This window comes from Schistocerca piceifrons, chromosome X (assembly GCF_021461385.2).
Source record: "Schistocerca piceifrons isolate TAMUIC-IGC-003096 chromosome X, iqSchPice1.1, whole genome shotgun sequence".
NCBI lineage: Eukaryota > Metazoa > Arthropoda > Insecta > Orthoptera > Acrididae > Schistocerca > Schistocerca piceifrons.
In genome coordinates this window covers 806,793,275-806,865,363 of record NC_060149.1, presented here as the reverse complement: position 1 = coordinate 806,865,363, position 72,089 = coordinate 806,793,275, and the positions used below count along the sequence as shown (strand labels likewise).

The 72,089-nt window shown below is 39.7% G+C and overlaps 1 protein-coding gene across 1 annotated transcript; it reads left to right on the top strand.

The window, feature by feature from the left end:
- Positions 1-11,713: 11,713 nt before the first annotated feature.
- LOC124723120 lies at positions 11,714-32,496 on the top strand. The gene is made up of 2 exons (XM_047248303.1): positions 11,714-12,295; positions 32,118-32,496. Exons 1-2 carry the CDS (start codon positions 11,752-11,754, stop codon positions 32,405-32,407), a joined length of 834 nt encoding a protein of 277 aa, XP_047104259.1. The 5' UTR covers positions 11,714-11,751; the 3' UTR covers positions 32,408-32,496.
- The last annotated feature ends 39,593 nt before the right edge of the window (positions 32,497-72,089 follow it).

The window sequence follows — 72,089 nt, the reverse complement described above, 5'->3', positions numbered from 1 at the left end:
TATTACCACTGCCTGTTAGGAGTGTCATGTAATGTGATGATTGAAGGTCGTGAGTTAAAATAAATCTGTGCTAATCGACTGCATCTGTTTTCAATCAAGTAGTTGAAATCCCAAGTCACTTTCTTAATTAATTTTATGTTCAACATTTGCGTCTGTGTCCAATAGCTGAATATAACATCAATGTGCACTCCTTTTTAATTAAAAGGAATCAATTCTGAACCAATTAATGTCAACACTGCCACCGTATTTCAATCAGGAGTCACAGGGCCTTATTACTTTCTTTGCGTTATCCGACATTGCGGCAGTTTTGCACTCTCTGTTGATCTGTTAGTGAATTACCTGGGGTGAACACACACCAAATCCAGATAAGTGACGGGTGGGGTGTTACAATGAATAAAAAAATAGGACTGCGGATAAGCTACTACCAACAGCATAATGAACACATTATTGTGGCCAAGATAGACACGAAGCCCATGCATACTACAGTAGTACAAGTTGATATGCCAACTAGCTCTGCAGATGATGAAGAAATTGATGAAATGTATGATGAGATAAAAGAAATTATTCAGGTAGTGAAGGGAGACGAAAATTTAATAGTCATGTGTGACTGGAATTCAAGTGTAGGAAAAGGGAGAGAAGGAAACATAGTGGATGAATATGGATTGGGGCTAAGAAATGAAAGAGGAAGCCGCCTGGTAGAATTTTGCACAGAGCACAACATAATCATAGCTAACACTTGGTTTAAGAATCATGAAAGAAGGTTGTATACATGGAAGAACCCTGGAGATACTAAAAGGTATCAGATAGATTATATAATGGTTAAGACAGAGATTTAGGAACCAGGTTTTAAATTGTAAGACATTTCCAGGGGCAGATGTCGACTCTGACCACAATCTATTGGTTATGAACTGTAGATTAAAACTGAAGAAACTGCAGAAAGGTGGGAATTTAAGGAGATGGGACCTGGATAAACTGACTAAACCAGAGGTTGTACAGAGTTTCAGGGAGAGCATAAGGGAACAATTGACAGGAATGGGGGAAAGAAATACAGTAGAAGAAGAATAGGTAGCTCTGAGGGATGAAGTAGTGAAGGCAGCAGAGGATCAAGTAGGTAAAAAGACGAGGGCTAGTAGAAATCCTTGGGTAACAGAAGAAATATTGAATTTAATTGATCAAAGGAGAAAATATAAAAACGCAGTAAATGGAGCAGGCAAAAAGGAATACAAACGTCTCAAAAATGAGATCGACAGAAAGTGTAAAATGGCTAAGCAGGGATGGCTAGAGGATAAATGTAAGGATGTAGAGGCTTATCTCACTAGGGGTAAGATAGATACTGCCTACAGGAAAATTAAAGATACATTTGGAGAAAAGAGAGTCACTTGTATGAATATCAAGAGCTCAGATGGAAACCCAGTTCTAAGCAAAGAAGGGAAAGCAGAAAGGTGGAAGGAGTATATAGAGGGTCTATACAAGGGCGATGTACTTGTGGACAATATTATGGAAATGGAAGAGGATGTAGATGAAGATGAAATGGGAGATACGATACTGCGTGAAGAGTTTGACAGAGCACTGAAAGACCTGAGTCGAAACAAAGTCCCGGGAGTAGACAACATTCCATTAGAACTACTGACAGCCTTGGGAGAGCCAGTCCTGACGAAACTCTAACATCTGGTGAGCAAGATGTAAAAGACAGGCGAAATACCTTCAGACTTCAAGAAGAATATAATAATTCCAATCCCAAAGAAAGCAGGTGTTGACAGATGTGAAAATTACCGAACTATCAGTTTAATAAGTCACAGCTGCAAAATACTAACGCGAATTCTTCACAGACGAATGGAAAAACTGGTAGAAGCCGACCTCGGCGAAGATAAGTTTGGATTCCGCAGAAATGTTGGAACACGTGAGGCAATACTGACCATACGACTTATCTTAGAAGCTAGATTAAGGAAAGGCAAACCTACATTTCTGGCATTTGTAGACATAGAGAAAGCTTTTGACAATGTTGAATGGAATACTCTCTTTCAAATTCTAAAGGTGGCAGGGGTAAAATACAGGGAGCGAAAGGCTATTTACAATTTGTACAGAAACCAGATGGCAGTTATAAGAGTCGATGGGCATGAAAGGGAAGCAGCGGTTGGAACGGGAGTAAGACAGGGTTGTAGCCTCTCCCCGATGTTATTCAATCTGTATATTGAGCAAGTAGTAAAGGAAGCAAAAGAAAAATTCGGAGTAGGTATTAAAGTCCATGGAGCAGAAATAAAAACGTTGAGGTTCGCCGATGACATTGTAATTCTGTCAGAGACAGCAAAGGACTTGGAAGAGCTGTTGAACGGAATGGACAGTATCTTGAAAGGAGGATATAAGATGAACATCAACAAAAGCAAAACGGGGATAATGGAATGTAGTCGAATTAAGTCGGGTGATGCTGAGGGGATTAGATTAGGAAATGAGACACTTAAAGTAGTAAAGGAGTTTTGCTATTTGGGGAGCAAAATAACTGATGATGGTCGAAGTAGAGAGGATATAAAATGTAGACTGGCAATGCCAAGGAAAGCGTTTCCGAAGAAGAGAAATTTGTTAACATCGGGTATAGATTTAAGTGAGAGGAAGTCGTTTCTGAAAGTATTTGTATGGAGTGTAGCCATGTATGGAAGTGAAACATGGACAATAAATAGTTTGGACAAGAAGAGAATAGAAGCTTTCGAAATGTGGTGCTACAGAAGAATGCTGAAAATTAGATGGGTAGATCACATAACTGATGAGGAGGTATTGAATAGAATTGGGGAGAAGAAGAGTTTGTGGCACAACTTGACAAGAAGAAGGGACTGTTTGGTAGGACACGTTCTGAGGCATCAAGGGATCACAAATTTAGCACTGGAGGGCAGCGTGGAGGGTAAAAGTCGTAGAGGGAGACCAAGAGATGAATACACTATGCAGATTCAGAAGGATGTAGGTTGCAGTAAGTACTGGGAGATGAAGAATCTTGCACAGGATAGAGTAGCATGGAGAGCTGCATCAAACCAGTCTCAGGACTGAAGACAACAACAACAACGAGGACAAAAACTGCGTAAAAAGCCAAATGACTTCGGTTTTTAATTGTTCTGGTGTCAAAAACAGGATAAAAATCAAAATGACATTGGTTTCTAGCTGTCGTGAGACTGGAGAAAGACTTGTTCCAAATGCTGTCTACCGCTTTCTGCCATAAGTTGAAGTCGAAAAACGAAATGTTCACAACAAATAAGTGTATCTTGGGGGTCATGTGTCATGTTCACAATGAGTTGCCCAATGCCTGCCTTCAGTTCAACTGCGTTTGTAACTGGAACACTGAACACAACACGTTTCACAACCAGAAGACACACGGATTAAGATCAGGTGATTCTGGACTGCCAGGCTATAGAGAAATGACGGCTGATAAATCTAGGATTTCCAAAATGCCCCTGCGGCAGCCGCTTCACTGCGTGTGTAATGTGGAGAGGAGCGCCATCTTGCATAAAAATGATTCTACTTACATATCCATGTTTTTGACGGGTTGGAATGACAAAAAATGGTTCAAATGACTCTGAGCACTATGGGACTTAACTTCTGAGGTCATCAGTCCCTTAGAACTTAGAACTACTGAAACCTAACTAACCTAAGGAGAGCACACACATCCATGCCCGAGGCAGGATTCGAACCTGCGACCGTAGCGGTCGTGCGGTTGCAGACTGTAGTGCCTAGAACCATTCGGCCACCCCGGCCCGCGGTTGGAATGACAATGATGCGTAAAAACTCGCATAGCGTTTACCAGTGACGGTACAGCTAATAGGACCTGCTGGACTCATATCCTCGAAAAAAATACGGCCCTACGATAAACGATGCTGGCAACTCACAACATACTGTCGCATTTGCAGAATGAAGTGATACCGGTTGATGTGAGAGCAGATTTTCCGTTGCTCATATTCTGCAATTCTCCGTATTGACTTATCCTTGGAAATGGAAATGGGCTTCGTCTGTCCACAGAAATGTTCGATCAACATGCATTGTTCACTTCCATGCGAACAAGAAATTTCAGACTTGTGGGCAGGTCAGCAGGAAGTAACTCCTGCACGTGGGTGATTTTGTATGGATAGCAACGCAGGATCATTCGTTGGATTTTACGCACCATGCTCGCAGGCTTGTCTACCTTTGAGGCAATGTCCCCTCCAACAATGCCGTGCCCACATCTTCGGCAGCCGTCGGATCAACAACATGACTCCCTCTGCCACATTGCACTTCAAAAGAATCTGTTTTTCCGAATTTCGTAATCATTTTCTCCAGACCCTTAGCAAACACAGACCTTTCTTCATGCCCTTCAGTGTCCAGAATTTATACAGGGCTACTGGTGCACAGTCGCCAATTTTGTAAAAAAATTTACTAGCAGTGCACGTTCCTTCATAATGACTGTCATGCTGGGCATCTCATACGCAAATTGAGAAACAGCCGTGTGCCGGGCGTCTGTTTGCGTGCATATCCCTAAGCTTACAGCGACATGTGCAGGTCAAATTTTCATTAAATATTTTTTTTTCCATGCCGTTTCCCCCTGCGTCAGTAATATGTTGTTCACATTTGATGTCATTCTGAGCAGTGGTTCTTTATCACCAGTGTTTTAAAACTGGCATTTTAACTAAGGGCACCCTGTAGTTGCGTGAGTGTGTGTGTGTGGCGTTTATCTTCACCCGCTACTGTAGTCCTGTTTCCCACATATTGTAAATAGAAAAAAATGATCAGAAAGAAATGATTAAAACGTAAATACTGTATGTACACACTGAAAAAGATATGTAAAATTTGCAGTGAAAAATTTTTAAAAAATAGTGTGAAAAATGTATTGCAGAAATTGTTACTAAACCAAAAGTTAATTTGCTAAGGGGACCAAACAGCGAGGTCTTTGGTCCCATTAGATTAGGGAAGGATGGGGAAGGAAGTCAGCCATGCCCTTTCAAAAGAACCATTCCGGCATTTGCCTGAAGTGCTTTAAGGAAATCACGGAATATCTAAATTAGGATGGCCGGACGCGGGTTTGAACCGTCGTGCTCCGGAAAGCGCGGCCAGTGTGCTATAGGAGGTCATATTGGTCAAAACTAGAAGAAAAATCCTTATAATTATATGTCCAGGAATCAATAACTGTTTAGCTATGGGCCATTTTACTTGTGACGAGCAATGTGTAGTATTGGATGATGTTGACTGTCTTTCCATTGGAGTTAATTTGGCATTGGTATAGTAAATTATCACAGTATGCATGTGTGGGCAGATGGAAAATTCTCAAGCAACCATCAGGATGGCTTCAGTAGCAGTATATGGGCAAGAAATGTCAATGACAGACTAATAGAACCATAGAATTTACCGAACAGATTGGTACCTTGAATCACTGATTTCGGCGTGATGAATTACCACCACCATTCGAGAATGTTATACTTGCAGAAATATCACGACTGTGGTTTATGCATGACGGGGCATCACCTCATTTTCTATGGATCATGCAATAGCACCTCATCGCAACGTTTTATGGGCTATGGATTGATCTAGAAGTCCAGTAGCAGATTCTCCCCGTTCATCGGAAGCGAATCCAATGAATTTCTGACTATGGGGGCACTGACGGGCATTGGCGTATTCCCAACCTATCGACAATGTGCCGTTGTTGTTAGTGTGTGATCATTGCATGTGATTCAGTCCAAATGGAGCCAGCTGTATTTGAAAGAGCGCGTGGTTCATTGCGAAGAAGGGCTGATCGAAGTGTCAGGATTGGTGGTAACCACAGGCAGCACAGCCTATAATGTATACTTCTGCGTAACAGTCCGATGGGAATTAGAGGACAGATTAGCCCATATCTCAACAGGTTTTGGTTTCCAGATATATCATCATACAAACTGTTCTAGTTACGATCAACACTACCTCCTGTAGGAATATATGACACTTTTTGAAACAAACTGTATATTTCGCGACTCTTCTTGCATTGTAAGTCTACTTGGTAAGGATCCCAGACTAATGAACATTTGTCCAGAATCCACCGAACAAGTGTTTTGTGAGCCATTTGTTTCGCGGATGAATTACATTTCCTTAAGATTCTCCTAATGACTCTCAGAGTGGCATCTATCATACCTAGTAATTGTTTTTGCGGTCATTCTACTTTAGATCGCTCCTCGTGGTTATTCCCAGATATTTTAAGGTAGTCACTATTTTTGCATTAGTGTAACCTGACAGCAGTGGATCTCTCCGCCTAAATACCAATCCATCACATTTATTTACGTTCAGGGTCAACTGTCAGACCCTACACGAATCGTCGATTCTCTGCAGGTCTTCTTGAATTTCGCTACATATTTCTGTTGTCGGATATTTCCTGTAGACAACAGAATCGTCCGGAAATGGCCTGACAGAGCTTCCGCTGTTACCCATTAAGACCGTGAATATAGATTGTAAACAGTAATGACGCTACAACAATCTCCTGAGGAACTCCCGAAATTACCTTTACATCTGCAATTTTATTCCTTTAAGAACATGTTGAGTCACATATGCAAGGAAGCCCTCAACCCAGTCTCAAATCTGGTACCCTACTCGCTAAGCTCTTACCTCGTTCACTAAACGGCAATGAAGAACTTATCGAATGCCTTCCGGAAATCGAGGAATACGGCATAAACCTGGTCGCTTTGTCTACGGCGCTCTGAATCTCATGGGCTATTAGAATGAGCTGGGTTTCGTATGATGTCCTTTTGCAGTAGCCATGTTCATTTTTGTGGATGAGATTTTCATCCTCATAATGCGCGAGCCTAAAATATTCTCCATAATTCTACAACAGATCGACGTCAGCGGTATACGCCTGTAATTACTCGTATCTCTCCGATTTCCCTTGTTGTAAACGGGTATGACCCGCGATTCTCTCTATCGTTAGGTACCCTTCGTTGCTCCAGCGAACTGCGATAAACTGCTGCAAGAAGGGGAGAAAGTTGTTTCGCATAATCTTTGTAAAGCCTAACAGGTAGGGACGGCGGCTATAGCTGAAACAACCTGTTTTCAGTTATATCGGTTTATTTCACTGCCAGTTTTACCTGTTATTGAAACCGCTCAAAATATCCGGTTTCTGAAGTGACCAGTTTCCGGGTTTTCATTCCTATTACTTCTGTAAGAAACAAAGACTGAAAAATTTCGAGATACATAGAAACAAAATACAGTATCAAATTAAACAGATAAAGAAAAGAAAACTTAGTACATCCCGTTTGCTTCTTTTTTCGAAAGTGATAAGTGGTTGAATACTACAAAGAAAACTCCAGTATTCTTCTACTGATTCTATTTTTTTTTTTTTTTTACTCTGCTCAAAAATCATATTGTAGTTGAGGATCGCACCACTATTTGGGCACTACGAACAGTCGGTGCTACAAGGTGAAGAGCTTAGTTTTTCGTGTTAATTTGTCCGTTTTCAAGGTATACAAGCAGGTAAAGACATATTATGCAGACACAATCAGCATATCAGCTATTTTTATTTTTATTGTAAACTATGAATAAATTGTTAAATTTTAAGTCTTCTTCTTATATGATGTCGCAAGTTTGTTCTGGCTCCTCACATATTTAATCTTTTGAAGCAAATGGAGCATTGTACTTTATAAATACCGTACTTTGTAAAATCTTCCAGACTAGGAATGGTTCCATTCTTTAGTAAACTGATGTCCGACGAAGACAGAGAGAAACTACCATACAGACCAGATGGGGCAAGTCTTGCACAGGGGTTTAACACGTGTACCAAAATGGTTCAAATGGCTCTGAGCACTATGGGACTTAACTGCTGAGGTCATCAGTCCCCTAGAACTTAGAACTACTTAAACCTAACTAACCTAAGGACATTACACACATCAATGCCCGAGGCAGGATTCGAACCTGCGACCGTAGCGGTCACGCGGCTCCAGACTGAAGCGCCTAGAACCGCTCGGCCACATCGGCCGGCTAACACGTGTACCATTTAACAGCCCACACCACATGGTAACAGGTAAATTATTGATAATCTTTTCATATTTTTGGGTCACAGTCATGTAATAATGTTTGAATGGTATTTCCGCCATTTGACTGTACAAACTTCTTCACTTTATATTACTATCGTGATTTCGGCCTTAAGTCATTCTCAAGTGCAACACTGAAAAAACTTTTTGTACAAATGCATAGAAAGTGAGGAGAACCAAATATAACGTCAATCTGCCACTCGTCAGATAAAAAAATAATCTAAATATTATTATTATATTATTATTTCGATTACTTTTAATCTGGCATTGGAGTGGCATACTGATATTAAATTTTGCTCCTTCTCACTTTCTGTGCACCTGAACAAATTTTTTTTCGGTGTTGTACTTGATAGTGACTTAAGGGGGGGGGGGGGGGTAGGTCGTCAAACGGGCCGCCTTAGAGCAGGAGAGGCACCACAGGACATTTTAATTTTCACGGTCTATACTTTTACAAGGATATTCATAAAACTTTGTCAGCATGAACAGGAAGAATTCAGGATTCACACGCGTAGCAGCGGAAGTTCAAAAACAAAACAAAATATTTTTTTTTACATGCGAAATTACATCATTTTTTCACTTACTATTGGCTGAATTTGTTGCTATAGGTACACTTTTCTTCATAAGTAAGAGAGACTGTGCGATCAATTTTGCACAGCATAAAAACCATACTTACAGGTGTCTGAAACTGTAGAGTCTATTTAATTTATGAAAAAATGAATGAGCTGTTACGTTTTAAACTTTATGTTTAGAAAAAAATCAAATTTTGTAGTTAATTATCTCAATTTTTACCACAGTTTTTAATAGATTTGGAAAATTCTAGAGTTTCATACACCTGTAAGTATGGTTTGTATGCTGTGCAAAATTCATCAAAGAATCTCTCTTACTTGTGAAGAAAAATGTATCTATAGCAACAAACGCAGCCAATAGTAAGCGAAAAAACGATGAAATTTCACATGCAATTTATTTTGTTATGTTTCTGAACTTCCACTGCTATGAGTGTGAATCCCGAATCCTTCCTGGTCATGCTGACAAAATTTTATGAATTTATCTGTAAAAGTGTAGACAGTGGAAATTAAAATGTCCTGTGGTGCCTCTCCTGCTCCAAGTCGGCCCGTTTGATGTCCTACCCCCCTTAAGGGCGAAATCATGACATTAATATCAAATAAAGGTACATTATTGTCTCACCAATGCTCTGCCAATTCTTATGCCATGTGTTTGCTGCCCATTTGTCGGTATCGTTATTAACACAGCACTGAGCTCTTTTCCTACTTTCTATAATAACGCAACTTTACGAAAATATTTACTCGTTTCTTTAAAAAAAGGTTCATGTAAAAACCAAAAATTTTAGCACTGCTCCTATTATGGGTAAGTGAAATTTATGTTTTTTTTTACCCGGTTTGAAAAACACCTCTAATAGCCGAGACCAAACAAATACCGCAAAATACCGGTAATTTTGAGCTAAAATACTGATAACGATTTTACGCGGTCGGTTTTGCTGTCCCTGCTCACAGGCATCTCAGTCTGTCCACTTGCCTTTCCACTGTGGTTGAGCGAAACGTACGAACCGCTACAATGCAGCTCTCATTCGCAAAACGAGCCCAACCTACATCATAATATCCATACCACCTTGCCGTGGAAAGCGTGAACCGGCCTCATTATCTGATAAACCACTCCAGGAATTCTCTCAGTATCATTGTATCAGCTCATAACCATCAGTCGACATACGGGACCTGGTCGATAGGCGCGATTAACCCATTAAGTACCAGTGTCCTATTTTGAGGACAGAGCACATATTTATTTATAAATACACAATAAATTATTAATTTGCATCTGTTATTGTTCAACATCATTTGTTGATGATTTTTATGACAAATGTATGCTTAGAGGAAATTAAAAGCAATAAATCCTACCATTAATTAATTATTAAATACTAAGGCACACTTTTCGACAATTTAGTAATATTTGTAATATGTGGCAAAGATCTTTTCAACAATGTGTCTTTTAAACTACTTTCATTGTTAGCTCAATTGGAGTTATATTCATTGTTTTCCATTGTTACAAAATTTGGTGTACTCGAAATAGAACACTGGGACTTGGTGTTATCATTTCAGTTATTTGTATTGCTGCACGTTCCAATATGCAACTCTGCTACTGCTGATGTATTTTCTTTTTAGAACGTGGTAATTTTACCAGATTTTGTTGCTGAGGTAAGTAATGATCCTTCTTTTATATATAAATTACAGGATATGAAGTTACTTTGAAATTTGCAGTGTTTTATGCAAGTATATTTATGAATATCTTACCCATTAGTAAATAATACAGTTCCAGATGGACAGTTTATCCGAGGCAAGCCTATTAGATTTAGCTATAAGTTCTGGTCTCTTTATGGAGCAAGTGGCTACTGTTTCAAATTTGATTTATACTGTGGAAAGGATCCAGAAGATACTGCAAGGGATGACCTACTATTGGGATCAAGAGTAGTCCTAAACATGTTGGACTGCACTGAAAAACCCGAGAATCATTGTGTGTACTTTGACAATTTCTTCACTAGTAGAGATCTTCTGATTCATCTGAGAAATTTGGGTTTTCGAGCAACTGGGACTGTCAGAGAGAATCGAGTCGGTGACTGTCCACTACTGAGCAGCAACGAACTGAAAAAGACAGTTCGAGGAAACTATGACTACCAGTTCTACAGGAATGGTGAAGTCTTATTTGTTCGATGGAACGACAACAGATGCGTTACAACTGATACAAATTTTGACCAAGTTGAGCCTTTGGGAGAAGCTATGCGGTACAGTAGACAAGCAAGTAAGAAGACACAAGTGCAACAACCTGCCGTTTTGAAGTCGTATAACGCGTACATGGGATGTGTTGACCACCATGAGTGGTTAGTTGGAAAATATGCGACGGTTATTAGAGGGAAAAAATGATACTGGGTCTTATTACACGTCTGCTGGAAATGGCCCTCGTAAATGCCTGACTCTTCTACAGACTAGTACATGGGAAAAATGCACAGGATTTACTGGATTTCAGACGTGATGTTACAGTTACATACCTGAAATTGGACACTGGAAGACCGAATATTGGACTCCAATGGAATACCCATCAAGTCAGTTGAGAGTGATACCAGACATCAGGTTTGATGGAATTGGTCATATGATTGAAAAAAAGAAGCACGCAAAGATGTGTAAGAGCTAATTGCAACGGGAAACCAAAAACATATTGTGTTAAATGCCGTGTAATACTGTGTGTGAAGTGGATTGTACCATTTCACAAGAAATAAATAGTTGAGACTAGAATACAGTTTAGTATGCTATACGATACTTTTAGATCCCACTGTCCTATTTTGAGGACGGCATTATATCAGCATGTATAAATATTCTTTGGCTGTTTTTGTACTTATTGTGGTTCATACACTGTCTACATTATAATTAAGGAATAAAAAATTCAATTTTAAAGAAAAATTAATTTGGGACTTAATGGGTTAATAGCGTAGTTTCCTCTGTTTAGCTCGCTCCCCACTGTACAGTCCGGGCGTTTTAACCGTTCCGGCAGTTAGTCCGGACGCACGGCGGCAGTCATCGCCCACGGGCAAGTGAAGTCGGCCGGACGTCGGCGACGGCGACGGACCGTCGTTTCCCACTTGTTCGGCAGCCCGTGAACCGGTTGCGTGTTCCACATCGCGTCCACAACAGGGTCACGGCAGTCCCCGGAAAAAGAGCCGGGAATCTCGAGCCAGCCTCCGAGCGCGATGGCTGCGCCCGACGTTCGCGCTGCGTCAGCACGCATTGTCCTGCTCGTCGCCGCCTTTGTCCTGGCCGGCGGCGTCTCGGTCGCTCCCCATCCGTCGCACTCCGCTTCGCCGTCGGAGGACGCACCACCCGCCGAGGCGTCCCGACTGGCTGCGACGTCGGCCGGTGACGCCGCAGGCGGGGAAGGAGGCGTCGACTGGCGCGAATACGCCGACGCCCTCCGAGGAGTTCTCTGTCCACTGGACGCCAATTTCCTGTCCTGCGTCGAGCGTCGGGTGGTGTGTGAGCTGAAGAGCACCGTTCGAAAACTCAGTAACTTCAGTGACGCTCATCCCTGGTTGAAATATGTCGAAGAGAACATTTCTGACAAAAATACCTCGGATGGTGACGGTTGTGATCCCGAATCACAAGAACAGGGTGCACTCACGTCTGCCAGGGGCACGAGCGAGTCTGTCGTAAATAAAAACGACACTGGAATCCCGAGTGATACAGCTGCAAGCTCCCAGGATGTCCCGCACAACTCGTCAGAAGGTTATACCACAGGTGAGTTGTAATTTTGAAGTGGTCCTCTTGTACCACATGTTTCCACGATGGTAGTGCAAACTTTCAGAAACGACGGGAAGTGATAATGTGTCAATCTGAGATAAGGACGTGTGAGTCGGAACTTGTTCACATCTGCCATATTGTTCGTGTATAGCAGCTCTGAGCACATTAAACTAGACTACAGAGGTTGACAGTCAATACTCACATATCTTGTTTCTTGGCTAGATTCGATTCGACAATTATGTCATTTTCAGTAGCTAGAGGAGAGTAGGAGGTCTGACGAGTTGAATGATCCTCCTACACAGTGATTCAGCCGTCGGATAAGGTGCAATATAGCTAATTGATAATGACGCGAATTTCGAAGCTGGTCTAGCCAACAAACGATTTATGTCTGGGTTTCTAAACTCCGCCTTTTGCAAAACGCAATGTATTTCTTTTTCTATTTACCCAAACATTTTTTGACACCTATGTGTCATCTTTTCTGGGTCTTAATTTATTTCTGTAAAATATCATACAATGTTCATGGTTGTTTTTTCTACTTTAGACCTAAAACCTGTAACATGTGCAATTTACTTCTTTTGTTTCGATTGCTCGCCTGAAACTACTGTACTTGTGAAAGTGGATTTCTGCAGGTCGGCGTTTTTTATCCCTTTTATTGTTTGAAAGCACGTCATCGGTAAAGTAGACGTAAAAAATTTGCTTATTTTTGAAAGCCGGCCGGAGTGGCCGAGCGGTTATAGGCGCTTCAGTCTGGAACCGCGTGACCGCTACGGTCGCAGGTTCGAATCCTACCTCGGGCATGGATGTGTGTGATGTCCTTGGGTTAGGTAGGTTTAAGTAGTTCTAAGTTCTAGGGGACTGATGACCTCAGATTTAAGTCCCATAGTGCTCAGAGCCATTTAGTTTTGAAAATACTTTTTCGTAAATGGTGTTCGTCTGTACTTAGGTTTTTCGTCCAGTTGTGCACTTTTGGTGTATGTTCTTTTTCAGCAGCAATTATATATGCCCACATGCCCATTTTACACCCTTTTTTACTTCAGTCTTGCCTATTTTCGCACTATGTTTGCACAAAAACGAGATTTGAGAAAAAACTTGTGCCGCCTAAATCACTGAGAGACCCAATATTATGTGGCCGCTTAATTATTCATCGTTTGTTTCTGTTCAGTGTGGCACTAATTTTGAATGTTTGGTGTAAACGTTTTATGGTGGGTGTGCTGACTTATTTGACCGTGTATGTATGTATGTGTGTTTGTGTGTGTGTGTGTGTGTGTGTGTGTGTGTGAATCAAGGAGCTTCCAATCTCAGCAAGATGAATATGTGTGTGCGATGTCTGTTAAATTCTACAGTCGAATGTAAGTCGAAGGTTACCAAAAAACGCGTTGTGGCACAACTTTTCCAGAGGATTGAGAGAAACAACGGATAAGTGCTTGAATAATGAAATAGATCAATTTATCACGTACTTAGGTTTTGACTTTGTAGAGTAGGCAAGTGCAACTAGCATAAAGATTTACATTGTGGAGAGCAGCGGGGAGATAGGAAATTCCACGGATCCTCTAACGCAATGAAGTTAGCGCGATATCACTCCTGCATACGAGCTTGACAACTTCAGTTTGTACAACTGTAGTGAGTGTAGTACTTTGCGAAAATTGTGGAGGTAAATATAAATTATTAAAGAAAATATACCTACCTGGCTCTTTATCGTCTTCCGCAGATTATAAGTGAAATTGACGTTATCACGTTTCCTACCCCACTTTCAACTCACAAAGGGAGGCCACGACGTTGGTATCATAGATTTACTTTAAACTTTGTACATCTTTAGCAGGCCATTAAAACAACATAATGTGCAAGTAGAGGTGCACTACTCTGGCAATTCGGAGAAAATCGCAAGAGACGTTTTACGCGTCTATTATTTGGCTAATGTATCTGTGCGTAGATGCCGGACGTTAGGGTTCAATGGTGGTTAGACGATTAGTGTTCGAGCTACGTAAGACGAACGTGTTTGAGGCGACGGTTCGACTCCTGCTCAAACTTGATTATTAATCTATTTTTTTCATAACTGGTCATATTGTTTATTTTATATAACATTTGAGAGGTAATATAATTAAAAAGAACCACTTGTACTTGCTTGAAGTTTTAGAGAATTTCATGTTATTAGATTACTTACTATTTTTAATTAAACTTAATTATTGGAACAAGCATATTTGTATCTATCGACAAGTAAATGAAGAAACGCATAGAGGTTTCCTGAAAATTTGTGCCTGTCGTGATTTGCGAAATAACATGTAGTCTGGAAAGGCACCCGGAACTACTTTGCACCTTAACGCTTCGAGCTGCAGACACATAGGTGGGTGCCATTTGGCAGTTAACCTGCGTAGCGGCGAGACGTTGCTAATATCGGAAGAACGAATAGTATAGATGCAATTTTTTTGAATATCACAGAATTTACATTTGTACTACAAAAATGAAGTTGACTACCTGTTTCACATGGGCTTTCCAATCCTGTCCCTTATCCTTGACAATTTAATTAAAGGTAGTAAATAGTCAAATAATATGAAATTCACTACAATTTCAAGAAAAGACACGTGGGTTTTCTTAATTACATTACCTCTAAAATGTCATATAAAATAAGTAATGTGACCAGTGATGAAAAAAATATAGATGATGGAGTTAATGTTTGCTGGATCCGGTCTCGTCTACGACTCATCTGCGTAGCTCTTACGCTAACCGCTTTTTTTAAATCTCATTTTGTTCGTTGCAGTTGTTCGGGGTGGATGTCACGTGACACCCCTTCAAGTTAATCGTTGATTCATTCTCTCAGCTTTTTTATTACTAAGGGCAGCTAACCCTCCGACCGAACACGCTGAGCTACCGTGCCGGCAGTTACTTCTTGCAATCAGCAACTTCGCACAGATACATCACTTACATAATAGACTCGAAAAACTTCTCTTGCGATTTTCTCGGAATTGCCAGAGTAGTGCACCTTACTACTCGCACATTATGTTGTTTTAATGGCCTACTAAAGGTGTACAAAGTTTGAAGTAAATCTGTGATCCCAACGTCGTGGCCACCCCTTGTCAGTTGTTTCCAGACCAGGGTTCTCTGTCTCATTGAAATCCTTCTGCATCATCCCTTAAAATTTGAACAATCAGTACAGAAACATCCTGTATGGTGTATAGAATAATGAAAACCATAGATTTTTGTAATCATTCATCATGAGGTCTACTTAGAATCATTGCAATGAGAAAAATACTACAACCAACCACAATTCCATCGAATGAATTATTTATTTACCCGCAGCTAATTTCGGGTATAAGCTTATTTGCAGGAGGTGGCATACTTTTCTCGTATAATTTACCCTCGTTTTTATAATTGCTATAGGAGATTATCTCCGCCCAGGAACTGGGTGTTGTGTTGTCTTCATCATTATTTCATCCCCATCCGGCGCGCAGTTCGCCCACTGTGGCGTTGAATGTAGTAATACCTGCACCAAGGCGGCCGGACCTGACCCGCAAGGGGTCTCCCGGCCAATGACGCCAAACGCTCAATGTTTTTTATACCGTATACTTGAAATAAACTTAGCTGCGCAGATGCTGGGAGTAGATGTAAGCGATCCTTGTATTAGGGATGGGTAAAAGGATTGGGTTGTTTTGAGGGAAGAGACCAAACAGCAAGGTCATCGGTCTCTTCGGATTAGGGAAGGACGGGGAAGGAAGTCGGCCGTTCCCTTTGAAAGAAACCATACCGGCATTTGCCCGAAGCGATTTAGGAAAATCACGGAAAACCTAAATCAGGATGGCCGGACGCGGGAGGATGGGTAAAGCCGACCGGTTAAAAACGATACCGGTATTTTAATTCTGAATAACCGGTATTTTCGGTATTTATTTGGTCTCGGTTATATGTGTTTTTTTATTTTTTTACTAATAACCGGGTAAAAATTAGCCTTAGCACCAATGTTAATTTTTTTGCTTTTTGAATAAACTTTTTTTAAAAAACGAGTAATTTTGATTCGTAATATTTCCATTGCTTTAAAGTACTGCGTTATTATAGAGAATGGGGAAAGGGTTCAGTGCTATATCAACAACAATATCGACAGAAACGACCAACAAATACGTAGCATCAGAATTGGTACTGCATTGCTGAGACAATAATGTACTTTATACCATGTAGCGTAGCGTATTGGAACATGCAGCGTGCGAGACTTTCCCGGTCTGGTCTATATGGTAGTTTCTCGCTGTTGTCGTCGGACATTAGTTGTATTGCAGAATGGCAATATCCCTAGTCTGGAAGTATTTTAGAGAGTGCGATATCAATTAAGTACATTATCTCATTTGCTTGAAAAGATTAAGAACGGGTAGAGACAACGAATTTGAGACACAATATAGGGACAAAACTTAAAACTTAACAATTAATTCATAACTTACCATAAAAATAGAAAGTAGCCGATCTGTTTCTTACGTCCACATAATACGTCTTTATCTGGTTGTTGCTTTTGAAAACGGACGAATTAACATGAAAAATGGAGTACCTCAGCCTCAGTATTCACCATTCAGCACTGAATATTCCTAATGCCCAAATAGTGGTATGTTCCTCGATTACAGCACGATTTTGACCAAAGTTTAAAAAAAAATTAGAATCAGTAGGAAACAGCTGGAGATTTTTAGTAGTATTCAGCCACTCATCACTTCTCGAGGAAACGAGCGAACGGTGAACGGGTTGTCTTCTTTTATTTGGCTATTTAATTAAGTATTTTGAGTCCATGTATCTTGAAACTGAGGAAGCCAAAATTGTTTCAATCTTTTTTCGATTTCTTCGTACATTACTAGAAATAATAGGAATAAAAACCGAAAATCGATTATTTCAGAAGCGGTTTGAATACTCAGGTTAAAGTGGCGTTGAAAAAACACCCAATATAACCGAAAATCGGTGTTACAGCGATAACCGCCATCCCTACCGTGTGTACAACAAACATTATTCTCGCAGGGCAAATCATCAGTGTTCAACGAAGTTGTTACCCATTGGAAAAAGTAAATAGTACTTCCGGTAACATGGCCACCACCAGCCTGCCCGAGAAGTACCGAGTTACTTTACACGTATAGTATGGCAACCGTGCACGGTTTGTTACTGCTCATTTGTTGATCTCTTGCATCTACGACCTCATTTCATCTAAGTTTCTTTACAGACTTCTTGGAAAGTGTGGATAACTGTAGCAAGCTTTCCATGATATGGATTAGTGTATACCCAAGACTGCACGGATAGTCGAACATCACCGAGGGCCGAAAGACACGGATGATCCAAAATAAACCAATTTTTATACCTGTAACTGCCATTTACTGTATATCACATATGAAAGGCCACTTCATTGCTTACTAATTACTCGCTCTAAACTGAAAATTTAAGAAATTACACTTAAAATAAAATATATTTCGTATCACTTTTTTTTCAGTTCACTTTCGGAAAACAGTCGTCTGTTCTTTTATGTTTCTGATATGCATGACGATGGTCATCATTTTCCGGAGAGGCAAAGCATCACATAGTCAAACGAATTGTATTCTGCCTATTCTTGCAATCGATTACTCATTCCAGTGTCTCGGTGAGCGTCATTACGTCTTGCCGGCCGGTGTGGCCGAGCGGTTCTAGGCGCTACAGTCTGGAACCGCGCGACCGCTACGGTGGCAGGTTCGAATCCTGCCTATGGCATGGATGTGTGTAGTGTCCTAAGGTTAGTTAGGTTTAAGTAGTTCTAAGTTCTAGGGGACTGATGACCACAGATGTTAAGTCCCATAGTGCTCAGAGCCATTTGAACCATTTTTTAACCACTCGTGGATGTTTTCGTTACCTATATCATCACAAGCAGAAATTTGTATTCTAAACGAAAATATTGGCTATAAATAAAACAGAATACCTCAGACTTCGTTTTTCTACTTTTTCACAAATTGCCGAACTGCGCGCTGATAATCTACAAGCCGCATAATCATCACCTCACTGTAATTACATAGAAGCCAACATCTGCAGTTGAAGAGTGGCCGAGCGGTTAAAGGCGCTACAGTCTAGAACCGCACGACCGCTACGGTCGCAGGTTCGACTCCTGCCTCGGGCATGGATGTGAGTGATGTCCTTAGGTTAGTTAGGTTTAAGTAGTTCTAAGTTCTAGGGGACTTATGACCACAGCAGTTGAGTCCCATAGTGCTCAGAGCCATTTGAACCTCCAGAAATTTCCTTCGGTATCTCCAAAGACAAGTTGTTGTTCCACAGTGTTACGCACAGTTAAGAAAATCCCTTGGTAACGAGATTTGCTGTCTTCATTCATGTTTACAAACGGGGATTAAATATTATTTACGTATCAGCACCCCTGTTACTCCACCTGTTGCATTAAGAAAATAATGTTTGTTGTTACTGAATGGCTGCTGATAAAAAAATTGTCACCAAATTCGTCGACTGCAAGCAGTACGGTTCAACTAGAGAGTCTGTATAGAGGCTCTCTGGGTTCAACATGCGGTCATCGTTAAAGACGCGATACGATCACTGCGGCTGGCCATTAATTTCATTCGCTCAAAGAAAGAGAAGCAACTTGTGATAATCAGTAATCACAAACAGATAACGGACAGGAGTTTTTGTTGGCACAGTACTTCTGTTAGTGTCCGTATCTATTACAACTGATGTTCCTTTCCTAAATGAAATTTACGAGTTATCAATTGTTCAGATGTACAGCATTGAAAATATGGTTCGAGGAACTAATAACGAAATACGTAATCATGAGAGCATTTAGTAATTTCGTAGACTACTCTCTGGTTTATCGACTACCTGTTTCTTACGTGGTAACCTGACTACTGAAATAAGTAAGGAATAAATTAATTCTTTTTAAATTTAAAAATTGTGTCTTACGCTTAACAAAGCAGATATTAGAGAGTTTGAGAGGCAAGTGCGTGTTTATGGTAGAAACTGATTATTTTGGCAGAAAAAAAGTCGAAATTAAGGCGTGGTAATTGCGTTCAAATCCGCAACGGTATAAACAAGGTACATAATGTTTAATCTAACTGTGGGAGAGTATTACAATTCACTTTACATTATTGTATATTGCCAGTTTTCTGTTGCAAAAGACATGAAATGTAACTGATACATCATATTTACATTCTTATTAACGGATATCTCCATTGATAGTTTCGTTATATCAATGATACAACCTGGTGTTAAGATATCTTACTTTATATGAAGTTTTCGCTTTCATGGGCAAATAGTCCGTAACACGAAGGCGGTTATGTGCAGTAGGGTCAACCTCTTAATCCAACGATCACGTTGGATATGATGTGTCTTACTTTTTGTAGCACTCCTCCCATATTGACAAGCGATCTCTTAATGTTACATTTAAGTCTTCCTCATTGCAGCAGTAAGTAGCCTACATTAAGGTACTTCTCTTCGATCAGTGTTTGGTTCGTCTGCAGATAGTGGTGACTGCGATTGACTTAACAATGTTGAGCGAGCGAGGTAGCGCAGTGGTTAACACACTGGGATCGCGTTCGGGAGCAGAGGGGTTCAAATTTCCGTCTGGCTATCCAGATTAAGCTTTTCTTTAATTCCACTGAAACTATTAAAGCAAATTCCAGGATGGTGCCTTTGGAGAACCATGGCCGACTTTCTTTCTCATCCTTCCCCAATTCGAGATTCCGTCCCGTCCCTTATAACATCGTGGCCAACGGCACGCTAAACAGTAATTTTCCGTTCTGATTAGTGTCTAATATCTGGCTCTGCAAGCAAACAGAGATATAACAGCAACTAGTGTATCGACGAATTATTAATATGTGTTACCTACCCGGCCAGTTCTCTAAAAAGAGCTACAGAAGACAGAGCTAATCCGTTACGTAAAATGCATGAGTTGTACTCGTGTAACCGCATGGATATTTGTTTCAAAATTACCTTATTTACCTTCCGTTAGTCCAATATAACTGCTGCGAAACAGTCGTAGCAGAACAAAGCAATTGCTTTCATGTACTTATGTTTTCACAAAGGGGGAAATTCGAGATAATAATTTTACCTCGAATCCTTCCTTACTCGGTTTTCCGCAACTATTTTGCCGTCCTTTTCTCTCAGTTCACGCCTTCTAAGAAATACGGCACCTCAATATCTTGAACTATGTGTATAACGTTGATGCCAAAAATCATTTATAGTAATATAAAAATTATAACTGCAAAACTATAATAGGAGAATAAGTTTGCCTTAATCTATAACCGAGTTAGTATACCGACGTCGACAATTCAGAGTCTGATTTTTCTGATATTTTTCTTGTATTTAACATGACTTAGAACCCCTAAATACCTTTATGTCTGCTGAAGTGTAAGTTCTTACTTCCATCCCGACCTAAACTGTTCACACGAAGGTGGGAGAAGTCATAGTCATAGTACGTACTGTAGAACCGGATGTACAAAAGCACTGTTATCTGTAAAACTGCTCACTTTCTTCATATTCATAAGAAACCGCAGTTGCATATATCTCAAAGAAACCGTCATAAATTACGGAAAAACAAGTGACGTCAATAACAGTTCTAAGAAAACTTGACTTTTTTGCATTTTTAACCTGAAATCCGACATAGTTTATTTAAAAAATGACAAAATGGTTGCTGTCGCACTGTAAAATGAAACAAAATCCCTCCAAACATCAACCAAGGCAACACAGTGAACTTCGCGACCTATTAATTAGTTTGTGGTTCTACAATGCTGCTGCAGCCGTAGCTCCGTCGAGCAATTTGCAAAGCTTGTAGTGTTCGTGCAGGAAGGAGAAGGGGGGCTGGTCATTGACTGGATTCGTTTAACGGTGCAGCGATGTTGCTCCCCGCTTGATTTGTTCCTCTATTGACAGTTGTGATGCACTCAGTGTTGACCGGAACTGTCACCATAGAGAATAATTTTTTCTCCGTGCTCTCATCTAAATTACCTAGGGCGACAATCCAAGGCGTCATTCCCATTTCTCGGAGCAGTCATCATCCCGCGCGGGCGGAGTCCTGTTTCTCGCACAAAGAAGGTAAAAACACATGCAACCAATAACCGCTCCATTGTAACTATTCCAGATATATGAAAGCATATCCATGGTTATTTCGCTTTGGGAGTGACTATCTAGCTAAAACTATGGCTCATCATTTCAGAGGTATGACTGCTAGTAAATGTAGGTAACCACTACAGACGCTCTACTTTGTGATTTTGGATAAGAAATTTTTTGGAAATTTGTGATAAGTGCCTATGGGACCAAAGTGCTGAGATCATCTGTCCCTAGGCTTACACACTCCTTAATCTAACTTAAACTAACTTATGCTAAGGACAACACACACACACACACACACACCCATGCCCGAGTGAGGACTCGAAACTCCGACGGGGGGAACCTCGCGAACAGTGGCAAGGCCCCCCTCAGACCGCGCGGCTGGATAAGAAGCAACGATACTCATGCCATTCTCTCTGGGCATACGCGTCACTTCCGTTAAAAAGTCTATGAGTCGTGCTTGTTACAAGTTACAAAAACAGCTCACACTCAGTTGCGCGGGCCACTTTTGTTTCTTCGAGCACTCACCTTAGCAAAAATCTATGATCAATAATGACCAATTTAACTCGTTTTCACCATCAGATTAAGAAATACGAATGGATGAACACCGTGCCATATTACAGCACCAGCCAGAGACTGCACTCTGCTGCATTTCTTCGGACAAATAGTGTTTGGTGCAAATTACCACCATTTTCTCTGACCAAGGCAGTACACAAACACTCTAAAACACGAAAGCCGTGATACTGATGGTGTCGATACTTCGTCGTTGAATTTTGTCACGTAGCTAGAATTGATTTATTCCTTCGTGCATTTTAGCTACACACACTTGTGGTGTTGTGTCTCAAAAATAAATTTTTGGTATAAGTGGCTGTGATGAATGGGTGTACCGTTATTGACCAGAAAAGGAGACGATTATCATATGGTTACAGAATATAAACTGTTAGCGATTAAAACTGCAACACCAGGATGGCTAGCACATATTGAAATTTTATGAAGGGCATCCAATAAGTAATGCAACACATTTTTAAGCCAATTTCGGCTGAAAAAATGCAGAATTAGTTGTGGGACATGTTGGAAAATTTCTGCTTCAGCTCCTTATAGTTCTACGAAGTTCCGATAGGTGGCAGCGCTATACGTAGACTTTAGAATGGCGTCTGTAACGGAGGTATGTTCCAAGCACAGAGCTATCGTTGCATTTCTTTTGGACCAAACCAGGCGCTTGCAGAATGCCTACCGAGATCTGATAGTGAACAAAAGCACAGTGAGTCGTTGAGCAAGGCGTCTGTCATCGCAACAACTTCGCCAAACGTGTCCCGCCTCCCGCGTGTCGCCCGGCCGCACACAGCTGTGACTCCTGCAGTGTTGGAACGTGCGGAGCTCTCATTCGAGGTTATCGACTTATCACAAACACCTCGCTGCTCAACTGGACGTTTCTGTTGGTAGTGGTGACATACTCGTCCACCAGATGGGGTCCTCAAAGGTGTTTGTCTGCTGTGTTCCTCGCCGCCTAACGGAAGACTTCCAGATGTTTGACTTAATGAAGGATGCACCCTGCTGGGAGCAGTACGTGGATGATGGGGACGTTATTGCTACAACAAGACGTTGGCTCCGACTTCGTCCAGTAGAGTGGTACCATGCAGGCATACAAGGCCCTCCCAGTAAGGTGGCGTCAGGCCGTCAGATTGAACGGCGATCATGTTGAAATATAGGGTTTCATAGCCAAAAGAGTGAGGCATAGTATTATAATATTATGTACTGCAATCCTGAATAAAACGAACCTGCTTTCAGAAAAAAAGTGTTGTATTACTAACTGAACGTCCTTCGTACTTATCGTGGGTAGTCACTCCACACTGAGGTGATGAATGTCGTGGTACACCTCCTCATGTCGTGTCGGACATCCTTTTGATCGGCGTAGTGCAGCAACTCGACATGGCATGGACTGAACAGGTCGTTGGAAGTCCCCTAATGAGATACTGAGCCAAGCTGCCTCTACAGCCGTTCATAATTGTGAAAGTGTTGCTGGCGCAGGCTTTTGTGTACAAATTGATCTCCCTCTTATGTCTGATAAATGCTTGATGAGATTCATATCGCGCGATCTGGGTGGCCAAATAATTGGCTCGAATTGTCCAGAATGTTCTCCAAACCAGTCGCTAACAGTTGTGGCCTGATGACATGGCGCATTGTCATCCATAAAAATTCCATCGATTTTTAGGAACATGAAGTCCATCAATGTCTGCAAATGGTTTCCAAGTACCTGAACGTAATCATTTTTAGTCAATGATCGGTTCAGTTGGACCAGAAGATCGAGTCGATTCCATGTAAACACAGGACACACCATTATGAAGCCATCACCAGCCTGCACAGTGCCTTGTTGACAACTTGGGTTCATGGCTTCGTGGGGTCTGCACCACAGTCGAACCCTACTTTCAGCTTTTACCAACAGAAATCAGGACTTACCTGACCAGGCCATGGTTTTGCAGTCATCTAGGGTCCAACTGACATGATCACGACCTCAGGAGTTGCGCTGCAGGCGATGTCGTTCTGTCAGCGAAGGCACTCGCGTCGATCGTCTTCTGCCATAGCCCATACCGCGTCATTTCGTCGGACTGTCCTCACTGATACGTTCTCGTACGTCCCACATTGATTTCCGCGCTTATTTCACCCAGTGTTACTTATCTGTTAGCACTGACAACTCTACGCAAACGCCGCTGCTCTCGGTTGTTAGGTGAAAGCCGTCGGCCACTGCGTTATCCGTGGTGAGAGGTAATGGCTGAAATTTGGTATTCGCGGTATAGTCTTGGCACTGTGGATCTCGGAATACTGAATTCGCTAACGATTTCCGAAATGTAATGTCCCAAGCGTCTAGTTCCAATTACCATTCCATGTTCAAAGTCTGTTAATTCCCGCCGTGCGGCCATAATCGAGCTGGAAACCTTTTCACATGAATTGCCTGAGTACAAAAGACAGCTCTGTCAATGCACTGCCCTTTTACACCTTGTTTACGCGATACTACCGCCATCTGTATATGTGCAATCGCTATTCCATAACTTTTGTCAGCTCAGTGTATAACAAAGATTATATGAGGGTTTGGAGGGTGTGAAATTTAAATATTTTAATCATGCTGGGCATCGAGTCGAACTGAGCTTTGATGACAGATACAGGTACGTCATTCCATGCTGCTTCAGCTGTATGACACAGTTCATCAATCTCAGTGAGTGAGAGATTTGCAAGAGGTGCTTCCCAGGCCAAAAAACGAACACTTTCCGTGTCGAGACAACACGGGCAACAATCGGTCTTCAGTTATCTTATTAAAAGAGGACGTCATGGGGACATCGAAGACGGGGCACAGGCACCAGTGTTAACAAGTCAGAAACGAAAGGCTGATGTCCAAATTACCCGTGTTGTGAACCAGATATGATCGCATTATGTACCCAGTGGAAAGTCATATGATCGCGTAAGGTGCTGAGTCCATATGATTATGACAAATGTAATCTGATTACAGTTGTTCAGTGGCTAGTCCCGGCGGAGGTTCGAGTCGTCCCTCGGGCATGGGTTCGTGTGTTTTCCCTTAGGATGATTTAGGTTAAGTAGTGTGTAAGCTTAGGGACTGATGACCTTAGCAGTTTAGTCCATACGACTTCACACACATTTTTTGAACAGTTGTTCACTTCGGAGGTTCCACATACAAACATGTCCACCCTGGTGCTGTATGTAAAACCATAGCTATCTTGAAAAGACAACGTGGTAAAGCTCCAATGGCCAGTGTTTTCACTGCCTGCACCAGTGTTGGTGTGCATCTGTCTGCTGCCATTTCTCGGTTCAGTGTACGTAGTGTAGTGTGGGTGTACGATCATGCACAGTCAAGCAAACAATGTGTATGTCCTCTCGCGTGCTAGGCGTGCGTGGCCGTTGAGATTCTGCCTGGCGTTGAATATTACCCTGGACAAGTCGTCGGCACCATAAAAAATGGCTCTGAGCACTATGGGACTTAGCTGCTGAGGTCATGAGTCCCCCAGAACTTAGAACTACTTAAATCTAACTAACCTAATGACATCACACACATCCATGCCCGAGGCAGGATTCGAACCTGCGACCGTAGCGGTTGCGCGGTTCCAGTCTGAAGTGCCTAGAACCACTCGGTCATAAAGGCCGGCTCATCGAACGCATATGCGTAATCTTTACTTATAACAGAACTAGCTCAGCACCCGCTCACATTTGCGTAATAATTATCAAAAATAATTTAATAAACATACACTCCTGGAAATGGAAAAAAGAACACATTGACACCGGTGTGTCAGACCCACCATACTTGCTCCGGACACTGCGAGAGGGCTGTACAAGCAATGATCACACGCACGGCACAGCGGACACACCAGGAACCGCGGTGTTGGCCGTCGAATGGCGCTAGCTGCGCAGCATTTGTGCACCGCCGCCGTCAGTGTCAGCCAGTTTGCCGTGGCATACGGAGCTCCATCGCAGTCTTTAACACTGGTAGCATGCCGCGACAGCGCGGACGTGAACCGTATGTGCAGTTGACGGACTTTGAGCGAGGGCGTATAGTGGGCATGCGGGAGGCCGGGTGGACGTACCGCCGAATTGCTCAACACGTGGGGCGTGAGGTCTCCACAGTACATCGATGTTGTCGCCAGTGGTCGGCGGAAGGTGCACGTGCCCGTCGACCTGGGACCGGACCGCAGCGACGCACGGATGCACGCCAAGACCGTAGGATCCTACGCAGTGCCGTAGGGGACCGCACCGCCACTTCCCAGCAAATTAGGGACACTGTTGCTCCTGGGGTATCGGCGAGGACCATTCGCAACCGTCTCCATGAAGCTGGGCTACGGTCCCGCACACCGTTAGGCCGTCTTCCGCTCACGCCCCAACATAGTGCAGCCCGCCTCCAGTGGTGTCGCGACAGGCGTGAATGGAGGGACGAATGGAGACGTGTCGTCTTCAGCGATGAGAGTCGCTTCTGCCTTGGTGCCAATGATGGTCGTATGCGTGTTTGGCGCCGTGCAGGTGAGCGCCACAATCAGGACTGCATACGACCGAGGCACACAGGGCCAACACCCGGCATCATGGTGTGGGGAGCGATCTCCTACACTGGCCGTACACCACTGGTGATTGTCGGGGGGACACTGAATAGTGCACGGTACATCCAAACCGTCATCGAACCCATCGTTCTACCATTCCTAGACCGGCAAGGGAACTTGCTGTTCCAACAGGACAATGCACGTCCGCATGTATCCCGTGCCACCCAACGTGCTCTAGAAGGTGTAAGTCAACTACCCTGGCCAGCAAGATCTCCGGATCTGTCCCCCATTGAGCATGTTTGGGACTGGATGAAGCGTCGTCTCACACGGTCTGCACGTCCAGCACGAACGTTGGTCCAACTGAGGCGCCAGGTGGAAATGGCATGGCAAGCCGTTCCACAGGACTACATCCAACATCTCTACGATCGTCTCCATGGGAGAATAGCAGCCTGCATTGCTGCGAAAGGTGGATATACACTGTACTAGTGCCGACATTGTGCATGCTCTGTTGCCTGTGTCTATGTGCCTGTGGTTCTGTCAGTGTGATCATGTGGTGTATCTGACCCCAGGAATGTGTCAATAAAGTTTCCCCTTCCTGGGACAATGAATTCACGGTGTTCTTATTTCAATTTCCAGGAGTGTATATTAGACCTAGTGAAAAGTAATGTGTTAAAGATACGTTTGTTTTTCTACGCAGTTTTGATAAGGCCGATTTGCCTTGATGACAGTTAAATACATGGGCGTACCCAGCAAGGGGCAGCCCCCCCCCTCCCCTCCCCTCTAGAAGATATTCGCAGTTTTTCACTAGTTTAGTGTTTTATTTAATAAGAAATGCTGCATGTTTTCTCGGATTGTACAAGTGCATTCTTGTATTTAAAATGTTTATTAAAAGCAGTTTTTCACTGGTTTACTGTTTTATTTAATAAGAAGTGAGAAGTGCTGTATGTTGTCTCAACTCCTTGTTTCCTGAGACTAGTATGACCTGCCCCCCCCCCCCCCCTCCCCCCTTCCAGTTCAGATCCTGGGTACGCACTTGGTTAAATATCTTTCTTTGATTTAGTTCAGAAATTGCAACACATTCCAAGCTATTCACGCTAATGAAAGCCATACAAACAAGGGAATAATTTCAATAAAATGATTTAAAAGTCAGTATTAGTCATGTTCTTAACAGTGTCCGGACTGGAACGTTTTTGTGTGGCTACTTGCAGGTCGCCATTGGTCTTCCAAAATATTAAAAATACTTCATTCCCCCACGTCTAGTCCCCCCACCCTCCCACAAACTATCACATGGGCACCCTTGCATAGAAGCATAGTCGTTTCCAAATGTGTTTCTAATCATAAAGCGAATCTGGTAGGTCGAGTCGGAGGTTTTTGTTAATCCTGCCTTTGGAGGTCTTGTGGTGATATTTCAACAGCAACTTTATTTCCCACTGAGAAGTCAAACACAAATTTTAAGATTTGGCTTAAAAATGTTTTGATGTAATAAAATATTTTCATCCAGTATTTGGCCCCCTTAGGTGTCGAATTTCCAGAAACACTGAAACATTTATTTTTTTATTTCTAATCGACAAGCGAAATACAATTTTTCATAGATTTAGCTTAAAAATACTCTTATACCAACTCTTTCCATAAAACTTCCTGGCAGAGCTGTGAGGATGGGGCGTGAGTCGTGCTTGGGTAGCTCAGTTGGTAGAGCACTTGCCTGCGAAAGGCAAAGGTCCCGAGTTCGAGTCTCGGTCTGGCACACAGTTTTAATCTGCCAGGAAGTTTCATATCAGCGCACACTCCACTGTAGAGTGAAAATTTCATTCTCTTTCCATAAAATTTCCATCCCCTATTTCACCCCCATAGGGATAGAATTTCCAAAAGCACTGAAACACATATTTGTTTGTTCCGAACTGAGAAGCCATTTAGATGTTCACTGAGCTGTGTAGCTGATCATTCAAAATAAATGACAACTATGCTACAGGCTACCTATCTACACTTTACAGCTACTAAAACCCAAGATTACGACTCTTAAATACAAAAATGTGCAAGGAATTGAAGAACTAAAGTAAGAAAAAACACAGAAAAAGGTGAATATGTAACTTGCTTCGCTGCTGATGTGTCAGAGGGGGCATCTGGGACCTGGTTGATAAATATGTATATAATACACATAAGAAAAGAAGACTATGACTACTATTTAATTCTGTCCCCATTTTCATGATAGTTGCTTTATTTTCACCATTGAAATGTAACTTTTTTCCCTTGAAAAAACTTTGGTATCGCTATTTGTAAAGTGTGGCCCATAGTGACTGATGTGTCATCTTCCTCAGATAACAGTTTAGTTTTTTATTCTTAATCTGGTCTAGGAGAAACAAGAAGAAGAGAAAACAAATTTAATTTGTTTTGGACATAATGATCCTGTTATTTTGATAAATGTATTACTTTATGTGATATGTAACTTAATCTCATCAGATGTTTCCCTAATTTCATGAATAACAGACTATTTCAGTACTTAAAAATGGCTACAAGGCTCAATTGTTTTATACAACACTGTTGCAATAAATGTTGCTTAGTTGAGATTGTTACAGCAGAGGATGAACCTCGGTGCAATAGTAACTTGCAAAGTCTATGCTCACTATGCCCACTTGTGAAAAGTAAACTATTTTGGAGCATATTTATCACTGTGGAACATTTCAATAATGGCATGTCACATGGACTATTTCCCTCCACTTTCAGGTGAGATACAACAGCTCAACTGTTTGACACTTGAAGCCAGGGAAGAAGATGGCTGGTATGACCAGAATAGCTGTACCAAAAACCATAGTTTGAAATGTGCTCTTCTTATCCAGAAAATATTGTTCAGAATAATGGGAACTTTTTATGTAACATGAAAGAGAACTCCTGGTAAATCACTAAGATGACAAAAGTCATGCAGTAGTGATAGACACATATATAGTTCATGTTAGTATTCCATGTACAAGGTATAAAAGGGCACTGCAATGGTGGAGCTGTCATTTGTACTCAGGTGGTTCATGGGGAAAGGTTTCCAATGTGATTATGGGTACACGACAGGACTCAACAAACTTTGAATACAGAACAATAGTTGGCGCTAGATGCATGAGACATTCCGTTTGGAAATCTTTAGGGAATTAAATATTCCACAATTCACAGTGTCAAGAGTGTGCCAAGAATACCACACTTCAGGCATTGTCTCTCACCTCAAACAATGCAGTTGCCAACGGCTTACACTTAATGACCTAAAGCAGTGGCATTTGCATATCTTAGTCTGTTGTGTCTAGGAATCCTGGATACTCAGTTCGCCAGACAAACAATCAAACAATTTATATTAATGAGTTTTATTAGAAAAAGACAATTACAGACACTTAACTCTGGCAATTGCACAGATGTGTTGCAAGCAAAGGGCAACATATGAAATAATCAATCTTTGCAGTGACTGCTGATCTCTAACTGACTAAAGTCTCTCCTGAACTGCTATCAAAGTGCCTAACATTGACGCTGCTATCCAAGTGGGTCAACCAGTCGGATGTGGTGGTTATGTACTCATCCACTAGGGGCCACTGCTGTTGCATTGTCATCCTGGAAGGGAGGTCAGTGAGTGTGTGATTGGCTGACTTCTTCTCATAACCTTCTCTTCCCTGCTGTTCCCAACTGGCATGCCAGCACTTGAATTTACCCTGTAATATAGTCATTGGTAATAGGCAAGCAGCACTGTGTGAAATAACCACAGAAATCAATGTGGGACACATGACAAACATATCCATCAGGACAGTGGAGCAAAATTTGGCATTAATGGACTTTATCAGCAGTTGACCGATGTGAGTGGCTTTTCAAACACTGTGATATCACCTGCATTGCCTCTCCTGGGCTCGTGACCATATTAGTTGGACCCTAGATGACTGTAAAACTATGGTCTGATCAGATGAGTCCTGATTTTGGTTGGTAAGAGCTGATGGTAGGTTTCAAATGTGGTGCAGACCCCATGAAGCCATGGGCCCAATTTGACAACAAGGCACAGAGCAAGCTGGTGGTAGCTCCATAGTGGTGCGGGCTTTGTAGACCATTTGCAGTCATTCAAGTTCCCAAACAAAAATGGAATCTTTGTGAATAGCAATGCACCATATCATTGGGCCGTAACTATTCACGACTGATTTAAAGAACACTCTGGACAATTCAAGTGAATGGTTTGGCCACCCAGATTGCCTACCATAAATTCCATCAAACATTTATGGGACATAATCGAGAGGTCAGGTCATGGAAGAAATCCAGCAATGGCAACATCTTGAGAATTATGGATGGCTATGGAGCCAGCATGACTCAGTATTTCTGCACTGGCTTCCAGAGACTTTTTGAAACCATATCACCTCAAGTTGCTGCACTGCACCAGGCAAAACGAGATCAGACATGATATTAAGAAGTATCCCCTGACTTCTGTCATCTCAGTGTATGCAATCATTATTCGCCATCAGGGACTTACTGACAGATGGAATACAACTTTTTTTTTTTGCGCATAGGATCATCCTGGAGACCTGTTTTTGCCAAAGTCCTCTGGCCATTTCACATGTCCTATAATTATCTTAAATATCTGACAGTTTCAGCAACTACTGAAATATGTTTGGAGAACTTGCCATGGTTCCTGACTACTTTCCATTACCCCATTTATAAAATTTTGAGGCTTTTCTAATTTTTAAAGTTATATTATCTTCATTCTATATATTCAAATAGGATACAATATGTATAGAAATGGTGCAGGAGAAAACTCAGATCTGTGTCGTGTACCATCACATTGCTAGCAACTGCAGAAAAGAATATGTTACAGAAGTCTTCTTGTTATAAATCTCAATGTACTTATCACCTGTGCCATGAGCATATTCACCTTATATGAACAATTTTCAAAAATAAAACATTCATCCCTTGATGAAAATTTTGTTGTATCACCAAATAACTGTTATATAATTTGTGAGTTTTATACTAAAACAAGAATTAAAAATATCTACAAAATTTTCAGTCTACATGCAGTTTGTACATCATGAAAAGTAAGTTTGAAACAACAATAAAAAATACACAAATTTCGTAAACAGTTACTACATAGCAAAAAATTGATTGACTGTAGGTCCTACACATTTTATAGAACATTTAAAATGGGCATGGAATGTAGCTATATGTCACTGTTCGGGTCACAACATATAATCACACATCACACCTGACTGATCACCATGATAACACACACATCACAAGAGATAGGCTTGCTCTTCTTTGTCTAGAATTTCACATTGGTTCTTCAGTGATTTTTTTAAAAATTGTGTCATGTGGTAAAATTACCGCTATTTAGATTTCATCTTTACATAATGCAATACTGACAATACATTGATATTCATATTATGAGCCTACAATTTTCCAAGATTTTTTCTGAATCTTGATCCTTTTGAAAGGAAAAATCAAAGTAGGTATAAGAATAATTAACCATAATATCTCCTGTCTTAGAAATACTTTCCGTATACCCTGAATACAGCATCATGGGAACAGCAGTCAGAATATAGATCTGCAATGAAACTGAAGTGAAGCTGTTTGTCATTAGCACAGAAATGTGGGAAAAGACCTTGGGTGTTTTGTTAGAACTGTTGGCAATTTTGTATTTTATTGCTTTGAGCCAGTATTAGTAAAAACCTTCCACCAGCCGATATTCCACTTTGTCTACTATATTATCCATAGACAATGTGAAAAAGACCATGTAAACTAATTAATTTTATTATTTCCAGAGACAATACCAAGAACAATGAAGATGAGTATGATGATGCCAATGATGTTGCTAGGTCCAATGATGATGCTTGGCTTCCTACCATTTCAACTGGCTAATTTGAAAGGCATGGTGATGATGGCCATGATGCTTAGCAACATGGCACTTATGTCAGCCATCATGACGACAATAAGAAATGTGGTTTTTGGAAGGCGCCCTGGACCGCATGTGGTTTACAAAAATTATGGGTATGCAAATGAACAGAAACAGAAGTGGATTCCCCATCAACCAACAGTGTTCCATCATGGATAACATGAGAACTTTATAGGCAATCACTACATCAGATATACTGTTTGAAGTTTACTTGTGTTTTTTTTTTTTACTATTTTAATGACTTGCAATGAAGGGAATACCAAAAAGATTACATATTCTTCAGTTCACCATCATCTATTTATTTTCATTGATAATCATATCTGTGAGGAGTGAAATGAGTGTTGAACTGATTGACAACTGAGTACAATTTTCAACAATAAATAAATTATTGTATAATTTTATTGTGCTTAGCACAATTGTAAGTTATGTAAAATATATAAACTGAGACACTGTACTAAATTATACAAACAGTTATTCTGATACCATATTTATCATGCAAATTTCTTGAGGTCAGGAAGGGAAACCTTTTGAAAATAAATAAAAATATTTGTGTGTGTGTGTGTGTGTGTGTGTGTGTGTGTGTGTGTGTGTGTGTGTGTGTGTGTGTGTGCGGGCGCGCGCGCGTGCACGCGCACATGCCTGCACAAATGTTCATGCTCCCACTAACATTTCAGTGTGAACACTACACCCACAAACTTACAATTTCACTGCTAGTAATGGAAGAAAATTTTGTTAGACTGTGCATTTGTGTCCCGAGTTAAGAATCAAAACCTTTCTGTACTGTGTCAAGGGTTGAGAGCAAATGACACAATGTTAGGATGCAGCCAGGTAAAAGTCATTGCAAATAGCTGATATTTTGCAGGACCTGAACCCAAGTTAAGCACTGCATATTTTTATCAGCCACCTGATTTGGCTGTAACAGCTGTAGCATCATTCAAAGAAAGCATACATACCATTTAGTTCCAATAAGACAGACTCAGAGGAAATATGGACAGATTTTAAACTGATTGTAAATCATGCTCTGAAGAAGTGTGTGCTGAGTAAGTGAATTAAATGTGGAAAACACCAACTGCGGTTTAACAACAACATTTAGAAAATGCTGAGGGAATGGAGGTTGTTGCACTCTCAGTTCTAAAAAGAATGCAGAAATGTCCATAGGTATAATTCAGAACAAACTTGTGTGGCTATTAAGAGATCAGTGCACAAAGCATACAACACCAGGGCCCGATGACCTCAGCAGTTTGGTCCCATTGGAGCTTACCACCACTGTACAACACCTTACAATATCATCCATTAATGAAAGACATTGCTGAGAACCCAAGAAAATTCTGATCCTACATAAATCTGTTGATTGAATCAAAGTCTTCTATTCAGTCACTCATTGGCCAGTCTGGTGTTCAAATAGAAGACACCAAAAGGAAAGCTGAAATTTTAAATAACTGAGATTCTCCTTTCCTCACATGATATCATGTGAACCATGGATGAAGAGAAACAGGGAGAATCCATACTCCTAGCTTTCTAGAAAATGTTTGACACAGTGCCCCACAACAGACCATTAACAGAAGTTTGAGTATATGGACCAGGTTCTCAGATATGTGAATGGCTCAATGGTCTTTTAAGTAATAGAATGCAGTACATTGTCCTGGATGGCAAATGTTCATCAGAGACATGGATATCATCAGGAGTGCCCCAGGGAAGTGTGATATGACTGCTTTTGTCCTCTATTCACATAAGCAATGTCCATTGTGACAGACAGGGCGAGCAGCAGTGTGCAATCCATTCTTGAGCACTGTTAGAGTATTTGGGGTCCTCCAACAGCTTGAATTAAAGTGAGATATTGAAGCAGTTCAGAGGCATGCCGCTAGATTTGCTACTGGTTCGTTCAATTAACACACGAGTGTTACAGAACTGCTCCATGTACACAGATGGGAAATGGGAATCCCTGCAGGGAGGAAGATATTTTTATTTTTTTTAAACACTATTGAGAAAGTTTATAGACTCTGAATTTGTGATAGACGGCTTAATGATTCTACTACAACCAACACACATCTCATGTAAAGACCATGAAGATAAGACAATAGAAATTAGGAGTTGTACAGAGGCACATAGACAGTTCATCTTTCCTTACTTCACTTGTGAGTGGAAAAGGAAAGGGAATGACTAGCAGTGATATAAGGTCTCTCCTGCCTACATTATATGGTGGCATGCTGTGTATGGATGTAGATGTAGATCATATTGTAGGCATGAACTGCAGTCCATCTTTCTTGTTACCAACACTGAATATTGAAAGAACATTTTGCAGGCTCACTCTTCTACTACAGACGTTACACACCCTCTGCTTGCCTATACTAATAGATTTCTTCTTCATACAGGTGAGCAATATGAATTCTACATTTTTTCGAAGGTAGACAGTATTGTTCACTGGGATATGATATAGTACAACTGCCAACTACACATGATATTTTGAAAAAGAATTTCTCCCTCACTCTAAAGTTGAAGGAAGTGTTATAGAGAGGTTGCATATCACAACAGTGGCTATATTTGTTGACTTTTCCTGTCCACATTGCTATGAACTTTTTGAACACTTTATACCTGTGGAAGAGCACAAAGTTCACATATAATTTCTTCACTCTCCATGTTTGATCACTAACAACACTGACAGAGAATTACATAAAACAGGCACACCACATTAAACATAAGAAAGCACCCACAAAAAATTACATCTACTCATATGAGAAGTCAAAAAATTAACCTCTGAGTGATCTTCAATCAAAGGGTTAGGCACAGGTTATGAATAATGTGAATAGTAAATAATGAAAACAGAAATGATCTTTCGTTCTACATGTCAGAAGATTTCAATATTAAAATCTCCCCTCTTAACTTTGTTTCTTTTGTAGACCTATAATTATCAAGGAGTGCTCCTGATGCAGTCCAAAATGTTATATCTTCCTCAGTGTGACTTCTGTTAATTCAGTTACATTCTTCATTTGACTAAAAAGTTGAACAAAATTAAATGACAGGTAAGGACACATAACTAATAGCATCTCTAAAAGTAACTCTCTGAAGGTGATAGCTTGCAATTTTTTGTTTACCTTCTTTAATTACATTGTGTTTGACTATTAATTGTTAAATTTGATTATGAGTGATAAATGTGGGACTGTATGTGGTTCATGCACAATGGATCATGGTATGAGTTTTGTAGTTAGTAGCTCGATTAGGGTGAATGCAGTAAGGAATTAGGTGGTGACCTGGACAAGACAGACTTCTTGACTTTTAATGGCAACATGTACATTACTGAACCAAACATCTGTTATGATTTGCCACACTTTAATAGTGCTATAAAACTGATTAATGCGAGGTTGGCAATAGCAATGGTGGAAAGTGATTTTGGGCATGTTGCTCTAGTACTTGCTGTGCCTATCAATTGAAAGATCTTTAAAAAGCAGAGCCTGCACCAAATTGGGACTGGGCTGGAAAGTTTTTGTTAGGAGGATCTATGTAACAGCTAGCCTACAATGGCAAATAGCAATACACCAAAAGGCTACCTTATTTTGCAGCAGAAGAAAAATGTCACAATGACAAGTAACAACTGAAAAAATACAAATCTAACAATCCTTCATTGAAATGTGCAGTCAACAAAAAATTGCTGGAGCTGCACCGTACAATAGGATGTATTTGAAAGTCAGACATTACTTTACCAATGTTACTGATGATAAACACATGGAAATATCTGGCACTGACTTTGTAGAGATTGGCATTTTAAAAAAATCATTCTTTGTGTGTATTGGTCATCCAGTACTAACAACAGCCACGTATTTGAGTAAATTAAGTCAAGTTCTTGACAAAGTCTCAGCTCCCAAAACTTAGATAATGCTGTATGGGATGGTAAATATAAACATGTATAAATAATGTAGGAGTAAAGGAGACCATCCACCACCAAATGGCAGAAGTATTGAGTCATTGATAGACACAAAAAAGAGAATGAAAACTTTTGGAAGAAAATCCTTGATGAGCTACAGATTTGTACTCTAGCTTGCCAAATGATTTCTTCTGAAAGCTATCAAAATTTTAATTCTCTTTCATGTATGCCTGTCAATAACACAACAGTTTAAAAAAATGTACAAATTAATTTGTGAAGTGAATTTAAAATGACTTGTTCAACATCATTGCGATTTACCATCGAAATTGTCCATGAAACATAACTAGATAAAATTAAAACGAAACTAAAAATTATAACATCAGAATTCCTAACAGAAAAAAAACAATGAAACTTTCAGTGGTTTTTATAATTTGCCAATATGCAATAAACTAATGCTGAACATAAAGGGCAGAATAAGACCATCAAATTAAATGTACATTACATTTTGTAGATTTACTAAAATATTCAGTTGTCCTGGAGATGATAACTGAGTGGCAGTTGAAGTGGAATTAACACACAGATATATTAACAAAAGAAGTGTTCAGAATGTTGTGCCCTAAGAGCCCTGCTAGAAGAATACAGCTGCAAGTTCCTTTTTGAACTGAAAAGAAAGGGCCACAATTATAATATCTAAAATAATAACTGGATTCACAGTAAAAATCTGTTTAAAAAGTTAGCTACAATTTTGAGTGCATCTACTAATAACTTCTGCACATTTAATAAAATGTTACTAATTATTATGCAGAGACCTCTATCCATATGCAAGGAAGAAGAGCCAGCTTTAATTCACATAGTTTGTAAAAAGCATATTTGTGCCATCAGCTGTACAATTTTATGTTTATTCTCTACTGGTTTTGATTGTTACAATCATCTTCAAGGAGGAAAACGTTGTACATCAATGGATCAACCATAGATTTCTATTATATATGAACCATGTAAATAAAGAACATATATAATTGTCATAATTATCTATCTTAATACAGTCCATACAAACATGCTGTGCCTTGGCACAGTTAGGGGAGAGTGGGGCACTCTGAACCACGGGGCACAATGAATCAGGTAGCATAATTTCAGTATAAGGTGGTAAATTATTTTTTCCCCTGTGGATATGTTGTCAGTACTGCTCTACCAACAGCCACTTGTTTTCTGCAGGATTTAGTTCCTGCCATTAGTGTTGTACTGGTGATATGTTAGTTTCGCGACAGTGAAGTAATTTTTGGGGACATAGATAGATTGAATTTTGTTCAATCTTTTGTCACCAAATTTTAGAGAAAGTAAGTCATTGTAACAATATCAATACTATATTTTAATGATATAGATCTTCAAATATTAACAATGTTCATACATAACCTCACATGAGCTTTGTTTGAAATATGTTCTGTTGGGCACATTGAACCAAGCTCTCCGGGGGCACAATGAGCCATGGTTCATTGTACCCCAGGAATCTTTTAAGTGTGTCTTTGTTTCCTTAGCATGGGTAAAACATATGTGTAGGAATTTAAGGCTTTTAAACCCTGTTTTATATTATCAGGTTTGAAGATGGTTCTTTCATACCGCAGGAAGACGGACAGAGGTAAAACTGACCATTACGTTATGCAAGAAGCTGTACAGGATGTTCTTAATAAGGGCATGACAGTTCACCAAGCAGCTAAATCTCATTTAATACCTTACCCAACTCTTCACTGATATGTTCAAGACATTAAATGTGGTTCCAGAGAAAGATTGACACCAAACTATGACAATCGTAAGGTATTTTCTGTGGAGCAGGAGAAAGAATTAGGTAAAGGATGAAGCTTTTGTTCCAGATAGCAACATACTTTATGTGCTCTCACGACCTGCTACTGATGGTGTGACAAAGAGACAAAAATCATATTTCAAATTTGGACTCAGCTTCGAGTCCATTGATGTTCAGTAATTCCAAAATAAGTAACATGATTGTGTGTCTACAGATTTAATTATATGATTCACACATGGAATATATGTACACATTATGTTTAAAGTATATTTACACTTACTTTGTATGCTGAAAAGGTTCTTTCAATGAACCTGTTTAAAGTGGTTCATTGTACCCCACATATGGGGCACAATGAACCATTTGCCAAATTTTCTTCAAAGCACTGCAGCTAAAAAACAATTAATGACAATTAAATCATATAAGGCCATTTGATACTTGAATGATTAAACTGTAACATCTGTAAATCACAACTCTGTAATAAAATTATTGGATGAGTAACATGGAGAAATATTTTTTTTGGTTCAATGTGCTCCACTCTCCCCTACTGTAGTGCACATTTGGTGATAACTCCACACTTAATAATATTTCTCCTTGAAGATGATTGTAATGATCAAAACCAGTAGAGAATGAGCATAAAATTGTACAGCTGATGGCACAAATATGCTTTTTCCAAATTATTCAACAGCTTTAGAAAATCGCCTATGTAAATCTCTGTTAATTCACATATGTGAAGAAAAAAGTAAAACCTAAACTAGTTTTTTTTCTGACATGCAGTTTAATGGTACAATAAATTTCTCCCTTCTTTTCTGGTGCCCTTTGTACAGCCATTGCTGGGTCACAATGGATATTATATTTATCAGTTTTCTGCATCTAGTGTAACTGCATGGTCAAGTGTGACTTTGTTTTTCAAAGTGTTTGTGCACTGTGTAGCTGAGGTGCCATTTGAGAACCAGCCTGGTATATACCTAGGTGGATGTTGAAAATAGCTGGATCTAGGCTGATTGGCACACCAGATGCTGTCATTAATCTGTGATCTAATGAGAGAGAACTCTCACTTCATCTGAGCAGAGGCTGAGTGCGCACTGCTTGCCAACAGCACTCAGCTGAGCTTCACAGTCACCCATCCAAGTGTTAGCCAAGCCTGGCAATGCTTCACTTTGATGATCTTATGGGAACTGGTGTTACCACTATAGCAGGGCTGTTGGCTGCAATCTAATGAAACAATAATTTATCCAAGGCGTTTACTGAAATAATCAAAACCAAAATATTTAAAACACCACTTAAACCATATCTCTTAAAAATGCACATTTTATTGTGTTTTGTTATTTAGCCACTAAATTGTGGTGGATAAGCAATCAGAATTTTAATTGCATAATAAAGCCAAGAGTGAAATTCAGGGCTGGTACATCAATGAGTCAGGAAAAAATTTCCTCATTTAACAAAAAGGTCTTTTCCGTCTTCCTGGTGGGATCAAATGATGTTGCAAGGAATGAAGAAAAGGTTCTTTTAATCTCCTTGAAAAGAAAATTGTATGAACTGAGAGGAAAAAATGTTATAATTTTTTCAGTGGCACATCATTGCGTCTTGAGAGAATGGTCCTGTGTAAACAAAGAAATTGAAGTGCAAATACAGAGATGCAAAGTATTTGCAGACATTTTGAAAATGTAGCAGTTCTGAACAACAGAAATTTGGGGAAAAGATTCCTCACATGCATGGTTTTCATCTAGATTAACTTGGAAAAAATGTTATAGAAACAGAAATGTCAGATGTAGTAAATAAAATCTCAAATGTAAAGTGTGATTATATAGGAGTCATACCTGTCACGAACAAGAAGTGTGCATTTCCTTGAGACTCAAATGGGAAATCTGCTGTCAGAAAAGCTATGCTACGCCCCTCAATGACAAATGTGAGATTTTCTTAATGCAAGTGAACACCTCAAATGATAGCAGCTCACAGAAAACCACAGTAGATGCAGAAAAGCAAACACCAGAAATAAGTGAAACAGCAGCAACGTCGTCATCATCATCAAAATAGCAACAGCAACAGTTGTGGCAACAACAACAACAGTAGCAATAGCAGAACTAATAATGATTGGAGCAGCAGTATAGCACAGCTTAAGGAGGAGCCAAAGGCAAAATATATGCATCACTCAATGATAATTTTTTATGGTTTGAAGCCTGGAAGAAAATAAAAATATAAAGAATCAACCTGGTATCTCTCAGATAAGTCACAGTAACATCTTATTCTTAAACATTCAGGATGTTGAAAGTAAAGTTGAAATACTGGAGGAGTCGCTGCCACAAAATAAGTATCCTTTCCAATGTTTATCTGAACATTGGCTTAAACCAGGAGAAATAGAATACTATGTACCAGAAGGTTAGAAACATAGAAACAGTTTTTGCAGAGTTCAGAGCACTAGATCTTAGTTGGGCACGTTTAGAGAAACATTTTGAAATTGCTGGAAACATAAGTGATATAATGAAACTTATCTTAGTATGTATTTACCATTCTCCTGGTTCAAATGTAACAACATTTTTAGATAATTTAGACAGTGTACTCTGATACATAACAAAGTGGAAAAAATATGTAACTATGATTAGAGCAGACTTTAATTCAAGCTTTGATGTATCATGTAACAAACCCAGTTGCTGAATATGGTAAGGCAACACAACTTCTATCATGTAAATTCAGAAGCGACAAGACTAAAAAGCATGCTTAGATAATACTTTTGTCAACTGTACTCGTGATACGTACTCCACCAGTGTCAAGGAATTTGATTTCTCAGACTACTCAATCTTAACAGTAGAATTCAGACATTACATTAAATGGGATGGGAACAAAAGTTATCAAACTCTAGTACCTTAATACTAACAAAAACAAAATCTCAAGAAACTAGCGTACCAGCTGAGCATAACTAACAGGGGCAAATTATTTCAAAGATGTGAGTCCAATGCCCAAACAGTTTATGAAACATTACACAACTACTTAACAGGTATGTTAAAAATCATCTTATTCAAAAGAAATATCATAAAACAAGAAAGGGTAAATTGTGGTACACCAAAGTGTTTGAGAATTCAAAAAATAAGCTACTACTGTTAAAGCACCTTGGCAAATTAAATAACTCTAATGAAATTAATGACCTTAAAATAACCACTAGGAAACTGTATAAGAAAGAGCTACAATTAGGTAAACAAAGATACAACACTAATTGCATAAAAAATAGTAAAAACTGCTGCAAAACAGCCTGGTCAATAATTAACAGTGTCGAAGGTGAAATCAGAAATTTTGATAAGACAGTTCCAACACCAGCAGATACATTCAACAAATATTTTATTAGCTGTGCTGATGAAATCAAAAAGTTGATCAGTAAGTCCTATGTAATATATATATTCACAATTTTGATTTGCAGGTCCTTGTATTGGCCATGTTTGCAGTTAAAATTGTTGGATGTGAGGTCTGCCAGTTATGCAAAACACCGTTTTTTCTCAGTACCCAAACATGTTCCAGCACCACTGTGCCATCATCAGTGGGTTTTCATTTTTATTTATTCTGCAATGTGACCATTTTTGTTAAATGATTATAAAATTATGTGCATCTTTAGTTCAAACAACAGATCATTTCTTTTTGTAAATACCTTTACATTTGGCATGCATGAATTTTCTGGATCACTTGTGTGTTGATTACTACAGGTCGCTTGTCATCTGCAACCAAACAATGTTGATGAAAAAGTTTTTTGCTGTGAGTTAACCTATCTTGTAGAATGTAATTTAGTTTCTCACAATGTTTTCGCGCCTATATTCATTTTTACTTACGTTTTCATGTGCCAAGCACTTCCATTCTGCGCATCATGCTGAGGTGTTGTGATGCACATGTAACTGTAACAAGTATTTTCCACAAATAACGTACTAAAACACTTTTCACCTCACCAAAACACAGTGTGATTGTGGTTTGTTGTGTGTCCCAGCCTAGTGTCATCAACATCATTTGGTTGCAGATGGCAAACTACCTGTAGTAATCAACACACAAGTGATCCAGAAAATTCATGCACACCAAATGTAAAGGTATTTACAAAAAGAAACGATCTGTTGTTTGAACTAAAGATGCACATAATTTTATAATCATTTAACAAAAATGTTCACATTGCAGAATAAATAAAAACGAAAACCCACTGATGATGGCACAGTGGTGCCAAAACATATTTGGGTACTGTGAAAAAATGGTGTTTTGCATAACTGGTGGACCTCACACCCAACAGTGCACAAACCTAAATCATAATCAGGCCAGACCTTCATTGAAACACTTCAAAGAGGCGTGCCAATATGAAGTTCTTAAAACTGTCAAAAAAATGAAAAATTCTTATAGTGCAGATATTTTTAATATGTCAATCTACTGAAAGAAATAATACATTGCATTGTATTCTATGAACTTGTGTCACATCGAAGGGGTTTTTCCTGATCCTCTCAAACCACCCAAAGTGACTCCTGTATTTAAGAAGGGTAGCAAATCTGATCCAGCAAACTACAGGCTAGTTTTGTAAATTCCAGTACTAGCTAAAGTATTTGAAGGCATAATGTATCAGCAGATGTATGTGAACCTAGAACTAAATGCTATCTTAAGTATATCACAATTTGGTTACAGAAAAATAAGTCAACTGTACATGCCATAGAACTCTTAGTGAGAGACATTTTAGCAGCATTCGAGGACTGTGCTCACACACAGGTAACCTTATGTGATCTGAGCATGGCCTTTCACCATGCTGATCACTCTGTCTTGCTCTCTAAACTAGAGTACTATGGAATATGTGATGAAAGTTTAAAACTCATCAATTCATACCTCAATAAAAGGAAGAGAGTGGTGAGTTCAGGAAGTTATCTGTCAGACACACTTGAAGTTCACCATGGAGTGCCACAGTGATCTAAATTAGGACCACTTCTATTCCATATACATAGAAACTACTTGCCTGGAAACATAGACATAAAGGCATATATGTATGCAGGTGATACAGCTTTTCTGTCGGTAAATCTTGTTAGTAGTATGAATTTGGTAAAAGAAAAAGCAGTATCATAGTTTAATGCAAATGGTCTACTATTAAATGGGAGAGAAACCCAGAATATGTGGTTCAGTCTATCGAAGACCGTAAGAATAGAAAAAGAGAATGCAAAATTTTTAGGTATCATACTTTACAGTAAATTAACGTGGAACTTTCATGTTGAATACACAGTGGTTAGGCTGTCAAGATTTATATATCTGCTGAAGATATTGATGTGCTGTGTGGCATCTGAATATATAAGGACAGCATAATTTGCTTTTTTCAATCTGTTTTAAGGCATGGGTTAATACTCTGGGGAAACAGCAAAACAATAAGTGAAATTCTGGTGATCCAGTCTGAGTCTTGGTCTGGCACATGGTTTTAATCTGCCAGGAAGTTTCACAGCAGCACACACTCGACACTCACTGATAATGACATTGATATTTGAGAGTATGCAAGGGTCTGGTTGCACCATGTATAGCTCACCCCTAAATGGGACGAAGAACAGATGATGTGGTAAGCTTATGAGTGATAGTGTAGCAAGTACAAATTTCTATGAAAATATATAGGCAGTCTAGAATTTTTTTGATGGTGAAACTTAAAAAGTGTCCTTGTGACATGGAGGTTAACATTATGGCAAAAATTAGTTTCATTAAAAAGAGATCAGAAGGCTAAGTGTGAACTTGTTTCATTGACATTTGAGATGAATGAGAGACAAAGAAAATTAACTGCCAATAGACCCTGATTCTGTCCTTATTTGTCTCTCAGACATTCAGTTAAGTAGAGAAGAAACATTGAGGTTTTTTTATGGAGGCTATTTAAGTGTCACTCTGAAATTTTTTAGAGTTTTCTTGGTAGCTTTTGATTCTTTTAAGTCAAAGAAAGATGGTCGTTAGTAGTACCCATCTTTAGAAATTTATGCAAGTTTTGAAATTACGACTGTTAATGATGGAAATGTGTTTTGACTACAGCCAGTGTTGAAAGAAAATTCCTGTTGCACATGTCAACATATTAAAAACATATTGAGGACAATATCAGTATCACTTTATAAGGGTCTTCATGATATTAGTCACATCAAAAATAGCTGTAGTTATTAACTACCTGCTAGCTGCAATCATTAGTTTATCTGAATGGTATGTCATAAATAAAGAACTGGAAAATGTAAGTACGGAATTCATGCATACATCTTGTAAATGTTACTTTTGATGATGCAAGTTGTATGTAGAGAAGATTCCAAACTGCTCAAAGTCTTCACATGAACTGGTTTGGGAAGAGCTATTTAAACAAACAAGGAGGAAGCACAAGAACCAAGAACTTCGAGGAGAATCACATGAAAAATGATGTTTCACACATCACCTCTCTCATGAACAATGATGTTATTTTTAGAACAATTAAACACATTCAAAGTTCCCAATTTGGCAGTCCCAATGTGTGTAAACCAGACGTGCATAAGAAAGAGCAACACATGCAAGAGTCAAGTACAACTAATCAGATGGTCAGTGACAGGCCTACTGTGACTATAGTAGAGGAAAATCAGTTGAGTGGGGTCTCATCACCAATACTAAGCATTAAGAGCCTAACAGTCATATGCCTTCCCTACAATAGCTACTGACAATCAGTTCACAATCTTCCACATAAATGTGCAGCCAGTTTGAAAAAAATTGAATGATATAGACATCTTCTTACCCACAAATCCCTGTCATATCTTATGTATAAATGGGCACTTCCTCACACAAACTGAATCGACCTTGTACATTCCTGAAAGACATGTGCTAGCAACTACATTCTGTTGGACTAAAATTAGCTGTGGAGGAGTAGCTATTTTTGTAAATAAAGTATTTAATACACTAACACATTAGTTATGGCAGACTAAAAGTTCAAATGTTTTCTCAGGATGAAGTTTTTGAAACTGGAGCTGTATCTTTTTCCAATATTAAGCTAATACTTGTCTCTGTCTATTGAAAATGTCAACAAAACTTTTCCATAGCCGGCCAGATAATTTACAACGTGACAAGTGTAGGCCACATCATTATTCTGTGTAAAACTTGCAAGCCAGATCAAAAGCTCTGGAAAAAAAGACAAAAATCTAAGTGTAGTGTTCTGTGTTAATCATGGGTGAGTGGCAGGTAATACTCAATTAAAACAAGGAAAAACAAGATATTTACTTGCTAAAAACATAATCAAAGCAGACAACTTAAGGAAAAAGATAGTTACAATAGACGTAGTGTGCAAATACCTGTAGAACTAAGTAGCAAAACATGGTGGCTAGATTTGTGAAACTTATATTTAGTTATCAAGATGTCATCATCAATGTCTGCTTTTTGGTTTTGTTAGATCCAATCAAGGGAACTGTTTTCAAATCTTCATCAGTGGATCTCATTTGATGTGCTGACTTAATATACCGCATTTTCAAAATGTCTGCTTACAGACGTAAGTTGTTCCAAACACTGATGCCATACCAGTGGAAAATTTCTTCAGTTTTGGAAACTTAAAATTAGGTAAGCTGTGGTAAATTTCAACTTTTCCTTCTCTATGCTTCTCTTTCTGCAACTCATTTGCTTGCAAATGAATCAGCTCCAACTGTAGTTCAACTCAGACTTAATCAAGTTTACGATCAAACAGATTCTATAATGGAAGAATGTCACTTGCTTCTGTCTACTTCTTATTCTTATTCTTACAGATTATGTACAGCTGGCACTGCTTTTCTGCTCTGAGTCACCATCTTCTTCTGCCTTGACTTTCCTTAACATTCGTATTCCTTGCTTCCATTGCCTTCTCCGCAGCATTTTGCCAGTTGCATAATGGGCAACTCCTTTTCTTTCACTGGAACGGCATCCATCAGAGTACCCCATCTGGTATTCTGTCTTCTTTCATCCTATCCACATAGCCAAACCACATCAGCCATTTTTGTTCGATGTTGTCACAGATGTCCCTATACATTTTCATCCTTTTATGGATTAAGTCATTTATTATCCTATCCATCCTAGTTCAGCTTGAGCTTCAGCTTAAGTAAATCATATCAGTACCAAACAATTCATCCTTAGTTTTTTCCCTAATGTCCCAGGCTTCTACTCAATACAAAACTACATTCTATGGCTCATTTCATCATTACTTGTGCCATATTTATTAAACAATACCCCAGTGTATTTTACCTTTCCCACACCCACAATTACTTCTCCATCTACCTCCAGATAATTTACTTTTTCTGTTCCCACAGCTAATTATTCACAGTTCTTCATGTTCATCTTCAGGCCAGCCCTATTGCATTCCTCTTTAAGCTTTCTTATCATATTGCTCAGATCACCTTCATCTTCTGCTAGTACAATCTGTTCATCTGCAAAACAGAAGCTAAATATCTTGCTGCCCTCTACTGTCACTCAAAGAACCTAACATTTCCTATATCAAGTCTCCAGAGTACTGCCTTGATTCTGATTAAAGTGGGTAACAGCCCACATCCCTGCCACAGACTCTTATTCACCTCCCAATCCTTACTCTCACTGTGTTATTTTCATATAATTTCAAAAACTCTTATGCAGATGACACTTCAGGCCTTTTTTGGGGAAATGATATTTTTAACCTTTGAATAGAGGGGGAAAAATTATAGATATTGCAAAGGAAAAGTTTGAAAATGACTATCTAAAAGTCAACTTACAAAAAACAAATATAATCCCCTTCAATGTTGGTGATTTGCAAATTGTTTTGATTCTCAAGATTGTAATATTTTAGGGAAAATCTGTAGTAAGTGTAAATTCCTAGGTATATGCATAGATAGCAAACTACTGTGGACACAATAAATTGACAATGTATGTGGAAGGCTATCACCTAGCCTGTATGTTTTAAGAAGAATAACTCCATAAGTCAATATCCAAACAATGAGGATGATGTATTTTGAGTTAATACATCCATTTTTAGCATATGGTCTTTCATTGTGGGGCAGGGCTTCCAAAACTCATATAGACTGAGTATTTAAACTCCAGAAAAGAGCCTTGAGAATATTAGGCAAAAAAGATGCTAGAGCATCATGTAAGGAATTGTTTATGGAATTTAAAATTCTGACTATCTGTTCTCTGTATATGTTTGAAACAACAGTATTAACTGTTGTAGATAAGGAATATACATGTTGTAATGCAGAAATTCATCATCACAGTACTAGACAAGTACAAAATTACCATATGATAAACAGAAGACTGATAAAAAACAGCTAACAGTCCATATATTAATAGAGCAAAACACCTCAATTGAAGGTAATAACTGGAGAGACATTTAAAAAACATCTAAAATCATGGATCATTGAGCAGTGCTTCTATAGCCTACTGTAGAAACTAAAATCTAAAGTATTATTATGTCAAATAATTTGGACTACATTATTAAGTTCCTATTATAAAGTAAGTTTAGATTGTATACTGTTGTATTGTACTACCAATTGCTATGCATGTAATTACATGTTTCATGCAAATAAATTGCAAATTACAAATTACCGGTTTCGATCCGACTCTATTTCTTTCAACTTTTTCCATGGTTTGTTGGGGGTACTTTATCATGTGCTTTCGCTGGGTCAATGAATGCAAAACCCATCTCCAGTCCATACTTTTTGCATTTTTCAGATATCAGTTTCAATGTAAAGATGTTGTCAATTACTGACCTACCTGCTTGCTTTTCTTGCTGTTTGTGACATGTATCTTTCTCTGCCAGTTCACTCAGTGCCTTCACGTACAGTCTTTCAAAGAAAGCAATCACTGTTAATCCACTATAATTATTTGGGTTGTTATGAGACCAGTTCTTCTGTACCAGTCTTGTGTAACATATTTTCCATTCTGTTGGAACATCTTCTCCTTTCATACTCTTTCAAACAGCTTCCTTAGCATCTTCAACAATTTCAGTGGGCCAAATGTCACCAGTTCTGGATATATTGATTCATATCTTCATCTTAAAGCTCCTCACAGACTGTTAAATAACTTTTTAATCTGAACACCGCAAGTCCTCCTGTAGCATCCTCACTCCACATCTATGTGAAAATTCAGGCCGTTTTTCCTGCAATTAATCCTTAAAATACATCGTCCATTGACTATGATTAATATTACTATGCTGTAAATTGCCACTAGCTGACACTTGGATTGACTTGATTGTTCTCTATGCCTCACCACTATGAACCCCACCAATCATCCTTTCTACATACTCACATCTTTCTTTTCAAGCCTTGTTTTTGCTTTTTAACACTTCTTTTTACTTCTCTGTTTAATGTCCTTTGATTGTCATTAACATGAAGGAATTTCAAATAAGCTTCTTTTTTCCTTCAAATCATTTCTGCTATTTCCACAGCCTGCCAAACTGTTTTCTTCTTCTTTTCAGATTTTCCAAGGACTTCTTTGCTGCTTCATGCATGGCCTCCCTTATATGCTCATATTCCTCTTCTACTGTTCTCTCTGCACTCTCCAATTTTTTTGCCAGTCACTGTTAGTATAAGTACTTACAACTATCCTCCCTTGAACTGTCCCAGTTATACCTTATGATCTCAGGCTGGCCAGCAAGATGTGTCCTCTTCTGTTCACCATTACTCCTGAAAGAATAGGGATATAAATGTTACATTCCACTAGTTGATAATAACTTCCAAAATCTTCCCTTTTTTTAACTCTGATATCCTAAGTTTTTTATTGGCCTTTTGTCTCAGGGTAAGATAATCAAAAATTTATTTCATCCCTTTTGTACTGTTATATTATGTAAATTTATGTATAACCTTGTGAGCAACAAATGTATTTTTTACTCATAATTCCTATTATTTCAATAAATACTTCAACCTTTTCCCATTCTCATTTCTAACATCCTGTCCATACATCTCAATAGCCTTACTATTCCTTTCTTCCCCTACTCTGCTATTAAAATCTCCTGCCAGTATCAGTTCATCGCCAATTGGAACAGCTTCTATAGTCTCTACCAGTATCTCTTCAAAATCTTCTTTTACTTTTGACAGCGAGTCTTCAATAGTAGTATACACTCCCACTATCTCTATATCCGTGGCCCTAGTGCTTAGATTGAGCTACATTGACATTTCATTTACTGCTCCCCTGAGGTTACATATTTTGACCACCTTTTATTTAGAATGATAGATACACCTGTTCTTGCCCACTTTTTTTGTCCAGTCTACTAAAATAATGCATGAACTCCAGCAGATATACACAACTCATATCTTTAATTTTTGTTTTGGACAGCACAGCTACATCAGTGTGGTATTGTCCTATACTCATTAAAATTTCTTGTTGTTTATTCCATTCCAGATGCCCTGTACATTCCAGATACCGAACTGCAAAGCCCATTTTCACTTCCATTGTCAAAATCCAATAAAATGATCAACTGGCCCATTGCACAACCACCAAGCTGGAGGACCAGTATTTATCATCTGGGTTTCCTTCCTTTAGGAAGACTGACTACAGCATGCTTCAGAATTCTTCCTGCTCTTTGACGAAGAAGATGATAAAGGAATAACTATGGATGGTTACTTAGTTCATTCACAGGTGAACCACATCACTGCTGTGTGCTAAGGCAGGCCACAGAGATCAGAATTAAGTTCTTCAAAAAAAGCCTATGAATGGTGGTGATTAAGCGCACATCCTCAAATGAAATTAATGACTGGTTTTCAGTACACAAGAAGTAACTAAGACTTTCTCACACTGTGTTTGCTGATGTATGATGTAGTTTACGGATAGAGCCCCTGGAATTTGCAAATCTTCCATCTGAGTCCCGATCATTGAACATAGTAAATGGAAGGCACATAGCAGGTAGGAGGTCTCCGCGTGCATGAACATCTCATAGTACTCTGAACATGATACTTGAAATTTAACATCTTGTGTTCCCCACATTTAATGAAGCAAATTCAAGTCCTGTGGGTGGGCTGGATTAACTGAGATCACGAGCCGGAGCCAACTCATGGGCCATAGTCAGGTGACTCCTGTTCTATTGTAACCCACAATCCAATCTTGCTGTGTTTACTGAGCATGTCAAGAAACTATCCTGGAGATGAAATATGACAGCTTCAAGCTTGTGTTTATTGGAGATATTAATCTTGACATTAAGAGTAAAATTCAAACTGTGGTCTCCTTTTTGAGCTGTTTATGAGCTTCCAATTTGTATTGTATTAAAGAACATCCAAAAAGACAAGACTTTGCTTGGACAATATAATTACCAACCTAGATAAAGATGTGTTACATTGTGGTGCAATATGTCCAGTGTTATCAGATTGTTTAGGCTTATGGATGACTATTGAAAGTGTTAATTACAGGATATACAGCAATCCCCCTATATTAAGAAGTTTAGAATGTTAAAAGGAGATCACATTATACACATAATGTACAAGTTATCTGAAGTTGACTGGGAAAATTGAGTAATTATGACTAATCTAACAGTGCCTCTGATAAGTTTATTGATATTCTCACTACCTTTCTGTACTCAGTAAATATTGCCCCTAAACAACTAAAAGGATCAAAACTGATTATGCACAAAGCAGACAGAATAAACAACTGTGGCATGCTCCTTAGCTGAAAGAACTCAGAGATGAACTTTTTGCCTTGCACACTATTACAAAAGCTGGCAGTCCTATTATAAAGCAGAGATATAGTGCACAAAAATGCAATCAGCGAAGAGGATAGCCAGTTATATCCTCACTGAAAAGTCTCACAACAAATGCAAAGCAGCCTGGCTCATCTGAGGTGTTAAATAACTTCTTCATAGATGATGCAAATCATGGAAAGTGTGCTACCTCCGAAACATTGCTTTCAAGTGGACCCAGATTAGCTGTCAGAGTGTACTCTGAATTGTATCTAAACTAGGTAACTCACTTAGTGAAAATATCTATGAATTCTCAAATTACATTCTAAAACATACAGTATCATTGCTGTTGTATAGTTTTCTCTGACTTATTTTATAAACTCCATGTCTCAAGCTCTAAAATTTCCTGAGCTTTTGAAATCCACAATTGTTGTCCTAGTTCATAAAAAGGGAGACAAAACTGTCCTGATAGTTACAGGCCTCATACCAACAATATCCAAGGTCATAGAACACTACATGAAGGAGGAATTATGCAGATACTTTGAGAACTATGAGCTGATCTCTATTTTTGCTATATGGATTTGGGTGTGGGTGATCCACCACTGAAACTGTAAAATCTCTGGTTATAGATGTTCTGAACTGTCAGTAATCAAATCATATCTGTTAGATAGGAAACAAGATGTCACTGTAAATAATTGTAGATCAAATACCTTACCTGGTAACTATAGGATTGTCACAATATTGTGCCCTAGGCACTTCTCTTTTCCAAATATACACGAACAATCTACCAAGTTCTTTGCCCTACTAATGAGTAATATATGCTGATGATACAACCCTTATAATGACAAGCCCTAATATAGATGAAGGGAAAGGGAAAACACAGACAGTGGTTGATATGTCTGCATGGAGACTCAAACTATATACTTCAGTCTCCACAAGCTAAGTGAAAAGGTAAATGAGAGTGACTCTGTCAGACCACTAGAAATTCATTTGGAACCACAACTGAAATGAGGTTTAGAAACACACAGAACAGGAGGGTCCAGAATAAGAATGAGCCCAGCCCAGTTTCATGAATTTTACAACACATTAATATTTCTGTTTATATTTTTCATGATCTTAGAGTTATGTAACAATAGACACTTATTTTACAAAATTACACCCCTGGAGTAATTCTGTACATATATTTCAATTTTATAACATATTTATTCAAACTTTCATTGCCCCATGTTAAGAAACTGAGTAAGGGTAACTTTTTCAATGAAAGGAGGGGCTGAGTCCATGAATTCAAGGTAGAATAAACATTGCTTATTCCTTTAGTACTTGGAGTAAGAATCAAACTATATTTAAGAAGCAGTTCAAGAGTGTCTGTTCTGATTCTGAGAACTTCAAACAACAAGAAGACTGTCATAATATTGTTGTGCTTCTGTCCCACAGAAATTTTTCAAAACCTGCAGATCCAAGTATTTCTCATGAAAGATGGGTAGTTGGTCTGAAAATATAAAGTAGGACATTTTGTAATTTGAAACTAAATCATAGTAAAAAAATCAACAAGGTTTGGAGATTATCTTACAGTCTTACCGGTACAAGAAAACTCAGGCTAATCAAACTCTAGTCCACTGGATCCTTCAGCTGGATGAGCTGATTTCAGAGCAGCAGTCTCTGAGGCTCCATTATAAGTCATTCTGAATTATACAGGTCTTGACACTTCTGCTTGTACAAAGGCTTCAGAAATGCTGTCCATTGGTGAAAAGTTCCAAATGCAGCTTCAACAACATTAAATGGTGAAGCCCTGACTGAGCTGATATGAACATCTCTGTCCAATCTTTGGGAACCTCTGTATGAACTTTCTTGTTTATAAGTCCCATGTTTTTATCACATTCCAAATAAGAATGTCCTCTTTTTGGAAACATTACTTTTATAGTGTCAAATCTCCTCTCTACTGTAATTAAGTTGTTCAAACATTGAATAAATGTGTAGTTCTTATTTTGGCCAGAACATGTATCACAAAATATGTCCAGATATTGCACGGCCATACCGAGGTAACTGTAACAAAACAAAATGTATGAATTAAGCAGCCTTCACTTTCTTTTTTTTCTTTTTTTGCAACACATTCAGTGTACAGGAAAAACTTACTCTCTGCATTTGATAAACAGTTTATGTTGAAAGCATAGATAGACAATTGCTCTTTATAATTCACAAAGTTCGTTGTAATGGTACACAGAGACAGATTATTACCTGAATCCATACATACGGCTTCCTTTTCTGTGGTCTTTTGACTTTCCTTGTCAGCTTTTTTCTTCATCTCATAAAATATGTTGGCTTGCATTTTGTGATAATCACATGAAGTTTTCAAATTCTTCAGTTGACACCCAATATCTTTTACTTCTACTACTTCAGTGCACTTTTGTTTTTCCCCAGGCATTTCACTTTGGTTGTATATTCCTGACAGGTATTACATGTATCTGTGTGGGGATATCCAAAGAAAATATTGACATTCATATTAAATGTGTGTCTATATTTCATAAGATGCCTTAATTGTTGAGTAAGCCATGTTGAATAAACTGAATATTTTACTTATACCTAGTTCCTCAGAGAGGTATACTTTACTTGTATCTTTTAACCCTTAACCCATAATGACTATTTTTACTTGGAAAGGGGGCAATATGCTGCTTAATGGTATTAACTGTTTCATCACATAATTTCCAAGGCTTGTTCCCATGTTTCCCTCTCTTATCAATAGGGGCATTCCCAGTCATTCAAAGACTATACACAGAATATCGAATCTTACTTTTTGGTATGCTGTGCATTTCCATAAATGCCTTACAACAAACTGCAACTTGTTTCATCCTATCTCCTATTTGTCCTCGGACTCTGTACTTGCTGACTGCATTGTTAAATCTTGCTTCACATTCATTTTTCCTAGGCCTTCTACACTGCATTGGAAGCACAGTAATGAGGCCACATAAATAAGCATTTTGCAAATCTATAAATTGCATCAAGTTGAATTCTTTTAAAATACTTTGTCTTGTCTCTTCAGGCACATTGTCAAAGCACTGTAGCCTACAATGGCAGTTTTCTCCCACCTATGAGACATTAAACTAATCTTCTTTTTTACCTCAGATAAGTGGCCAGGCTTTTTTTTTTTTCTTCATTAGTTGCAGACCTCCTTCCACATGTTCACTACAGGCATCACTTAATGGCTCATGGTCAATATCCGTATGTTTGCAAAATAGTATACACTTTAGTGCTCTATATGAAGACCTGCACAGAGCAACTTAATGTACCAACAATGCATGTATCAACATCTATATCTACAGCTACAGCTACATCTACATCTATATCTATATAGATACTCCACAAGCCACCGTACAGTGCATGGTGGAGGGTACCCTGTACCACTAATTGTCATTTCCTTTCCTGTTGCACTATCAAATAGAGTGAGGAGAAAATAACTGCCTATATGCCTCCATCTGAGCCCTAATCTCTCATATCTTATCATTGTGGTCCTTACACGCAATGTATGTTGTTAGCAGTGGAGTTGTTTGGCAGTCAGCTTCAAAAGCCAGTTCTCTAAATTTTCTCAATAGTATTTCTCGAAAAGAACATCATCGTCCATCCAGGGACATCCATTTGAGTTCCAAAAGTATCTCTGTAACACTTACATTTATTTTGAACCTTCCAGTAACAAATCTAGCAGCCCACCTCTGAATTGCTTCAATGTCTGCCTGGAGTCTGACCTGGTATGGATCCCAGACACTCAAGCAGTACTCAAGAATAGGTTGCACCAGCGTCCTCTATGCAGTATCCTGTACATGTGAACCATTATTCCCTGAAATTCACCCAATAAACAAAGTCAATCATTCACCCTCCCTACCACAGTTTTCACATTCTCGTTCCACCTCATATTGCTTTGCAACGTTATGCCCAGATATTCAAATGACTTGACTGTTTCAAGCAGGACACTTGTAATACTGTATATGAACATTACAGGTCTGATCTTCCTACTCATCTGTATTAACTTACATTTTTCCACATTTAGGGCTAGCTGCCATTCATCACACTAGCTGGAAATTTTGTCTACGTCATCTTGTAACTTCCTACAAACACTCAACTTCTACACCTTACCATGCACCATGGCACCATCAGCAAACAACCATGGATTGCTGCCCACCCTGTTTGCCAAATCATTTATGTATATAGAGAACAACAGTGGTCCTTTAACACTTCTCTGGGGCACTCCTGAAGATACCCTTGTCTCTGATGAACACTCGCCATTGAGGACGACATACTGGGTTCCATTATTAAAGAAGTCTTTGAGCCACTCACATATTTGTGAACTTATTCCATATGATCATGCCTTCATTAACAGCCTACAATGGGACACTGTTGAATAGTTTCAGGAAATTCAGAAATATGGAATCTACCTATTTCCCTTCATCCATAATTCTCAGTATACCATTTGAGAAAAGCGCAAGCTGGGTTTCGCAAAAGCAATGTTTTATAAAACCATGTTGATTCATGGACATAAGCTTCCCATTCTCAAGAAAGTTTATTATACTCAACCTCAGAATATGGTCAAGGATTCTGCAGCAGACATAAGTTAGGGATATTGGTCTGTAATTTTGCGGGTCCTTTATTTTACCCTTCTAATATCCTGGAGTCACCTGCACTGTTTCCCAGTCACTTGGGACTTTGTGCTGGGCAAGAGATTCATGATAAATGCAAGCTATGTAAGGGGTCAGTGTCATAGAGTACTCTTTGTAAAACTGAACTGGGATTCCATCGCCGTGCAGAGTGGTCGCATGGTTCGAGGCGCCATGCCGCGGATTGCGCGGCCCTTCCCACCGGAGGTTCGAGTCCTCCCTCGGACATGGGTGTGTGTGTTGTTCTTAGGATAAGTTAGTTTATGCAGTGTATAAGTCTAGGGACCGATAACCTCAGCAGTTTGGTCCCTTAGGAATTCACACACATTTGAACATTTTGGTATTCCATCTGGACCTGGTGATTTATTTGCTTTCAAATCTGTCAGTTGTTTCTCTACACCAGGTATGTTTATTACTGTTGTCCATATGGGGTCTGTCCAATGGTCAAATGATGGTATGTTTGTACAATTCTCCTGTGTGAACAATTTCTAGAATGGGAAACTTAAAACTTCAGCTTTCGTTTTGCCATCTTCAATTGCCACACCAGACTGGTCAACAAGGGACTAAATGGAAACCTCAGATCAGCTCAGCAATTTTACAGAAGACCAGAATTTTCTTGAGTTCTCTGCCAGATCTATGCTTCATGCATAGATCTTTTCACAGACGCATGAATCTCTACTAACCTTCGCTTGTCATCATTTGTGCCTTCCCTTTTGAACCAAAAGTGTAACAGCCTCTGCTTTTTCAGCATCTGATGAATTCTGTTGCTAAATCATGGTAGGTTTTTCCATCCTTTACCCACTTACTTGGAACATGATCTCCAGACCACAATTTACAATCTGTTTAACTTTGCCCATAATTCCTCTACATCCATCTTACAGGAACTAATTGATACCAATTCACTGTCTAAGTGAAGTGCTAATAATTGCTTATCTGATCTATCCAGCAGAAACACTCTCCTAGCTTTCTTCACTGATTTACTAACTTTTGTAATCATAGTTGCTATAATGACATAATGAGCGCTAATCCCCATTTCTATACTGACATTGTCAATAATGTCTGGTCTACTTGTAGCTACAAAGTCTAAGATATTTCCGTTGTATGTGGGTTGCCAAGCTAGCTGCTCAAGACAATTTTCAGAAAATGTGTTCAAAAGTATTTTGCATGACTGTCCATCTGTACACCCCACAATGAATCCATAGACATCCAAGTCTATACTCAGCAGGGTAAAGTCGCCTCCAACTATAGTGCATGTCATTTGTGTTGGCGGCCAAGTTTAGGTTCGTTCTGCACATCTGACATCACAAAACACAGTCAGCAAATGAACAGAGAACGACGTTGCCAGATCTCGACTGCAGTGCAGAGCATGGACGAGTGTCTTCAGTTTTAGAAACGTTCAGTCATAAATAAAGTAATAGAACAAAAGCAATGTCTTGATAGCAGACTTTCTTTTGTAGAAAGTTTGGAAAAAGCATTCTTTATACCAATTGCTTCATATTCTATTAATTAATTAAACCAAACAAGCAATAAGACTCCTAATTCAGGCGATAGCAAGGAAAGGTGTTTGTATCAATCTCACGAACCGCTTTTTCGCAATGAAGAACAGCGGTAATTGTTTATTTCCTATTGTACTTCGACGAAGCGTGAGTAATTCATAGTCATACCAACAGTGCTTGTCAGTATTTTGCGAGACGTGTTATACTCCTCTGGTGATCCATAGTCAGCCGAGGTGCGTTAGCGTAATGGTTAAGGTGTTGGGCTTCTACGCTAAAGGTTGTGAGTTCAAACATTGTGCAGTGCTTTATTATTTCATTATTTAAAAACAATATTGAAGTGCCTTACTTCACGAATTATATTCATTTGAATGCAATTTTTTAAAATTTCTAGTGCTTTGTCTCTTCATTAACCCTTTCGCTGCTGCAGACACGTGCTCCCCGCATTCTGCGCTGTGCGCGATTTTGTCATCACTGCACTGAAGTGCTTTAAAATAAAGCCAAACGCGCCCAGTGTAAATAAAACTTTTATTATAGTTGCGAAAGATGGAATATTTCTCAATATTACATACGACACCTATGTGGTACTTACATTAAATGAGATACTGTTATACAGTAAATTTTATATGATATTTAGGTATCTTGTCCACATTTCATTGTCAACATTGTGGCAACTAAAATCGACCATACGGAAAGTATACTCTATGGACTTTTACCTCTGCAAACTCTTCAAAATTCCGTGCAATGGTTTACTATATTTAAAGCTGCATAATAACTGTGTTGAACATCGAAACAAAATTAGGTCATTTATGGGTGGAAGGTATCAGTCAAGAACATGTATAAAAATCTAATTTTTGGTCCAAATAGTTTTTGTGGAATCGAATGATAAGTGTGTCAAAGCAGTGGGAACACCATGTGTCTTCACAGGTGTGCGCTGCAGTGACAAAATCGCGCACAGTGCAGAATGCAGGGAGCACGTCTTTGTAGCAGCAAAAGGGTTAATGCAGCCGTGGTGGCTTTACTTCATGAACTGCATGCTCCCTCCTAAACGTAAGCTTGTGAACTATGCTATACTATGGCGCTGCTTCTTTTGGCGCGTGCGTCGTGTGCAACTGGCAACGCAGTGATCTCCCACATCTGGGCGGGCATGCGCGAGCCGCCAAGATAAAAGAATTGAACTATAGTATAGCATGATCTGTGTATTTACGCACTATTGATCATAGGCATTCTTTGAATGACTCTATAACATTCACAGCAGAATCATGCAGCTGGTAAAAACATCCAACAAATGACTTGACTTCACCAACACCTGTTATATGCGACCAGATGACTTCACTGTCACACTCAACCTTGACCTCAATAGAGACAATATTTTTGTCTACTGCAATGAACACTGCCCCTCCTATGGCTACTAATCTGTCTTTCTGATATATATTCCATGATGCGCTAAATATCTCAGAGCTTTCCACTTCAGGTTTCAGCCATCTATTGGACCCAAGAGTAATTTGAGAGGGAGAAACTTCCTGGAGGGCAGTAAATTTGGGAAATTTATTATGAATACTTCAACAGTTTACTGATGAAATTGTGACAGTCGAGGTGTCTTTATTCTGAACGCCATTTGACTTCCCTTGCTGCACATCAACTGGAGAGCATTCATCAGAGTACCTCACTGCTGTCTAGCCTAAAAAAAACCTCATGTGCACTCCAAAAGTACTCTGCTACCTGAGCAGCTGCTTCCTTTGTGTAGTGCAGCCTTGACTATCAAGGGGAGTCCTACAAATCCCCACATGATAATGCAGATCTAGAAATATGCAGCCAAGACCATCAGAGAGTTGACAAAGCCTTTGGTGAGACCCTCCACTTGGCTCCAAACAAAGGACCCTGATCAACACTGGGAACAATGCTGCAAATTATGAGCTCTGCTTGCACCCCACATGGAAGGCCAGAAGTCTTCACTGCCTCTGCCAGCTATCTATATGAACTGAGGATCACCTCAGAACCCATGCGACAGGCATTGTTGGTGCCGATGTGAGCCACAACATGCAGATAACTGCACCCTGCATGCTTGATAGCCACAGGCAAGGCTGCCTCCACATCTCAGGTGAAGTCCTTCACCAGACATACCAAGTGCACATTGGCTTTCTTTCCAGGCCTGAACGCTATCTGCTTAATGGGCTCCGTAACACACCTAACACTGAAGCTCCCAATAACAAGCAAACCTCTCCCCCCTGCGTGCCTGCTGAGACCCTGTGAAGGAGCAGCCACCTGTCCACCCACAGGGTGAATGGGTGAGGCCAGGCAGCCAGTCTCCATATTGGCCCCCTGTCTCGAGTGACACAAACACGTTACCACCTGCCATTCAGAATGCTGTGAAAGGAGATCCACTATGTTGGGTGCACTAGCAGGTGCCTTGGAAGCAGAGCCCATGGCCAAAGCAAGCGACACCTCAGGTGTCCCATGTGATGTGCCAGGTTCTCCGCCACTGCTTCACCCTGAGGCAGCAGCCTGAAGGTGACTGACCATAGCCAAAAGCACATTCAGCTGTTCGTGAACTGTGGCCAGCTCCTGCTGCATCCACACATAGCATGCACACACCGTAGCCATCCTAGCAAGACTAACTGAAGAAGTGAATCATAAAAGCAGACAATCATAAATATGCAACTTGATCAGCCTCCTGATGTGTCAACAATGGATGCCAATGATTTAATGAGCTTTGTAGCTGGCTGTTCAGTGAGCAGCTATTGCACTACAGGCTGAATGAATTTACACTTACAACAATGTCTGACAACAACTGTTTATCAGGGCTGCAACCTGTAACATTATTTAAAGATCAGCACTTATTTTCATGTTTCATATGGACTGAGCTCTTTTTTCCCTGTACTGCATTTTTCAAACCTCATTTACATTGTGACTCAGCTTGTTTTTGCCTACTTACTACAGTAGGAAATATTGGGTCTGTTCCATACTTTCATACACTGGTGAAAACTCAGAAAATGAAAAAAAATGGACTTAGCTCATTCTTTTCCTAGATCCTTCAGTTGTGTATTAAACTGTCATGAGTTATTCGCTTGTGATGCAAATTCAAACCCTCTGACAGTAAAGAAAAGCTTGCTTCATATTATGTTTCCTTTGATTTTCACTTAACTTACAGAAATAAAACAGCCAGAGACTAACTTACAGAAGTTATATTCACAATTATGGAATACTGAACAGAATTAAGGAAAATTAAAGAGACCTTTGGAGAGAAGAGAACCACTTGTATGAATATCAAGAGCTCAGATGGCAACCCAGTTCTAAGCAAAGAAGGGAAGGCAGAAAGGTGGAAGGAGTATATAGAGGGTTTATACAAGGGCAATGTACTTGAGGACAATATTATGGAAATGGAAGAGGATGTAGATGTAGACAAAATGGGAGACAAGATACTGCATGAAGAGTTTGACAGAGCACTGAAAGACCTGAGTTGAAACAAGGCTCCAGGAGTAGACAACATTCCATTAGAACTACTGATGGCCTTGGGAGAGCCAGTCATGACAAAACTCTACCATCTGGTGAGCAAGATGTATGAGACAGGCGAAATACCCTCAGACTTCAAGAAGAATATAATAATTCCAATCTCAAAGAAAGCAGGTGTTGACAGATGTGAAAATTACCAAACTATCAGTTTAATAAGTCACAGCTGCAAAAATACTAATGCGAATTCTTTACAGACGAATGGAAAAACTGGTAGAAGCAGACCTCGGGGAAGGTCAGTTTGGATTCCGTAGAAATGTTGGAACACGTGAGGCAATACTAACCTTACGACTTACCTTAGAAGAAAGATTAAGAAAAGGCAAACCTACGTTTCTAGCATTTGTAGACTTAGAGAAAGCTTTTGACAATGTTAACTGGAATACTCTCTTTCAAGGTGGCAGGGGTAAAATACAGGGAGCGAAAGGCTATTTACAATTTGTACAGGAACCAGATGGCAGTTATAAGAGTCGAGGGGCATGAAAGGGAAGCAGTGGTTGGGAAAGGAGTGAGACAGGGTTGTAGCCTCTCCCCAGTGTTATTCAATCTGTATATTGAGCAAGCAGTAAAGGAAACAAAAGAAAAATTCGGAGTAGTTATTAAAATTCATGGAGAAGAAGTAAAAACTTTGGGGTTCGCCAATGACATTGTAATTCTGTCAGAGACAGCGAAGGACTTGGAAGAGCAGTTGAACAGAATGGACAGTGTCTTGAAAGGAGGATATAAGGTGAACATCAACAAAAGCAGAACGAGGATAATGGAATGTAGTCAAATTAAGTCTGGTGATGCTGAGGGAATTAGATTAGGAAATGAGACACTTAAAGTAGTAAAGGAGTTATGCTATTTAGGGAGTAAAATAACTGATGATGGTCGAAGTAGAGAGGATATAAAATGTAGACTGGCAATGGCAAGGAAAGCGTTTCTCAAGAAGAGAAATTTGTTAACATCGAGTATAGATTTAAGTGTCAGGAAGTCGTTTCTGAAAGTATTTGTATGGAGTGTAGCCATGTATGGAAGTGAAACATGGACAATAACTAGTTTGGACAAGAAGAGAATAGAAGCTTTCGAAATGTGGTGCTACAGAAGAATGCTGAAGATAAGATGGGTAGATCACGTAACTAATGAGGAGGTATTGAATAGGATTGGGGAGAAGAGAAGTTTGTGGCACAACTTGACTAGAAGAAGGGATCGGTTGATAGGACATGTTTTGAGGCATCAAGGGATCACAAATTCAGCATTGGAGGGTAGCGTGGAGGGTAAAAATCGTAGAGGGAGACCATGAGATGAATACGCTAAGCAGATTCAGAAGGATGTAGGTTGCAGTAGGTACTGGGAGATGAAGAACCTTGCACAGGATAGAGTAGCATGGAGAGCTGCATCAAACCAGTCACAGGACTGAAGACCACAACAACGAGCAGAATTAGTACAGCTTTAGAATATACTAGATTATTTAAGTCTCAAAATAGTTTTCAGTATACTGATATACAGCTATATAATATAGTACCCCTGGCAGAGCAACACCTACCATAAAATTCCTCTAAGAGGTATGTACAGAACCTATTAATCAACAACTGTATTTATGAAGTAGCCGAATTATATAATAGTGTGGTACCCTAAATCTGACGTTTAATTTTTAAAGTTAAATATAAATGTAATGTATAAATTTTAATGTCAAATGTTATTAGAGTGTATATATTGAATATTACACCAGGCACAGTCCAATTCCCCTATATTTGTTGTTCTCATGTGTGGGATGATTTAGTTGCTGTTCGTAAGCTGCTGGAAATTGCTCTGACTACTGTCAAGTGATTGGAAACTGTTGTGAATGAGTGTGTTGGGAGGTACCTCTGGCCTCATGTACCAGAACTACGCAAGGTACCTCAACTACTATACACCCCTTTGGATACTGTCTCTTATGCAGGATATACAGGATCTGTCATTACTCTTACAGTTGACTGTGAGGTGTGCCAGTGGTAGGTATAGGCATCTTGCAAAAGTGAGACAGGAACCAGGAAGAACTCAGGTTGTTACACCCATCCCCCTAACCTACAAGTTTGAGATGCTGTATCCCATTGAAACCAAAACTGAGCCAATGAGTGTCAGCCCTCCTGTTATGATATGTACTGTGTCCCCTGCCAAAGGGAGGAAAACACAGAAGCATTGAGATCTATTATTTGTCAGCAGTTCAAAAGTATGGCAACTTATGGTACCCCTTTTAATAATGGCAGCAAAGGTTGGGGAGGAACAACATGTGCACTCAGTGTGTATGCTTGGGAACCTCATTCTATGTGTTGAAGAAATTATTTCAGCAGTTATTGAGGAAACAGGATGTAACCAATTTCAGACTGTAGCACATGTTGGGTCAAACAATGCCTGTTGTCTTGGCTCTGAGATCATACTTGGTTCATTCTAGTGGCTGCCAGAGAAGGTTGAGAATACCAACCTTGCCCATGGAGTTTCAATGAAGCTCACAATCTGCAGTATTGTGCCCAGAACAGATCATGGTCCCCTGCTTCTACATCTAGTGGAAAGCTTGAGCCAGAGACTGTGAAGGTTCTGTGACAAGCTAGGCTGTGAATTCCTAGACACACCATAGAGTTGAAAACTGCAGGGTCCCCCTGACTGGATCAGATTTTCACTACACATCAGAGGCTGTATAACGCTGTTAGCTACACTGTTAGCTGACTGTGTGTGGGATGCATACAAGGATTTTTTTAGATTAGGCAACTGTCCATCAAGCCCAGATAATGATAACTGTAGGAGATCCAAAACTATCAGTGTAAAAACCAATGGAATGCCTCCCTCAGTCATGAGTATTAAGATCGTAGTAGTTAACTGCAGAAACATTTGCAACAATGGGCCATGGTATGAAGCACTCATAAAATGCAGTGCAACTCATATAGTACCTGATACAGAAAGTTGACGCCAGTGAGATTTTTGTAGAAAATTTAAACACATATAAAAAAGACAGGCTAATGGGAAATGGAGATGGCATATTTGTCACAGTAGACAAGAAACTCAAATCAACTGAGATAGAAGCTGAATGTGACATCGTTTGGGTAAGACTCAGTATCAGAAACAAGTATAAAATTCTAGTTAGATCCTTCTGTCAACCACCAAACTCACCTCTTGATGTAATTAAATGCTTTAGAGAGGACTTCTCTTTGTTTGTATATGAGCTCCCCAATCATTCAATAATCACTGGAGGATACTTGAATCAGCCAACAATCATGTGGGATAATTAAAGTTTTGTTAGCAGTAGGCATGACAAGACATCCTATGAAACATTGTAGATGGTTTTAAACCACACTTATGATCAAAATATGTTATATCTATAGGCAAAAATGTTATATCCTAGCCAGTAATGCTGCCCGAGCCTGCTGCCAAAAGGTTGGCAGCATCAAAGTCCGGACGCCGTCCGCATAAACAGCGCCAGCGAGACAGGAAATCGCCGCAAGTCTGCGCGTGCCGCCGCTGGCTTCTGGCTTCTTAAGCGCTGGAGTCGCGAGCGCTAGGACAGTTCTGTATTCGCTGCTCAGTTGTATACTCGCCACCGAATTGTGTACTTGCTAGTCAGTTGTGCGTTCATCGCAGCAGAGTTGTTGTTTGTCGTCAGCCGACGCTGACCTAGCCGCTCCGACTCGAACTAGACAGATTTCTGTAGACACGGAGTTCACTACTGTGATTCTGTATCTTCGTTAATAAAGATAAGTACCAACTTTTATTTAATCAGAGTGTTTGGGTTTTCATCTTTCTGTTCACTGTTCCAGTGGACCGGTCGGTCCGCTATTAAAAGTGTGGCGGTGACTTCGTAAGCTGTTTCTACAGCAAATTGTTTGTCGCTACGAACGCCGCCACAAAGAAAAAAAATAGACTTAATCTCTTTAAGGATATTCACACCAAAACTGGTAGCAGTTACCATGATGTAGTTGTAGGAACAATGATTACCTAGGTACAAAAGGCAATTAAAACACTAACAAAGATTTATTAAACTAAATAAAAAAGCAGTAGTGTCATATGTCATTAATGAACTTGAAATTTTTATTTCAAGCCAGGAGCATGCAGATGAATTGTGGCTCACATTTAAAAGAATAGTTGACCATGTACTGGATAGATATGTACCCAGCAGAGCCATTCATGATGGGAGGGACCCTCCATGATATCATATGAGACACAACCTGCACTTTTCTGACAGTACACCTTGATTTCTCAAAAGCAGTTGACTCAAATCCACATCTATGTTTATTTTTTTGAAAACAGTCATATAGGTTATAAAGTCAAATTTGTAACAGGACTGAGGACTTTTTGTTGAGAGGGTGCAGCAAGTTATGTGGAATGGAGAGTCATTACCAGATGTAGAAGTAACTTCAGGTGTGCCCTGGGGAGAGTGTTTGGACTTTTGCTGTTCATGTTGTACATTAATGACCTTGTGAAAGATGTTAATGCTGATATTCAATTAGATCTTGATGAGATTTCAGAGTGGTGCAAATATTGGCAACTGGCCTTAAATATTCAGAAATGTAATATTTTGGACTTTAGAAAACAAAAAAGCTGTAGTATACTATGCCTATAATAGTAATGTGTCACAGTCGGTATCAGTCAGCTTGTACTAATACCTTGTTGTATCACTTTCTAGATATGATATCAAATGATCAGATAGGCTTAGTCATAGATAAAGCAGGTGGCAGATTGTGGTTATTGGTAGAATACTTGTGGGATATAATTGAGAGACCATTTTAACCCCAAATCCTGCACTGGCAACATTTTTGTAATTATGGACAGTTATAGAGGCAGTATGGCTCAATATTTCTGCAGGTGATTTCCAATAGCTTTCTGAGCCCACGCCACATTAAGCTGCTGCACTCTGAGGGGCAAAAGGAGGTCCAACGTAATATTAGGAAGTACCACATGCCTTTTGTCACCACAGTGTACTATAACACACTATGTATCACTTCCATATTTATCATGAAGACTAGTTTAGATTAATTACAGCAGGTATGGATGCATTTCATATTTGAGTAGAATAAGAAAAAGCACATTAACAACTGATACAGTGGGGTGTATGTGGTGCAATGTTCTTCAGAGTGGTCTGCAAAGTGTAGTTGTAGATGTAGAAAAGCTTTGTTTGTAATTTATCTGTTAATGAAACATGGTTGTATTAGTTTAACACTGAAATAATGTGACAGTCACATGGGGGATGGTCTCAGAAGAGGTCCACTCATCAAAAGTGAAAGTGCATGAAGGGTGTGGGGGAAAAGAAGAGTGTGAACACTCATTGCGGCAAATGACTGTGTTGTTACCGTACTTGTGAATGGAGGGAAGATAGCTAACTTTGCATTGTTATTGTGGAGACTGGTTGCCCATTCCACTACAGTGCATGACACAGATACATCCAAACCCAGGTCTATCTGTGATTCTGCTACATCATGACGATATACTTGCTCATTGCTTAGTTAGAACAACATTTCTGCTTTTAAAGACTCAGGTACAGATGTTTTCTCATTCATCTCACTGCTGAAATCTAGTTCCTCCTATTTTACGAAGTGCATAAACCATCTGCAGACATTGATTTGAATCTTCAGAATCAGCTGTCTCTACAAACTTCATAGAGCACTTTTCAGAAGTATGACAGTTTACCATATAGGTTTCAGCAATAGATTTGAACATATGTAGCTGCATACAGTGCATTAGGAAGAGTACTTGGAAAAAATGTGAAGATTCAAGTTTTAAAAGATGATAATTAAAACAACAGTCTCAAATTTAACATGGTGTCAGGTGTATTTTAGATGGTATCTACCCAAGAAATTCATCACGGATGGCAGTGGCCATTTGTACTAACTGTATTGTTTCATTCAAGAATTTCAATGAATCAAAACACTGCACTGGGCACATTTTTAGAAGATTTTTGGAAGCTCTGTCTGAGTATCTGCAGATACCTCAGCATTTACCTACACGATAAAAGGAATTACATTGAATACATTAAAACTGTGCCACTTACAGCCAGAAAAATAATTCACGATCTTGCAACAGATGGTTCTACAACAAACTGGCTACCTATATGAGCAGTTTTGATGTCTTACAGTACTATCTTTGCTGCAATTACCAGCTTTGTGGCTAGTGGCTGAGCTATACAGGAGAGAGAGAGGAAAGGAATTAGGAGTGGGTTTCCAATAAGAACAGGAGGATTTCCTAAACAGAGAACATGTAATTCATGACACATAATACATACGACACACTCTGGGACACTGATCAGGCTGCTAGTGGTTTGGAGGAGCCATTACCTTTATTACGAGTTCTGTGTCGTTCACCAGGGATGGCTGGAAGACAGAATCAAGTTTCCAGTAATATATAATACACTCCTGGAAATGGAAAAAAGAACACATTGACACCGGTGTGTCAGACCCACCATACTTGCTCCGGACACTGCGAGAGGGCTGTACAAGCAATGATCACACGCACGGCACAGCGGACACACCAGGAACCGCGGTGTTGGCCGTCGAATGGCGCTAGCTGCGCAGCATTTGTGCACCGCCGCCGTCAGTGTCAGCCAGTTTGCCGTGGCGTACGGAGCTCCATCGCAGTCTTTAACACTGGTAGCATGCCGCGACAGCGTGGACGTGAACCGTATGTGCAGTTGACGGACTTTGAGCGAGGGCGTACAGTGGGCATGCGGGAGGCCGGGTGGATGTACCGCCGAATTGCTCAACACGTGGGACGTGAGGTCTCCACAGTACATCAATGTTGTCGCCAGTGGTCGGCGGAAGGTGCACGTGCCCGTCGACCTGGGACCGGACCGCAGCGACGCACGGATGCACGCCAAGACCGTAGGATCCTACGCAGTGCCGTAGGGGACCGCACCGCCACTTCCCAGCAAATTAGGGACACTGTTGCTCCTGGGGTATCGGCGAGGACCATTCGCAACCGTCTCCATGAAGCTGGGCTACGGTCCTGCACACCGTTAGGCCGTCTTCCGCTCACGCCCCAACATCGTGCAGCCCGCCTCCAGTGGTGTCGCGACAGGCGTGAATGGAGGGACGAATGGAGACGTGTCGTCTTCAGCGATGAGAGTCGCTTCTGCCTTGGTGCCAATGATGGTCGTATGCGTGTTTGGCGCCGTGCAGGTGAGCGCCACAATCAGGACTGCATACGACCGAGGCACACAGGGCCAACACCCGGCATCATGGTGTGGGGAGCGATCTCCTACACTGGCCGTACACCACTGGTGATCGTCGAGGGGACACTGAATAGTGCACGGTACATCCAAACCGTCATCGAACCCATCGTTCTACCATCCCTAGATCGGCAAGGGAACTTGCTGTTCCAACAGGACAATGCACGTCCGCATGTATCCCGTGCCACCCAACGTGCTCTAGAAGGTGTAAGTCAACTACCCTGGCCAGCAAGATCTCCGGATCTGTCCCCCATTGAGCATGTTTGGGACTGGATGAAGCGTCGTCTCACGCGGTCTGCACGTCCAGCACGAACGCTGGTCCAACTGAGGCGCCAGGTGGAAATGGCATGGCAAGCCGTTCCACAGGACTACATCCAGCATCTCTACGATCGTCTCCATGGGAGAATAGCAGCCTGCATTGCTGCGAAAGGTGGATATACTCTGTACTAGTGCCGACATTGTGCATGCTCTGTTGCCTGTGTCTATGTGCCTGTGGTTCTGTCAGTGTGATCATGTGATGCATCTGACCCCAGGAATGTGTCAATAAAGTTTCCCCTTCCTGGGACAATGAATTCACGGTGTTCTTATTTCAATTTCCAGGAGTGTATATACAATGAATCCAATATTGCAGTTTAAACTATCATACTAAACTGGATACTGTAAAATAAACATTATAAAACAGCAAATACTAGGACATATTACTATTGCTATAAGTAAGTCAATTTCATTCACTGGCCATGACCAGATAGTTTGCATCACATCTTAGCAATTACATATTAAAACCACTGCTAAAACTAAGATAAAAGACAAGAAGCATTACACAACACTGGTGCTGTAAACAATGGTTATAAACAACAATCTGCAGCTCTTAAATGTTTCCAGTTTGTGACATATGTCATGGTTTCATGTTGACCAGTCTGAAGTTCCACTTGTAGAGAAAAATTCATTTAGAGGATATACTGCTTTTTCTTGAGCACATGTGTCAATCTAACTCTGAATAACCTCAGTAACAATGTTTGAACATCTGGTCATAGGCAGATGAACATCTTCAGGGCTGCTGTGGGAAAACTGTCCAGTGTCTTACTTAGGTGACAGCATGGAATACCAATGTTGGCCTTATTTTGTGTGTTGTTGTTGTGAATCTCTTATCTCTTGCAGAAGGATCCTTGATTGAAGTTATGGAGGAGTGAGGAAATGATGCATGTTGTCTGGGTCTGAAGCTGAAGGCAGAGACAGAGCCACTTCTGGAATCCACACTCAGCCTGCCACCTCTGGAGCCTCATGTGACAGCCTTCCCTTGTTTCCTGTCAGTGGCTTGCTGCAGGTGACACTTGCTAGTGAGCCTTACCAGCAGCATCCAACCATGTGAACTATGTTTAACTTGTAATGTAAGTTGTTTCCAGAGCTCAAGTCATGGGAAGAGTCACATGAACAGACACAGTTTCTAACATGGGAGAAGCAAAAGAAAATTTTACATTCCCAAAGTTCTCCAAACAGGTGGCCCCTCTCCTGACCTCAGGAGTGGTGACTAACAGAGTTTACAAAAGCCTATGATACACTCTGTTGGAAATGCGTGTTGTTCTGATAGGGGTCTTAAAAGCTACAGGACGGTACATCATATAATGAAAGGGTATGCTTTGGAAAGACTTTATTTCATCTATAACCAACATTTCATTTCTAGACATTTAACGTTTAACCCTCCATCACTCATACGGATGACACTTGTCATCCACATGAGTTTCCCGCTCAATTTTGTCTGACAGGCCAGGACTGAGATCGCACCATTTTCAATACTTTCCTGTTAACTCTCCGGCAGTTAGCTCCAATCATTGTTGGCTTTCAGTTACAAAAGATACATTGTTTATGAAACATTATTATAGTCTGGAGGACACCAGACATCCACGTGAGCTTTTCTGCCACAATTTGAAACAAAGTAAGCCTGTATTACTTTATTGTTTTCCTAGATTCAATCGATCTTTCATGTGCGTAAATTTGGACTTATTGAAACTGACTGCAGTTACCTTCTCTGTTACCTAGTATTCTTGTTATTTTTAGATTGTGGAAGAAATGTTAAATGCAAAAAAACCTCGGACAGAGTTTAGTAGAGATCCTAATGTATGGTTGGAATGGTTCAATGAGCTGAGTGATGAAGATGCTCACAGTTATAGTGATGACTCAGAGACTGAGGACTTTGTTCATGAAAGCGCTCATGATTCAGGAACAGAACAAGAAGTGCCAGAGAATGATGAATATGAGTCACAGGAAGAAGTAACTCAAGAGGATGCATTTCTTTTAGGGAAAGATGGAATAATGAAATGGAGGAAAAATAAATATTCTACCATTTTTAGAAGCAGATCTTGTAGTATTATTATGCATTTGCCTGGACCAAAAAATCAAGCTCGTATAAAAAAGACAGAAACAGAAATTCTGAATTTGTTCTTGGATGAAAACATAATAAGCGTTATCGCAACATGCACTGATATATCCATCAGTGAGGTTCATGGTAACTTGTCTAGGGAAAGGGATGCTAAAGAAACAGATGTGATAGATATCAGAGCTTTCATTGGTTTGTTATATCTGTGTGGATCTTTGAGATGTTCTAGGAAGAGTATATCGAAATTGTGCGATAACTCAAAGGGAAACACACTTGAATCATGTTATTTATGAATAAGTGAAAACCGATTCAGGTTTCTGTTGAGATGTATTAGGTTTGATAATATCCACGATAGAGGTGTTCACTGAGAGACTGACAAGTTGGCTCCTATCAGAGAGGTACTTGAACTATTTACGAACAATTGCCAAAAATATTTTTCACCTAGTGAATACCTAACTGTTGACAAACAGTTTTTGGCATTTAGAGGAAACTGCCCATCCCATTCATGCAATATATCCGTAGCAAACGAGCAAAGTATGGGTTAAAAGTGTTTGCTTTGGTTGATGTAAAAACAGCTAACACTTTGAATTTAGAACCGTACATCGGTAAGCAACCAGAGGGACCATGTAACGCCAGTAATTCAGCTGAAGATATTATTCTTCATATTATTCTTCAAATGGTCAAACTGTTTCAAAGGTTAGAATATATTATACTGTGTATGAATATTAAATATATTATATTTAGATTTAATAAAAAAATCATAAAATCAGTCATAAATACCATTAAAAGTATACAAATAGACCACTTGCTTTATGGATGACACCTGTCATCCGTACAAGTGACCATGTCACGAATTTTCGAGTGAGTAATGGAGGGTTAAATTACAGTTATATCAGGATTCAAATCCTAAAGTAAGTGTAGCTAAAGTTATGCCAGAAAAAAATCACAAAAACTGGAACGTTATATGAATGGTCCTTTATTTGTATTCTTTTATTGTATAGTTGAATTGAAATTATACTGCCTCTGATTCAGAAGGGGTTCTGTTATCTGTATTAAACAGTTAATAAATACCTCGTCAAAATAATTTTTTCAAGCAGTACAGCAAATGATAATCAAAATATTTTTAACTTCTTTGTGATTCATTTACTCATCACAAAAAAATAGAAACATAGTAGAACACAACTGCGCCAAAGAAATTGTCAGAGTCAAGAGACACTGTGTCTCTTTGAACGTTTGTGATTCTAAAATAAAATTACTAGTACATATTGTGATAAAGTACCTTCAGTCACATAAGTAATACATCATGAGATAGACTATGATGTTATACTGACCGCTTCTAACAACACTGGTTCAATAAACTTTATTAGTTTTGCTCTCTAGCTATGGAATCTAAATTATGCCATGAAGTGAAAATATCTTCACTCCTGTTTTTATACCAATGTTCCATGTGTTACACATAGAAGAGTTCTGGTAAGAGCTCTTGAAATATGTAGTTAAATGGGGTAACACAAGACTTCAAACTAAATGACACAAATGAAGTTAATGTTAGCTTCAGAAAACCTATAATATCAGAAGCCCATATAGTAAATACTAGAATAATGTCATAGGTTACCTGACAACCGCAACATACAATGACGTTCCTTCTAGTTGGAATAGGGTGAATATTCACACTGTAATTGGCTCTCAGTAATCATTTGCAATAACAAACAAAGAAAGAAATAAAAGCTTTGTTTGCAGACATATCATGCAATTAGCAAATTTATCAAGGAACCTTCATATTTTACACAATACACAGTGATAAACAGATACACAATTAGATTTTATGTTTAAGTACAATGTTGCATTGGCCATCTTTCAGTATTTCATATTCATTTCATACTCATGACAGATACTGGTGAGTTGAGATGAAGGAAAACGCTGCTGAATGTTAACGACACCGTGCAAACTAACGACATCACTGGTCATCTGTATGGCTTGACACTGGAGTGAGAAATGTCGGAGTTGTTATAGGGTAGTGAGTAGAGTGATTTGTTGCCAATCTTGTAGGAAATATTTTCGTACTGGGGGGGGGGGGGGGGGGTTGCAGTGGGGGGGGAGAAGAGGCTCTCTCCTGGAACTGCAGAGTATGCAGTAGGAACATTTTGATTGTGGAACAGGAAAGGAAAATCTGTGCAGTTGGAGGAAGCAAGGAAAGAACCAATAAGGATCAAGGGAGATAGGGGGAGGAGGGTGGTTGGGAACTGTCAGCTGGTAGGAGGATAGGAAGAAAGAGAACACAATATGACAGTTTTATCATCAACACCACTGCCAGAGTTAAGTGGCGAAGAGCCTCAGGTAGAACAAGGAGTGGGAAATGTACAGCACACTTCAACTGAGGCCAAGAAGCCTAGGAGTGTTGAAAGTGTTAGGAAGAAGAAAGTACTGCTGCTAG

What these genes read in the sequence shown, in the direction of transcription:
- LOC124723120 (XM_047248303.1), top strand. Translation starts at nt 11,752, where the DNA reads ATGGCTGCGCCCGACGTTCGCGCTGCGTCAGCACGCATTGTCCTGCTC. An exon ending in GTCAGAAGGTTATACCACAG is followed by an intron (nt 12,296 to 32,117) that starts GTGAGTTGTAAT and finishes TATTATTTCCAG; the next exon opens with AGACAATACCAAGAACAATG.